The following is a 72,089-nucleotide window of genomic DNA, read 5'->3' as shown; positions in this document are numbered from 1 at the left end:
GCCTGTAACAGCAAATCGTGATAGGACAAATCTTTTCTGCTTTATGTCTGTGGTTGTACATGTCGTGATCGGACACTTCCTCTTTGAAAAATAATTCATGATCTGTTATAGAAAGAATTATATAATCATAGAATGCTACGTGACATAATGAATTATAATTGGTTGCAAGCCAATCAGTGTCAAGCAAATTGTGATAGCACGTAGCCTTCATACATATAAATCGTTTCAACCTTTAATCAATCATTGTGTAAATCATAATAGGAAGACCTCATAATTTTTATAGTACACAACGCTAAATGCTTATTGGATTTTTATTTATGAAGGCCGATCATTACAACGATTTGTTCAGTGGCATTTGTGTGCTAGACTTATTAAAATAGATTTATACACTTATAGAATGTCATGTTACAGAAAAGAATTACAAAATTATAACAAGTTACCTCGATTTATACTTTACCAATAAACATTGTGTCGATTTATTTTTTCTTTCTCTTTTTCGCATTTTATCAGTCATTATGTAAATCGCGATAGGACAACTCGTTTCTGACTTGTACTTTAAAGTCATCAAGTAATATGCCAACTTGTGCTTGCAGATCCAGGCAGAATGTATTGATCCAAGCTAGTTGTGAGATATAGATATTGCAACAAATATCACAGTTCATCTGCGCGATTTACAACCATAAATGTTTCATAGATACATCGCGACCAATGGTTTGGCTTAGATACAATACATGACCATCATCATCGAAGTTAAAACATCATCATCAAAGAAAACACAGATGGTTTGGCTTAGATACTCCATCACTTTACAGTTACAATACATCATGACCAATGGTTTGACTTAGATACAATACATGACCATCATCATCGAAGTTTACACAGAAGATGCCATCATCATCATCATCATTGAAGAAAACATAGATGTTTTCATCCTCAAAGTATATGTCAGCATTCCACCTGACATGCCATTTAGAATTGATCCAATGGTCAAGCACAACCAAGGCAACAAAGATGTACCAAATGTGGCGTATTTGTTATGAAGTATATCAAAGTAGACAGAACAGATCTATCCTCGGTTATCAGCATCACCCCCCGTCTATCATGCACAAGTAGACAAAACAAAGAAGAACAAAGAAGAAAAAAAAAGAACGACATAAGAAGAAGAAGAACAAAGAATGAACAAAGAAGAAGAACAAAGAAGAAGAAGAAGAAGAAGAGGTACACGTGTGTAAAACCCTAATCTATGTAAAACCCTAATATATATCTCTGTAAAACCCTATTCTATGTAAAACCCTAATCTATGTATTAGAATCATTATACAAGACAATATCCTATAGCGATTTACAAAAATATGACTATGTCGGAGACAACGATTTGTCTTTTGCTACAAATAACAATCCGACTTATTGGTGTGTTTAGTAAAATTAAAATTTTATTTCAACCCAGAGAGATTTACATAATTTGTATACACAACCTTACAAAATTTGTATACAAAATTTGTATATACAGTCTACAAACTCTGTTAGAAGTCTTTGTACATCATATTACTCCTGGGGGGTCGCATCGTTCGTTGCCTTCTAGGTATTCTTGCCGGTTGAGTTTTTTCTCTTCCACAATTAGAAACTCCATCAATTTTTTGCATAGTTCTGTGTGGAATCTAGGTATATCATCCTACAACAAAAAGGTAATGTGACACCAATATATAAATTGAGTCCTCAATAATAGAGGATAATAGAACATGTTTAAGTGTACAACATACAGTGTCAAAATCAGGTTCTCGTCCATTGTATATTGCTTCAATATGCTTCATTACAAATACGCCATAATCGGCGTCATTATTTTGTAAAGGAGCATCGTGTGCTAAGCGAAACATCCACTCGTCAATGTTGACACCCAAAACATCTTTGACCTAAACCCTAAACCTCTAAACCCTAATCCCTACAACATAAAACCCTAAACCCTACAACATAAAACCCTAAACCCTAAACCTTAAAACTCTAATCCCTGCAACATAAAACCCTAAACCCTAAACCCTAAATTCTAAATTCCTAAACCATAAACCCGTAAAACCCAAAATCCTTAAACCTAAAATCTAAACCCCAAACCCCAAAACCCAAAACCTAAACCCTAAAACCCTAAACCCTAAACCCCTAAATCCCTAAACCCTGAACCCCGACAATGATATGTCTTTGTTTGCCTTTCTGAACGATGTCGATTTGTATTTATGAAGTTACATCGATTTGTATTTTTGAAGCTACCTCGATTTATAGTTTACTAAGTCTAAACATCGTGTCAATTTGTTTATTGTTTTTCCTTTTCACCTTTTATGAATCAGTCATTGTGTAAATCACGATACAACATATCATTCACGTAGACAACGCTCGTAAAAGCAAATCGCGATAGGACAATAAACCCTAAACCCTAATCACGTTAGTTTGCCTGTTCCTTAATCATGAATCAAAGCGAAGTGACACCCTCCTGAACTTGTGCGATGTGTCATTCATATATAAAGGAAACATTGTTTCACATACCGTCTGTTTTAAAAACTGCACGCAAATAAATTATATTGCGTATTAATTAAATTAAAAAATATTGTTTTATCTGCCTTTTACAAAAATAGTTAACACGATAGGACATATCAAGTAAATCGCGATAACACGTATCATTACAGTGAAATCGATTTGCAACTAAGTCTCGATTTGTGATTTACTAAGTCTAAATATCATGTCGATTTGTTTATTATTTTTCTTGACATATCGTTCATACTAACAAAGCTCGTAACAGTAAATCACGATAGGATAAATATTGTTATATTATGAAACTTAAATTCTTTTGGTTATAAGTCGATTTGTATTTATCAAGTTAACTAGATTTGTAGTTGTTCAATAAACATCGTGTCAATTTATTTTTTTTCTCTTTTTTGTCTTTTAGCAGCCATTGTGTAAATTATGTCACAACCAAATTGTTAACACAGACAAAACTCCAAAATGTAAATCACGATATGACAAATCGTTACAGTGAAATCGATTTGCAACTGTTACTTAAATCGGTATCAAGTTGTAAATCGATTTGTATTTATAAAGTTACATCGATTTTTACTTTATCTAGTCTAATATAGATCTGTGTAAAACCCTATTCTATGCAAAACCCGACCGGACCCGACCTGACCCATTGTCCAGGTCTCAAACCCTAATCTATTTAACCTATCTTCCTCTTTTCGGCGGCAGCGCAACTTCTTCTTCTTCTTTTTTCTCCTCCGCCTTTTTTCTTTTTCTTCTTCTTTTCCTTCTTCCTTGTATTTTTCTTTCTTCTTTGTTCTTCTGTATTCCTTCTACCTGTGCTTGATAGATGAGGTTTGATGTTGATACCATAGTTGTTTCACATCATGAGGAAAGATCTACATAATCTTTGATGATGATTATAGTGGTTATCTTCTGTAGATATATCGATATATTCATGATACATACTACTATGGCGTATTTATCGTAAAGTATACAAAGCTTACACAGAATATAACGACCATAATCATCCTTAATCTTTGCTGTCATACCGGAGTAAGCACAGATATTCTGCATGATAGACAGAGGGATGTTGATGACCATCTATTTGATCTATTCCTACTGTCGGACCCTCCATTGTTAGCAAACCATACTTCGTAGTTGGAAAAATATATGTCTAATCTTCGATATACTTCATGACAAATATGCTAGTTGTGCGGGCTGCATCTTCTCTGCCTATTGGGATCCATACCTTTATCTATTTTCTGTACTAGCAAGTTGGATTTCATGCGCACCTAGAATGCACTCGAAGCACATAACTATTTGGAAATGGGGGTGATGTTGATGATGATGTTTGTTTTCTTTGATGATGATGATGGTCATATATTGTATCTAAGCCAAACCATTGATCATGATGTATTGTAAATAAATACTCATGTATTTTGTAAATGAATGTGGTTGTAATGTAAATGAATGTGGTTGTAATGGTTGGCCAATATTTGTCGCATGTCATTCCTTGCAATTTGAAGAATTTTTGGTGTTCAAATATAATGGTAATTTGGATTTTGATGTTAAGATATTTGGTAGAAGTGGATGTCAAAAGGCAGCTGCATATCTTTGTAAAAGTGACAGGGTGCATGTGACAGAGAAGGATGCAAAAGTTCTCCAGGATCCACCTAGAGATCCTTCAAGCATCTCTTATATATTAGGAGGAACACATGGGAACAAGTCTATGCATAATCAAGAGGTACAAATGTGCTGGAAAAAAAAACTTGCAAAGAGATAAGGATATCCATTGGTAGATAGATTTGCCTTCTATCGTTCCCAGTGACTAGCAAAGGCCACTCAGTAAACTGAAGGTGCTGATGTTGATGATGATTATGTATGTTTCAAAGCACATCACTATTTGGACGTGGGTTGATGTTGATGATGTATGTTTTCTTTGATAATGATGGTCATGTATTGTATTTAAGACAAACCATTGGTCATGATATATTGTAACTAAATACTCATGTAAATGAATGTGGTTGTAATATATCGTTGAAGTTAACTCGATTTATAGTTTACTAAGTCTAAACATCATGTCGATTTGTTTATTGTTTTTTCTTTCTGCCTTTTATAAATCAGTCATTGTGTAAATCATGATAGGACATATTGTTCACATATACAAAGCTCGTTAAATTAATTCACGATAGGACAATCAGTATCAAGAAAATCGCGATAGCACGTATCGTTACAGTGAAATCGATTTGCAACTAAGTTACGATTTGTAGTTTACTAAGTCTAAACATCGTGTCGATTTGCAACTAGGTCACGAATTATGTTTCTAAGTCGATTTGTATTTATCAAGTTACTTAGATTTTTACTTCACCAATAAACATCGTGTCGATTTATTTTATCTTTCTACTTTTCGCCTTTTATCAGTCACTGTAAATCACGATAAGACAAATCATTGTACATATACTGTATTTGAATCGTTATATCAGATATTGTCCCAGAGCGATTTGTACAATGACGTCTGTATCATTGAAATTAACTCGATTTGTTCTTTACTAAGTGTTAACATTGTGTCAATTTGTTTATTTTTCTTTTCCGCCATTTATGAATCAGTCATTTTGTAAATCGTGATGAAATATATCATTCGCTTAGACAAAGCTCGACTATTTGATGGGTTTTGGTGGGATGGTTGTATAGATCATGATGGAACACCTTTTAAAAAAATAAATTGTGATCGCTTATAGAACTGGTTGCAAGGCAATCAGAATCAAGCAAATCGTGATAGTACATAGTCTTTATACGTACAAATCATTTCAGTCTTTTATCAATGTTTATATAAATCATGATATGAAGACAACTCGTAAAAGTAATTCATAATTTACGCAGTACACAACGCTAAATGCTTCTTTAAATTTTTTTATGAAGGTCGAGCATTACAACGATTTGTTCAGTGGCACTTATATGTTACGCTTATTAAAAAAAGAATTATACATTTATAGCATGTCACTTTACAAAAAAAAGTTATAGAATAACAAAGAATTATAGAATTACAACAAATAAATATCAGGATAAAAAAATCATATAATATTTATTCAGTGGCACTTGACGACTCAGATGGACTATGACATACAAATTGTCTTTTTCTTTTTCTTAGTGGATTCTCTTTCCTCGGTGGCCTCTTGGTTCCCTCGATCTTATTATAAACATTGGTCATCATCTCTACCAGTGTATCATATTGTCTCCCCAAATTCCTCACCTGCTTCTGTAACTCTTTATTCTCCCTCTCCAACATCTCCAACCTTGTGGCAGAGACTACCTTCTTTTTTGTGAGTTGTGTTCACTCCTCATTGTGTACTGCAACTGAGGGAATCATTGTTGTAGTCGGAGGGACATGATGGATGTATTTTCTATGCTCGGAGATGACATGAAGGGGAATAGGAGGGACGCATGGGTTCCCAACATTTCCACGTTGCTTATTCTCAATCTCCAGATTTTGACACATGGGTTCTCAATATTTTTTGAAATAGTTGGGGTCATATTATCGTTCTTTATAATCATACGGCACAAACACCTCATTTGTTTCAGCTATCCAATTGTTCCCTGAAGCGTTCGTGCCAATTCACGTTCCTAGCCCCATCACTTTTCATCTTTCTTCTCAATTCCACAGGCTACTTTTGGGTAGACTATTCTAAGCCAACTTGTAGAAGAACTCGACTACCATGTTGTAACTCAGCTTCATAATTGCTAAACATCCAAATATCGCATCCAGACAGTTTCGTAGCCTCAGCAACAACCTCTTGGTCCTCGTCCTCCCCATCTCCATACGGTCTTCACACAAACTGTACATTTGAGATTATGGTTTAGGTATAAACATAATTATTCATGCTAATGAATACTAAATATTAAAATGATTTATAATAACGAGTGTTAAATATATTACGACGATTGTTACTAATGAGAGCTTTATATTAAAATGATTTACAATAATGAATGTTACATATTACAATGATTTACAATAACAAATGTTAAATCCTAAAACGACAATGCTTTGTACTAACGAAGAAAAAATCCTGCAACGATTATTACTTAAGAAAACTAATGATTACAATGATTTACGATAATGATTTGTACTAAGTAATACAAAATCCTGCAATGATCGTTACTTAAGAATGCTAATAATTACAATGATTTACACTAAGAAAAGTTAAATGCTAAAGCGATAACGATTTGTACTAAGGAATACAAAATCTTGCAAGGATGATTTCTTAAGAATGTTAAACATTAGAACAATTTGTACTAAGAAATACAAAGTCCTGCAATGATCATTACTTAAGAATGCTAACGATTTACACTAATGAAAGTTAAATGCTAAAGCGATAACGATTTGTACTAAGGAATATGAAATCCTGCAATGATCATTACTTAAGAATGTTAAACATTAGAATGATTCTAACAAAGACAAAATCCTGCAGCGATGATTACGTAAGAATGCTTAACATTTCAACGATTTATACTAATGAATGATAAATGCTGAAATGATTATAAACCATTTTAAACCATTTTCCTCATTAATTTCATACCATCTAAAATGAACTTAACATTATCTTGCTTTACATTTATTCTAAGCCACCGGCCGATTTTTGAAAAACCATAAATCGTAGAGCCACACTGAGGATGCAAGGCGACAATATGCTCTCACAACCAGGTTTACAAAATCAATATATTAGTAAGACTATAATCTTCAACGATCATAGTTTAGAACTACAAAATATGTAATAAACAATTACCTGGATAAATGGCCAAAACCTTGTGATGGTTTTTATACCATTACTCACACGATAAAGTTGACTGCATAAGTGTGCAAGCATAGCATCACCCCATGCATAGTTGTCGACTTCATCTAAGTCTTCCAAGAATTGCAGCCACAGGTAACTTATCCTCGAACCAGACAAATCAGAAAATAAAGAAAGAAGCTGCACAACTCTTGGTCAGTTCTTTCAGATGCACATGTAGTGGACCGGTCTTCCCATTTATTAAAGAAAGAATAAACTTTCATCAATGTGGAACTGCTTCCACCAGAAATACATTGCCTTCAGTCCTCCATCGACATTCCTAAAAGGGCCATGCACTTGTCCCTTGCGGTATAGTTTGAATGCCATAATAGGACAACACTTTCTTGGCACTTAAGGCTCGTAATCCGTGCTACATCTTCTAGGCTCATGGTGATCTTAAAAGAATCAAACTGGAATGTGTTCATCTTATTATTTCACTTATTTACCAGGTGGGTCATGGTGTTCCAACATGTTTCAAAAGAATGCTGGTCCAGAAGGTCGTCGAAGTGAATATTTTGCAATCGTTCCTTCTAATATTCACTCAGTTGTCCATACCACGACAGAACTACAAGCCACTTACACCGCCTTCTGAGCTTTTAATCAGGTGCTCTATTTCTCTTGTGACCTCCCTGTAACACAAAATAGCATATTATTCGTATCAAATCAAAATTAGTCATATTTATACTTCTACATGTCGTTGTACACAGTAATCACTATAAATAATAATCGTTGTACACTCGCTATACATAGTAATCGATATCACAGTAATCGCTGTATATAATCATACCTATAATAGTAAATCATTCACAGTAATCGCTATTACAGTAATCGTTATACATAGTAATCGCTATCACATTAAATCGTTTAAAGTAATTGCTATCACAGTAATCGTTATACATAGTAATCGTTATTACAGTAATCACTATACATAGTAATTGCTATCACATTAAATCATTTACAGTAATTGCTATCACAGTAATCGCTATACATAGTAATTGTTGTCACATTAATCGTTATACATAGTAATAACTATCACGGTAAATCATGATAAATAGGATCGATTTATGTACCTTGGTCACACTTTTCTCCTCTTCATTCCCTCCCTCCATCCTCTACTTTTCTTCTTCCTTCCTTCGCTCATTCGGCTTCCTTCTCTGCTTTTCAATTTCTTCCTTCCTTTTCATTTCCTTCTCTTTCATTCTCTTCCTCCTCCTGCTTCTTCCTTTCTCTTTCCTTATCTTCCTCGTCCTCCTTCTCCTTCCTTTGCCTTTCCTTCTCGTCCTCCTTCTCCTTCCTTTCTCTTCCTCATCCTCCTCCTTCCTTTGTCTTTCTTTCTCTTCCTCATCTTCATTCTCCTTTCTTTCCCTTTCCTTCTCTTTCTCGTCCTCCCACTCCTTCTCCTTTCTCCGCATTTCCTTCTCTTTCTCATCCTGATGCTTCTTCATTTGCCTTTCCTCTTTCATCTTCATCATTTGTCTTTCCTTCTCTTACTTCTCCTTATTCTTCTTCAAATGCCTTTCCTTCTCTTCCTCTTCCTCTTCCTCCTCCTCCTTATTCTTTCTTTGTCTTTCTCTCTCCTCCTCCTTCATTTGCCTCTCCTCCTCTTTCTTCCTTTGCCTTTCCCCCTCCCTCTCCTCCTCCTTCATTTGCCTTTGTTTTTCATTATCCTCCTCCTTCTTTCCTTGCCTTTTTTTCTCCTCCTCCTTCTTCATTTGCCTTTTCTTCCTTTGCTTTTCATTCTCCTTCTCCTCCTTCCTTTGCTTTTCCTTCTCTTCGTCATCCTTCTTCTTCTTCATCTTTAGTTCTTCCACATGCTTCATTTGCTCTTCAGCCTCAATATCTGATGGATAATGGTCCACATAATACAATTCCAACGCTTTGTCTCTTTCTTTATTATTCTCAATATTTATTATATTTTGGTATCTTTCATAACACTCATATAGATGGAACTGGCGGATCATTTTAGTAATAGTCATGAAATTGAACGATGAGGGATTTCTTATCTGACGAGCTTTAGCCATTGCTAATCTACACAACACATAAATTTAACTGCATCATTATATGTTATACCCCCCCCCCCCTCCCCCTCAAGTATATAATATTACAAATTATCTCATTTGTTAAACAATCACCATCATTACAAATCATCGCAATATTTGGCTTCATAAGTAAACATCGTTGTAAGATTTAGCAAACTTATGTACAAATCGAGGTAACTTTATAAATACACATCGCTACTGCTTCAAACTTACAAATCATTGTAGAAATCACAACCTTCATAAGTATATATCGTTGTAATGTTTGGGCTTCATACGTAAATATTATTGTACAATTTATCAAATTTAAGTACAAATCATGGTAATTTCATTAAATCGTTACTGCTTCAAACATATAAATCGTTGTTGCTTCATAAGAACAAATCGTGCTAACTGTTTTTTGATGCCCAGAAGGTGGATAGTTATAAATCGATTTGTTTCAACATGAAATTAAGCGTTATTTAGCATGAATAGTACAACCAGTTGTAAGATTTAACATTCAGATTTATAAATCGATTTGTTTGCATAACAAAACGTTACACGAAACTCACCGAAATGATAGAAGTTTTGGTAATCCGACAGTGGAGGATAAACACCTAGAAGGTAGACACAGGCGATGGTGGCAACGATGTTGACACTGCGTAGACGATAGCGAAGGATGCTTCGACGGTAGCAGATGACGACAAAGGGTGCTTCAACGGCAACAAACGACGGCAAAGGGTGCTCCGACGATAGCAAATGACGACAAAGGGTGCTCCAGCGCTAGCAGACGATGGCAAAGGGTATGTCGTCAGAGGGAGCTTCTGTTACAGCAGATAGTGCAAACATTTACTGCTTAGGGCAAAAACGAAACATTTAGACTTTAAAGAGTTAACATCATCCTCCCTTTTCTGCATGGAAGACATTTTTGTTCTTTTTTGGAACCGGCGTTTCACTTTTTTAGACAGAGGATCTTGAACCGTCGTTTCATGGCGAGAATTGTGAAAAATGGTAGTTAAGTCTTTGCAATCGCACTAGACTCCGATGCTAAGTGATGCAGACATACACGAGGATACAAGCCCCACATGCTTATATACATGGCGTTCATTCAGACCCCCAAACAGTGCATCTTCGGGGGAACATATAACCTACTTCACAAGTTTTCAGATATGGATTCCTTCAATTCTAAACCCAAGCCAACTCATTTTAATCCATGCACATACTCGTGTGTGATAAGATGTTTGTATTGATTTACCTTCCAAAATATACGTGTAGCATGGAGCATTCAGCATTAGATCTTATCGATTCAGAACAAAAGGCAACTATACAATAATTTTATTCATATAGAATATTTATCTAAAATATTGTGGTTAGTAATTACTTTGCATTGAATACGTTCCCAAAATAGAGAGGTTAATTTATATCTATTCCTTAGGAAGAGGTCACTAACTTTTAGTGAAAGCAAGAGGTAGAAGTTATTATGAATTAAATAGAGTACCCAGTGTATCACGTCAAACCACTATTATAAGCGCACCATCATTATCATTATGATTAGAAATACAATGATGACATATCTCCTCCATTCAGAACAAAAGGCCACTATACAATAATTTCATTCACTAAATATTTATCCAAAATATATACTTAGGTTAGTAATTACTTTTTATTGAATACATTCCCAAAATATATCTTAATTTATATATATTCCTTCACTAGCTTCCCAAGAAAGCAAGACCTAAAAGTTATTAGTGCATCACATCAAACCACTTCTTTAAGCATACCATTAATTTGATTAGAAATACAGTGACAGGGTACATGGTTCAAAGAAAAAGTAATCACGTGATCTATTCATTAACAACAAAATTGTGAAAGCATGTTTGGACAATAACTGACACATGCATGCACGCTCCACCAACAACTTTAACAACAAGAACAAAGAAGCATCTGCAAATCAAATGCATAATTATCCAATCTTGCCAACCCACTTTTAAGTAAGCACTAATATCATGTAGGGGTGTCAACAGGTTAGGTTTACCCGAACCTTCTCAGACCAAACCATATAGGGTTCGGGTATGGTGACAAATAAGAATACTCATTAACACTCCGGTTCTAATACATAGACCTGGGTATAGTTTGTGAAATTTTATACCAAACCCGAACCTGACTCAAGTTTCTATTAATACCCACAAATTTTCAATGTAAAAATGATAAAAATATTATTTTACTGGGTATGGTTCGGGTATGGTTCATGTAGTTATTATCAAATCCAGGCATGGTTTCTCTTATAGTAGACCCGATTAGACCTGAGTCTAAGCCGGATACCATACACTGAAAATATGGTCCAAGTCTGGTTCCACTTGGTTTCAACCAAACCCAACCCGTTGACACCCTTAATATCATAGATGTGAAACCCACTTGTGTACACACACATGCATTTACACACAGAGTTGGTAACATACCGTGCATCTAAATATAGCAAGAAGCATAAACTATGAGTGGTTCCCTGTGTCACAGGGAGTAGGGACCCATTTAGACCCTATGCTAAGATTCAGCTTCAACAATGACTAGAAACCATCTCAAACTTGGTAAGGGCACATCAACATAGAAATAGTATGGAACAACTTTGTCAATTAACTAGCAAAGCACATTTAAATTTTCTAAGACATTGTGTGTTGGCAGAGCTCGATGTGGTTTCGGTTAGACCCTCAAAGATCTCTACCTCATCAAAATAAAAAACATCCTACAAAGATCTCCACCTCATCAAAATAAAAAACATCCTACAAAGATCTCCACCTCATCGATGTGGCTGCACACAAAATTATAATGATTTCTATGGATAATATCTGCATCTACACACCCACCCACTTGCATTGGTGTGGCGACTACAGGTGCAGCCACAAGTAAAATGCACTTGTGGGCCTACACCTGTAGTCGCCACGCCAATGCATATACACATGCACATGCATGAGTGAAAAAATATTCTTTTTCTTGATAGCAGTACTTTATGCTTGTAACGTCAGAAAGCATTAGCTGACCAACAATGAAAAGTGAACTAATAAGCTTTACACATTTCTTAAATTACTAAAATCTATCTCTATAGAGAAAAAAAAATATATGTGATGTTATTACTAGAATATGCAATTCATTACTTGATATGAACCGTGTACACAACTTCCCTGATTAACAGATCCGGAAGTTCTAATGCAATCAAGATAAGTACCAACATTTTAAATTTTTTCTTGTGATGACAAAAACCATTAGTTGGCCAACAATCAAAAGTCAACTAAGAAGCTTTGCATATTTCTTAAATTACTGAAATCTAACACATAATTCATTACTTGATATGAATCGTGTACACATCTTCCCTAATTAACAGATTCAAAAGTTTTAATGCAATCAAGATATGTGTCAGTATTTTTACATTTTGCTTGTAATGAGAGAAACCATTAGCCTAAAGTAGGTTCTGAGATCAAGAAGTCACTTGAAGCACACCCACGTTTCCGCAATATGCTTGTGTCCAAGTAATTTTTTATTTTTAAATGTGTTTTATTTATATTTTCTTATAAAAATTATTTTTTATATTTTAAAATTTATTTTTTATTCCAGAGTTTTTGCCAAGATAGCGATATTTATGAAAATTTTCAAAATCTCCCGAGTTTTTGCCTGCCTAGATTTTGCCGTTTTTAACTTTTGTCACTATGCCAGTCATACAACGATACCGTTGGGATTTTGAACTTTGCAACGTCCCAACACAAGGTGACATGCACTAGCTGCTCCTACCAGAACGGATCAAATTGAGCTTGCATTGAAAAATGCATCTAACGGCTTTTGCCAAAAGGATTTCCGTTCAAAATAATTTGTATCCCGCACCGATGAAACGTCTAATTAAGTTCCCATTGGAGCAAGCATCTGAAGAATGGTAAAATGCGTTTGGGAAAAAGAATACCAAGATACTCATCAATGGTTCTGCGGGTCCCACCTTCAGTGGTGTTCGTGAGCTTTGTTTGAGTGAAACCCCATTTCTCCTTACTTATTTCTCATGGTTGTGGAACGTCTGTCAAGGAGAATTCAGCTTGCAGTTATTGAGGAGCAAAGTTCTGTTCCCAAGATATCTCACCATACGTACACCCTGCCGCCTCCCTTTTCTTTGCAGGCAGTGTTTCATTTTTTCAGTAAAGCCAATGCAGAATCTATCCTCTCCTTCAAATCCATCTTTAAGGAATTTGAATCAGGAGCACTGGAGCAAGTATGCAAATCAACCCATCTAAATCTTTAATTACCCCACTGAAAACTCCTCAATTTCTTGCACACACACTCCAATCTCTTCTGCAATGGCCCTTAGCATCTCTTCCTATTAGATATCTTGGCCTCTCCCTTTTTCTCAGGTAAACTCAAATCAAGCCTTGGACAAGATATTTTAACTAGTGTTGTTAAAAGGCTCCATGGATGGAAATCCAAGCTGGTGTTGACATTAAGAATGGCTCAGATGATGGATGACATTTGCACCTAATAAAACAAGAGGCACTTTGTCATCCCAAATCAGAAGGTGGTGTTGACATTAAGAATTTGAAGGATATTAACAAGATCTTTCTAGCATATCTTGCCTGTCAAATCCTTAATAGTCTGTCATCTTAGGCTACTTGCATGAGAGCTAAATATCTGACATATAAGAGCCTTTGGTCATGCAGACTTTACCTTCAAGGCTAATGGGCATGGAAAGGTGTATCCACCTGGGCATGGTGTTCTATATCCTCTCTGGTGTTTTAGACTCTGTATTGAAAAGCTTTGGACAGACCCATGACAGCAGTCTACTTTGTTACCACATCTTGATCCCATCTCCAACGGCCAAATCTTTGATCAATTACACTGCTTTGATGAAAAAGCTATGTTGGTTTACAAACAGTACAGATCCTTAAATCCTGCTTCATTAGTTTGTTCAGATCCAACTCAGTTTCAACTTGGATAAGTTTGTATGGAAACAACACAAATTTAGCTATCACTCACCAGCTCATTTGGAGCGAGATTCGCCAACACAATCCTACATGGCCTTTGGCACGCAGACGGCCTAGACTCTTTATTTGTGCTGTAACAATAGGTTAGCCACAAGATTATTTACAGAACCTAGGTGTTCAGTTACCGAATGGTTGCTACTTGTGTAACAAGCAGAGGTATCAGTACAGCATCTTCATTAGTTGCCTGATCGCTATTGCAATCTGGGAAGTTGTCACATGCAAATTACAGAGAACTTCTCATCCATCAGGCCTGTTACATGAAGAATTCCAACTTTGTTTTCTTACCAGATTTCCTCACCAATGGCTTTTTCAGAGTTGGTCTCAAGTTTTCCATATTGTTATTTGGAAAATCTGGTTCATTTGCAAAACTATAGGTCATGATCAAGCACACTACACTTTGATAATCACCATGAATGAGATTGCATGCTCAAAGAATATCATCAAGCTTTTTTGGTAACATCAGATTTTACCTTTGTGGCCACTGCTTGACCACCCACGTAGCTTGGAAACCTCAACTTGCAGGTAGCTTCTGTCAAAATACACTCTAGTATCGGTATTGCTTATGCATTAAGATCGGACTCAGGTCATCACTTGGTAGCCGCTGTTCACCAAATTTCATCAGATCTACTAATTCCTGATATGCAACTGCTACTCCCTGTGTTTTGCTTAGCAAGCATGGATCCCAAGTAGCTCTCCGTTTCTTCAAACAATACAATCTGGATACGCTGGTTGAGAGCCATTCAGGACAAAACTCGGTGACTTCTTTCAACTGGCTCCAGAAGTCTCTACTTGGTAGTTTCATTTATGTATCTAACCCAAACCCCTGTGTTTGTCTTCTACTTTATTGTATTCATCAAGATGAGCACTTAACATAGGCCGATAAACCACCAAACTAAGATGTAGTATCGGAGCTTTGATCCTAACTTTCTTTGATGAATCACCCCCTCCCCCCGAGACACACACACACCAACTACCCTTTATGGAAAAAAAAAGGAACACCAAGAGAGAGAGAGATGGTGCAAACTATTCTTAGTTACTGGACTATGACCCTTTTAATCATACTGGGGATTTTTTCCTGTTTGCTAAAGGTTACTACGTTCACAACGTCATGCTTTGTTTAGAGAAGTAAAAACGCATACATCATGTCTAACCCAAATGAAAACGAAGTCCCTTTGGTTAAGATTCTACAGCGCTTACCTTTTGTCCCTGAGCTTCAAACCCATGTTCACTTAGAGCTCACACGTGCATTGGCACGAATGCACACGCACACAGGTTTGGGTTGGACGCAATCAAATAATGGCACAATCAGAGGATTGTATTAAGGTTAGCAAAGACTCAATGATCTTACAATGATTAAAAACGATCCTGGTGCTGCTAGCACAGTTTGAGAAACACTTCTCTTACTACAACATGCTAATCATACTATTGCATAGAAATCAAGTGTTAAAATTAATGGAGACTTTCACCCCGGCTGCTCACAAACTAAGTTCTTAGCTTATAAATTCTTTGCAGTGGATTAGTCAAGTCCCTGATTTGTGCTGATAAATAGGGCTAACTGACAGAAACAGAAAAGCACGAGTCTGCACAGCAGTTAGGTGGTGCAACAAGGATCATCTTTGAATTGCAACATGCAACAAATCTGATATACAACACCCTACTACATGGCAAAAGAAACTTATCAGATAAATGAAAAGGTTATGATAAAATTAAAAAAGAAAATTAAATCACTAAAGTTAACCAACCAGTTTACAATCTGATTGCATTATCGCTTCAAGAAATGGTGTGAAAGCAACTCTGGCAAGCTCCCAGCAGCAAATTTTTCACAACTAAGAAGTTCTCGAAGCCTATAGTCACATATTATCACCGAGTTTAATGGATCCTGCAAATATAGATCACGAAACAGACTTGCAAGTAAAATTACCACACATTTTGCAAACACCACAGGCCAAAAGCAACTGCAATGAACTCCAGGCAGAGTAGCCCCTATATCACACGGATAATCCATTTTGGCCCCGTATTGTGTCCCCTTATATACTAGTCATATTGAAAACTTGAAAGATTTAGAATTGATAAGCAAGTTAATGAAGTAGACAAGATTGAAAAAAAAAATTACATGTATAAACAACTTATGCATAAGAATGAAGCACAAAAACTTGATACATATTCATCCCATGCAAAGTCTCAAACCCTATGTGACCTGGTACAGGTACAGGTGTGGGTGCGGGTGTGGGTGTGGGTGCGGGTACGGAGGGTACAACACGGCAATTCCAAAAAATGTGGGTAGGGAGACACGGCTATATATATATATATATATTAAATATCACATAAATACAAAATAACTTCAAAGATAATTTAACAAGCAACTAAACTAGTAACATGCTAACAACTTTTATTCAAAGAATCAAAATTTAAGTAAAAACTGAGAAGCAACAAGCTACAACTAACCGATTAACAATTGAAGAAACAAGTTATAACAAGCTAATAACAATTTTAGATAATGATAATACCTAACAATTAGCACTTAGCAAACAGAAATATAAAAAAGCATTCATAAACATAGTATCAACTAGAATTAACAAGTTTTGCCACGTCTTTCTAGGTGGTTATGTTGTTGTGAGCTTGTTAGAGGGACATAACAAACAATCTGGACTGCAAACTTTTGTTTTCTTTTTTATTTTGTTACTGAGTTGCTAATCTCATATTTCACTGTTCCAAATCCTTGAAAATTATGGGCAGAAATTGCTTCTCTTAAGGGCATATGATCATGTTAGAAATTTATGTTGCCATTGTTTGTCAGGTGAATTATTTAACATAAGTTTCTGTTTGATTAATGGTGGGTCATCTTTGCTACTGTTTGTAGAAGTTGATTATTGTTCCGTTCTTCTAAACTTGTCTCAGGAAGCCCAGTTTCTATCCATTTTTATTTTCTTCAAAGAGTCTATCCGTAAGTCCTGCATTCTATCTGATCTCATCATTCTTCTTTGCCCCAGTGTTATTTCAATGACGTCCAATTCCCTCGATGTTGTCTTTCCCAGAGATCATATCTTCTATCAGATAAGAGATGGATCCCCGGATCATCGGGTTATCCAGACTCATTCCTTCTTCCCCCGGTGGTATTATTCTTGGTTCGCCACATTCTCGCATATGTTTCCAGACCACTTGGATGACTGTGGATTGGAGATGACATCGACAGTGGGCAAGCGAACCATCAACAGAAGTCTGATTCAGGCTATGGCAGAGCGGTGGAATCCACGTACCTGCACATTTTGGTTTCCATGAGGAGAAATGACTCTACTGATGGACGAATTCAATGACATTATGGGATTGCCCGAGCCAGCTGGTCAGCCAGATGATCCTGTCAAGCAGGAATTTCTGATCAACGTCAAGGGAGTAGATGTTCGAGAAGCATTAGCCATTGCAACAGAGAGCAGATCTTGACCTCTCACTGAGATCAACGGAAGTCAGTTTATTGACTTATTTGGGCTCTATTGCAAGTACAGAGCTTACGAGAAAGTTAACACCTTGTCTCAAGCAGCGAAAGACAGAATCCAGCATGTCATGGTCCTATACACAGTGGGATTAACATTCTTTCAGGACGGTCAGAATTTCATCGATGTCAGAGTCGCCCAACTCTTTCGAAGATGGGGAAGCAAGCAGACCCGTCAACTTTCAGTTTTCATGGCAGCTTTAGCTTTTCTCTACCGAGGCTTAGCTCGTTTCGCCATTGGAGAGACCATTCTGGTGGAAGGATACATGTATGCCTTGCAGTCTTGGTTCCTGCAACATGTGCCATCAAAGGCCAGTTCCTTCAGGTTTAACAGTAAGAAGCCGAAGTCTGCCATTCAGTATCGAGCTGTGATCGAGAGTCTGCATCAGGAGAAGATCCTTTGGGATTACTTTGACAGGCGAGAGTCAGCTCCTCGTTACACTCATGCTCGTAGCAAGCGCTACAGATTGCTTGGTCCCTTCTTCTGTGTCGACTATCAGCCAGAGAGGTGTCTCAAACAGTTCTCGCAATGGCAAGTTTGTGTCAACACTCGCTTCTCGGCGGGCCACATGCCAGAATTCGATCTGCAGTCGGATCAGTGGTCTGGGGCATACCATGTGGCCAAATACACTTGGGATTCCTTCATCTCTCTGTCTGTATTTCCTGGACCGAATGTGTCTACTGAATATCAAGAGTGGTGGCAAAATGATAAAACCATTTCAAAATCCCCATGTTCAACAAAAAAGAAAACCAATTTTTTCTCACAAAATAGCATACTTTTAGTATAAAAAATTAACAGGAATTATCTATTTACCGCAGGTGAGCCGAGAATGTTGCAGTCGAAGACAAAGAGACGAAGAGAAGGGGGAAACGAGACAGAGAGAGAGAGGGTGGAATAAGAGGGGGGGGGGGGGGGGGGGGAACAAGATGGTGAAGAGAGAGAGAGTTAGACAGAGAGGAAAACAAAGAGGGGGGCAGCATTTATGGCGGAGAGGAGTAAGGCGAGAGAGATAACGGGAAGACGAGAGAGAGAGGGGAATCGATAGAGGAGGAAGACAAGAGAGAGGGAGAAGACAAAGGTGTGAAGACGAGAGAGTGAGTGAGGGAGAATGGAGGAAGACGAGATAGAGGGGGGAAGACGAGAGAGAATGGTGGAAGACGAGAGAGTGAGCGAGAAAGAGAATGGGGGAAGACGATAGAGAGGGAGAAGACAGAGAGGGGGGGGGACATTTTTGTTTTGTCGTGTTTTTGTTTCGGGTCTGAAATAAACCCGGCCCGAATCGGAGCAGTGCAGGACCCATCCCACGGTGTACCTGCACTGCGTCAGGTACCCATACCCATGTTGACACGGGTACGGCAGCCCGATAGCCGTGTCACGGTTACTTAGCTCAAGCCAGAAAAGACATGCAGAAAAGGTTCTCATATAGGAATAAGTATTCCATGTCTGCTAATTGATGGCTTAGTTCAAAGCCTCCCCTTGGCAATCATAGAATCAGTCGGACTCATGCCTCAATTGATATAATAAAAGGTTGGATTGTATTTCTTACTTTTAAGGTAGATGGTATCAAGTTGCCATTACAAGAGCTAGTAATCTTTAAAAAATAACAGAGCTTTTCTCTATGATGTCTTATTATAGCAATAATCTTCTAGCAGCAAGATGTTCCACCTCTGTTTAGGCATCATCCACAAATGATGGGTAGCTTAAACCACTGCTCTTAAATTCATGAGTTTCCTCTATGTCTGAAGCTGAATCTACTTTTTCATTGCTGGCCTCTGGTTGGCTCCACAAAACTTTTCTAAAATATGGATGCAACCGCATTCTTCTCTCACAAAAAGTTAAAAAAGGTAGCCATTACACTGCATGAAAATTAATGTAGCCAAAGAATGTCCCAGTTTCAAGGCATAAGCAACTTTAAGACTACTCATATTAATGGTGGATATCTTGCAAAGGAGCTATTGTTGATGTGGAATTTGATGGGCTTACTGTATTCAGTTCTTACCTGCTATATTTCTCTTTAATCAATATAGCATCATTGTGTGCAAAAGGCATTCAACAGTAAGTGGAAGCAACACCAACAGCATTGAGCTCCATTTTTTATTTGAAGCAAGACGGGAGAAACATTTGCACCACAAGGAGGAATACTTAACAAAGATTATACAAATAAAGCTGTGACATCTCCAACATGACTTCTACAGTTCACAGTCAATTGAATGCTGCATGCTTCGCATTTCATACTTCTTACACCTATTCTAATTCCTCATCTACCATTATGTTTACATACACTGCTCAAATTATATCTTGTATTGTTTGATAGATCTTAAACCAATTTCAGCTATCATTCCATCATTCACAAATCATATGGACTCAGCCAAAGAGCACATAATATCTGTTGCATCTGTCCAGTCAACTTCATCTTGTATCTCTCTCGCAACAACACTCAATGCCCAATGGCACGAGAATACAATCTCCAGGCATGCTTAAATACCATTCAAACTAAACAGGTGAGATCTGCCTGGTTCATTTGGTGGTTTTCACACATAGGGAAGTGTAAATTTGTGTTTAAATATGTTGACTGAAAATTGCAAAAGGTAACAGCAAAATCACATATTGCAGGAACTAGAATATTAGTTTTTTCACATTGGAATAACTCAATCAGAGATATGTTTCTCAATAAACTAACCACGACAAAAACATCCTTGGGGTTCAATAACTTAATAACATAAGCATCTATAACTTTTTCACCAGATAGTATAGGTCTATCAATAGTATGTATTGAGACGTGATGGTTGGATCCATGACTGGGTCCAGATCAGATCCAGATCCATTTTTTGAGTTTGGATCCTGGATGAGATATGTTTGTATTTTGGGTTCTCATAGGTAGTTTTTTTTTCCTTCTTTATTGCCCCTGATTGTTATGTATTTTTCTGTGTTATGCTGGGGTTCTTATGTTGGTTGGATCCATGACTGGGTCCAGATCAGATCCAGATCCATTTTTTGAGTTTGGATCCTGGATGAGATATGTTTGTATTTTGGGTTCTCATAGGTAGTTTTTTTTCCTTCTTTATTGCCCCTGATTGTTATGTATTTTTCTGTGTTATGCTGGGGTTCTTATGTACTTTGACATATTAAAAGGTTAAACAGGAGTTGCCACACATTCCCACATTGGGAAATGTGCAGCAACAGCGGCATCCCTATTCTTTCTCCTCTTGTGCAGCTGCTCTGAAATACAAAAGATACCAAAGTCTTTGTGTTTGTCTTTATCCTTTTTCCTCCTTTTCTTTTTCTCGATTTTTTCTGTGTCCTTTTCGTATTCCTCTTATTTTATTGGGTTGATATGTCTATTTCTCATCTTGTAAAGGTTTCCCAATAAGTTAAACAGGTTTCTCTTCTTGTCCTTTTGAGTCAATACCTCCATTTTTCATCTCATAAACAGTTCCCCTGGTCTCAAATTTCCCCTGGTTTTTCTTAGTCTCATTATATGTGAATATTGCTAGTTTGGATATTCACATATATGTCTCTTTATTTCTGTTACTTTGGGTTTATCAGATCTAGTTGAATCTGAGATTCCTTTTCCTTTAATCAGATCTGATAAATCTGATATTTCTTTTCCTTCACACATCACTTACATTATTTATTAATGTGAAGGTTGTTCATCACATTAAAAGAAGGTGAACCTGAAGAGATCAAGGTCTGGTGATATTCACATAGGGCTGATTCACGATATTAAAGTAGACAGCAGCAAAAAAGTGGTCTAAAAAAAAAAAAGAAAAAAAAAAACTGCAGCTGTTTCTTGATATCAATTATAGCTTATGTGTTTAATTCCTGATGTGGTGATGTGTGATTGCTATTTGTGCACCTCTCTGTTCATTATTCCTTGATTCAGCATTACAAATCTGATTTGAAAGGTTCGGCCTACTCAAAATAGAGGGGTACCGCCTCCTACTAAAATCCCAGTTTCTGCAACAGTTGCATTCTCATTCTTCTATGCAAGAAGACTTCGATAGAAGAAAGTTCGGATCAGGAAAAGTATGCCTAGACAGTTCCTTCACTTGCAACAGAATGAAGAGGACTTTGTATCATTTCAAATCCCTATTCCTATCGAAGAGAAGGAAAGAGAAAATTGAAATCTTCCTACTCGAACAATAAGTCCTATTGTTGATAATGATCATTTCTTATAGTAATTCGACCTATTACTCTGGATACCCCCATTGGTTTACTAGGAAGAGAGGAATTACTAAGGTAGAACAACCCAGTCACTATTCGGAGTTTAATCATAGAACACCAAAAGCTGTGGTATCTAGTGGACCTGAGATAGGTCACGTTCCTCACAGCATAAGATTGAAAGATAGGTCACGTTCCTCACAGCATAAGATTGAAAGATCCAAACCTTCCTCTTTGAAGTAAAAATGGACATGGCCAAAACAACTCAGATATGACCATTACTATTCTCCTTGATTATTGCTTTCCTAATCTTGTGCCATGAATCCTAGTCTCAATTCATCTCATCCGAATTTGTCATGCCTTACTTGGTTTCCAAGAAACTTAGTAATACCAACTTCTTGACCTAGAAAAGGCAGATTATTTTTTTTTATAAGGAGTTGAGATCGATCAAGGCATCTTGATGGGTCTGTTGTGGTCCAGCCATAGTATATTGTGTAGCAAGATAAAGATGAGAAAGGGCTTGTCAAATCGTCCAATCATATAATCACCTGGAGTTCGTTAATTGGATGAAGAGGGATCCGGTGTTCATGGCTTATATAACTTCCACACTGTCACAGGAGGTTTTCATCAGTATACCTGAAGGTTGCACAGCTATGCAATTGTGGACAAAGCTAGTTCAAACTTATTTTGAGGTTTCTGATTCTAGGGCCATGTACTTGAAGAGAGAGTTTCAGAAATCTGAAGGACACAATATGAGCATGATGGAGCATATCAATAAGATCAAAAACATAGTTTATCAGCTTGCTCTCATGGGGCATGAGATTCCAAACAAAGACAAGGTGCAGAAAACCCTTAACAAGTTAGCACTAGAATACCATGTACTTTCTACCACCTTATAGTGCTTCCCAATTCTTCCCTCTTTTAAAGAACTTGGATCCAAATTATTGCAGTATGAGATGTCTCTTAACAACCTATCTAGAAATGTGAATAAGAACTCTAGTGATGTTAAAATATGTTATATATATATCATAGTCACATGTATCATTAAAGGTAATTTCTCGGCAAGGGTATTTCTCGGAGAGATTTTCAAAAGCTGATAAATCTCGGGAGTTTAAAAAATTGAAAAATATAAATAACAACAAAAAAACGTAAAAAAATAGGAAATGCAAACTTAAAATTAAAAAAAAACTCAAAAATATCATGATATTATCGCGATATTTTTTATTTGCCGATATTTTGAAAATATCACAATATATTCCCGATATTATCGGCAAGCATGAAATTGCCGATAATATCGTGATATATTCAAAATATCGGCGATATCGGTGACAGTGATATATATGTTTGTTTTTCTCTCTTTTGTAATAAGTAATACCCTCCAGGGGTATTTTGTAATTCTATAAATATGTAATAGGTACTGCCCATTGGGGGCAGATTTGCCTTTTTATTATATTCTTATTTTGTTATTTAAAATAGGATTGAGGCTTTTTAGTCAAAGCCCTTATAGTCGTTGAGAGCTGCCCAACAGCTATATGGGGCTCCCTTGGCCCCTTTTGAAATGTGTATAAAAAGGGACCTCTTGTCCTTATTTTCTTTAATGCTTTCCTACACATTCTAAGTTTCTAACTCAATAAAGATTTATTATTTTTATGTTTTGTTTCTTTTGTGTATGCCCATTGGTGGTTTTTGCGATCTTATGCATTTGCCATTGATTGGCTTGTGTATAGTCACTTTGTGGGCTTGTGCACTCCCTTTTGATTATTGTATGCCCTTGGTAGCTCTTTTGTATTTCTCTTGTTTTTTATTACATGGTATTAGAGCTTGTTTCTTGGTTAATCATAAAAACATGATTGATCTCTTTTGAATGTCTTTATGTTTTCTTGTTTTTTCAAAATTTATTGTGTTTTTATCCTTATCTTGGACTTAGTTGAACTCATACTGGTGTTGTTTTTTCAATCTTGTTAAATAGTTTAAAATGATTTGAAATATCTTTTTAAATTTTGTATAATGGTTTTATGTATTATTCACACATGTGATCTATAGTTATGAGATCTTGCTTAACTTGTATTTCTTTGACATGCTCTTATGTGAAACTTAGATACTTTATGTATTTGAAAAATATTAAGATTATATGTGGTTGGCTCTTAGTGATCATGAGTATCTTGTTATTTTAGTAAATTTGGGTTTGTATACATGATTTTGCCTTATTGATATATGATCTTTGTGCACTTGAGATTGTCTTATATTTTACGTACACATTATAAGTTTGTTTATTCGTGCACAAGGTTTTGAGCACATTTTCTTCATGCATGACTTGTTCCTTTTGGGAATTATGCACTCATCCTTGTGGATCTTATATTGAACTCTTCTTTGAGTTTTATGAATGCATTTTAATGTGTTTTTTAAAGATTATTAAAATATTTATTTTATGCTCTCTTGTTGGCCCTTGTGATTGTTGTGTCCATTTGTGGCTTGTGTTTTTGCCCCTTGAGAGGTGTTCATGACCTAAGTAGTTTAGTGAGTACACTTATCACTCTTGTATGATTTGTATCCTACATGCTTAGTGTATCGTAATTTTAAAGGTTTTGTGAAGACTCTCTTTAGAGACCTTTGTGGCATTTGTGCCTTGTGATTGTGCTATTTCTAGGACTCATGGCTCTTTAGTGAACATTATCTTACATGCTTTTTACATCGGGTTGCCTCACATGAGGATTTAAGTATTATGCTTTTAGAATACTTGATATTAATAAAATATTAATTTGTTATATTGTGTGTGCCCTTAGTGGTCCTATGTGCTTGTCCACTTTGGATTCTTTGGTGGACATTTGCTTGTATCTTGTCATATGATTGCATTTAGATTTTTTAATCATATTTGAGAATTCAAACTCTTGATTTGAAACATTTGTTTTCAAATTGATTCTTGTTTCCTTCATCCTTGGAAAGGGATTTTCAAGGTTTTTTATTGCCTCCTTGTTTTGTCTTAGTCCATCACTTTCTTATTCGATGCATCTATTATTTTTGTTCGGCCTTTTCGAATTGAGTTGTGTGCACCTCAGTGTTGCGGAGCCAGAGATGTTTGTTGGGGTAAGTTATGTGCACCTCGTTTCTTTACCTCAGTTTAGATCACGGTTGCCAGTCGAGGAAGCGGGAAGCGATACGGGAAGCTGGAGCGGGAAGCGAGGCACTTTCAAAATTTTAGGAAGCAAGAAGCGTGGGACTACTTAGAAGCGAGTCACGAACCGTCTTGAAAGCGACCTAGGAAGCGAGGGGGAAGTGAAAAAATAAAAAATTAAAAATAAAATGAAAAAAGAGGGAAGTGAGGGGAAAGCGTGGGGGAAATAAAAGGGAAACGCGCTTCCCATAAAAGGGAAGCATGCTTCCCAAAAAAAGGGGATGCTTCCCCCACACGTTTCGAAAGTGCGACGTTTCGCGCTTCCGTAGCGCGTATCGGGGAAGCGCGCTTCCCCTACTGTAGGGGCGCTTCCGGTAACTCTGGTTTAGATTGACGATTTATGAGTGCAATTTTGGAACTTGTTTTGGATCTGATAGACGATCGTTTAATCTTTGGTTCTATGAGTGAGTTGTATCACTCAGTTGTTTATATGGCCCTTTTCGAATTGAGTTGTGGCTTTGACAGACAATTGTTTACTCCTTGGTTCAAATATGATTCCCCTCACATGAACTGAACCAAATATTCTGATCATTCTTCATTTTATTATGGAAAATTAGACAGCTGATCATCATGATATCTTGAAAATACAGTTTCTCATGAATAATAATGTTGGAAGAGTTCCAAGTGGGTGCCAAGATCAATATCAGTGTCAAACATAATCTACATATTGTTTGTTAGTATAGTGTGTTATCAATGAGATTTTTCCATTTTCATGAAAACATGATTTTTTTTATGGTTATTGAAAATCTTACTAATTTATAGTAATAACCCTTCATAGATATCTCCTGTATATGCTAGCCTTTCCATCAACTCGGGATTGTCCATCCTACCAGAATTCATGAATTTATATACTAGTTGCCAAGGTTACTTCAGGTATCACATAGTAAAAAGAAACCGCAGGGATGGAGCACCAAGAACTTGTCCAAGCCTATGGATTGCACAAAGAAAAAAAAAAAGCAACAATCCCATTGTCGATCTCCACCTCTTACAAATCCAAATGAACCAAAGACCTAAATTGATTAAACGTGATTCTGGTGGTTCAGCCCCTATTCCAATTGGATAGAAAAAGACTAAGCAATGTGTCACGGTCACACAAGATAATAGAGCATGGCCCTCATATAGACGTGCAGAATAGGGTGACTATTCAACCATGTAGGGACACGATTCTTGTTTTGTTTAGTAAGGTACATTGGACCCCAAAATGTTGTCGATCCCCTGTTTCTTGGTAGAAAAATCTTGATGCAATTGGATTCCAATCCCACCCAATTCCATGAATCGAAAAACACACCAAGGAAAGCAGTGAGCAGGACCGACCTGACCTAGGTGATAATCTCATGATGACACGCGTCCTTGTTAACAGAAGTAGCAATCATGGAATAAATTTGAGAAAAAAGTTATAAAGAATAGCAAAAAAAAGCAGGGTAATGCAGGTTAGATTGTTAGGTTATTCTGAAACACAAGCACCCGCCCGTACGAATACATGCAGTCCCAAAATTAAGAGCATTTCGCCAAGAAGATTCCATTTCTTCCATACCCCGCCCAACCAATGAAGACTGGAAAACAAGTAATTCGTTTCAACAGCAATCATCCAAAAGGACGGAGGAAAGAGAGAAAAGCCAACAGAGAAAGCAGTACACCCCTGCAATCCCCAAAACTCACATAGGAAATGGTTCTAAAGGATGCACATTCCTCCAATCTAAAAAATCCTAACCCTAACTGACAGCCGGACGTGCAAAATTCGCATATTTAATGTCCAAGAAAAAAGAGATACGAATGAAAAAGAAAAGTACAGCGAGCAACAAAGGAAGAAAAGAGAGGGGGCGAATAGACGTGAAACGAAAGTGAAAAGAGGGGGACAGAAGATGAAGAAGAAAATAAGAAGAATAAGAAAAAAAACCTGTCTTTGGGCATCTCTGTGACGACGGAACCCTAGGGGATGTCGGCCTTGACGGGACAAACGAAATTCAACTTGGGATCGAAGGCGGGAATGTCGACAAGATCGTCGCAGTTCCGCGGGAACGGCAGGATGTCGACACCAGCGTGGGCGTGGGCATGGTGAAGGTGGTGGAACTGGTGTTGGGGATGGGGCTGGTAGGGGATGGGGATGCGCTTGGAGTGGACAATGAGGTCGATGTAGTCGCGGATGAATGCCCGCTTGTGGGAGAGGTCGACCCCCAATTTGTGCTCGATCTGATACCGGATGTCGCCGGAGGTGGTGACGGCGAAGTCGGCCTGCTGGAGCAGCGTCTCCAGCCCCGACAATATCTCCTCGTCGCTCACCATCATCGCCACTCGCTAGTCGCTCCCACACCATGCAACGCAACAAGCTGGACTCTAATTTGAAGAGCAATCCATGACCCGACTCATTGGCTCAATGGGCAAATGCTTAGCAGCTTGGTCCAGCCTTTTCTACAGGTATCGAAAAGAGGAAAACCTACCACAAAAATAGAACGAACCAAGTTGAAATCAGGTTCACTGGTGGTCTGAAATAGAGTGGAGCCTTGGACTTAAAAAAAAATTGTTAGAAATCTGATAACGACAAATCAATTTTTTTTTCAGAAAGGCAATTCAATATTTTTTCGTTATCATATCCTTAGCTTATCATTTCATGCATTTTTATGTTTTTCCCATGCATCCAGGCATTCTCTAAACATACATGTGCATGCATTTTGCATCCTCTAACTTGTTTTCTTGCAAAAAAAACTAGTCAAAAACCCCATATCCCAATTTTATGACCATCTTGTAGATAAGATGGACATTTGGTCCTTAGAATGTCCTATGGAATGATTGAGCAATCTAAAGCCCCCGATGAACGCATAAACCATCCTTTACCAAATCTTTGTCCTACCAAGCACATTTCTGAATGGAATCATTTCATATTTTAAAAAACAAAAATCTAAAAATATCTCAAGGCCTTTTTCAATGCTTTTGCCCCAAAAACTTATTTTTCAAACAACAGTCTTTAACTTTGACAAAATCATCAGTCCTCTTTCGTGTGATTTCAAGCAACAAGACATTTGTTTCATCTTTGTCTAATCTCGTTCAGACAAGACTTCTTGCTCACAATCATCGAGTTCAATAAAAAACACTTGTTCTTGTAAAATAAAGTATTAACTTAGTTTGCCGACCAACATCGTTTGACCAGACCTCTCTACCTATATGATCGACATCACAGGGAGACCCTTGTGTTGAGCAACATACATGCATTAAGCATTCATCTTGCACTGTCAAGCCTTCTATGTATTTGTCTTTGTCAAGATTCTTTTTTCAAAGATACTTTATCAGAGCCAATCTTTCATTCTTTTTTACCAGTGTGTCTACTTCTTTGTTATCTATCAAGCTTAGCATACTCAACAACAAAGATGAGCATTTTGTAGACAACTCATTTTTGACCAATATATTTTTCATGTCAAAATTCTTAAAATCTAATGCCAAGACTTCTTGTAATTTGTTTTTGACCCTTAAAACTATCTCTTTAAGGTTTTTACCAAAAGAAAAGTAAAAAGAGGGTTTTCATCTTTCCAACGCACCAAAATTCATATCAAACCGATACCTAAATAAAAAGTTGTGGCCAAAACTAGTTTTAGGGTAATAACGACACATTCAATTGTCAATATTAGCTTTGAATTGTCGTTATTGGCTTGAATTGTCATTTTTTCCCTTTGAATTATCGTAATTTCTCTTTGAAAACAATATTTTTGGGGTTGTGATGTGAGCTCCCATTGACGACATATTCCATTATCATTGAGAGCTAACCACCCCCATGATGTGTCACTATTTCAGCTAATTAAGACACAATCGTTTGTAGTTATTGGAAAGATTTGTCGTTATTACAAAATTTTATTGTTATCTTCATTTGTTATTATTATATTTTGAATGTTTTTTCAAAAAGCGCATTCAATGCATCCACGCCATTTTCCTTCCAAAATTAAATCAGAATATCTTCCTTTCTAAATCTCATTTACACAAATAAAACCTCTATCCTTAGCAATATCCTCCAAATTAAATCATAGTCCTTTATTCAAAATTAATCTAATAACAACCATCCAACCTTCATTGGATCCTCAATACACATAAAACATATTCGAAAAGTTGCCTAGCCCATGAAGGATTTGGACTCTCTCTCCTAGTGCCCTTCTTGTGTTAAAATCCCTACAGAATTGAATATAGCCTAGTACATCTAGCCTAACTAACTTAACCTAGTTCAATCCCACTCTGGACTCAGATCCTTAATCTCACACCCATTTTGAGTTTGTGCCAAGCTGAAGTGTTGCTCATATTACTGCACTTGTCGAACGTAGAAAAGGTTTCCCAAGCTTGGGTGAGATTCGATTGTTTTTAATCTTTGTTTTAATCATTTTATATGTTTTTCTAAGTGTTATAATCCCAACATTGATATACTTTTGGTGGTTTTCATGTTTTTTTCGAGTCTTGGTGGCTCCCGCCACCAAGCTTGTATTCTTTGTAGGATCATTCCTCAGGTACATACATTCACAATATTGCCGCCCCAAAATGAAGATTGTAGGTTCCTGATCTGGTTGATCCCTACTCAACGAAGTCCAAAAGGTGTGAGATCTTGAAGAAAAAAACCCACAATCATCTCAAATTCAGATATGGGTTTTGGATCTTTTCTAATTTTTTTGTGGAAATCTTTTTTTTTTCGAAAATCCTATAGGGAATCCACAAATCCAAGTTTGATGTTACCTAAACTTAAATGTTAAAATCAAATTAGAATTTTAAATTCAAGTTCAAAGCCAATATTGAATTAGAAGTAATGATTCAAAACCAAATTAAAAACTTAAACCTAAAGTTGAATTAAACATGAAAATTAAAATTTAAAGTTATTATAAATGATGAATTTTTAATTAGAATTTGAATTGAAAGTTGGACTTCATTTTTTAATTCCAGTTGAAATTCCAATTCAAACTTCATGCAATTTCAATCTAATCTTGAAGCTAATTAAAATTTGAATTTAAATTCAAAATTAATATCAAAATATTATTCCTCATACACGATTCAAATTCAATTTTGAAATCAAACTTAAATATTGAAATTTTGGTTTGATGTTACATAAACATACATTTTCTAATCGAATTACAAATTTAAATTCAAGTTCAAAGCTAATTTTGTCTAAAAAAAATTCATTCGAAACCAAATTAAAATTAAACTCAAACCTAAAGTTGAATTAAACATGCAAATTCAAATTTGATTTCAAAGCAAAATTTAATTATAATCCATGTTAAAATTTTAATTAAAATTTGACTTAAAAGTTGGATTTCACTTTTGAATTTTAATTGAAATTCTAATTCAAACTTCATTCAATTTTAATGCAATCTTGAAGTCAATTAAAATTTGAATTTAAACTCAAACTTCATATTCAAATACTATTTCATATCCAACATTCAAATTCAATTTTAAACCCAAACTTAAATATTAAAATTCAGGTTTGAAGCCACCAAAACTTGCATTTTAAAATCAAATTATAATTTTAAATTCAAGTTCAAAGTTGAAACTGAATTAGAAATATAAATTAGAAACCAAATTAAAAAATCAAACTTGAAGTTGATTTAAATACGCAGGTTTAAATTTTGTTGCAAAGTAAAAATAAAGGATGAATCGTTAATTAGAATTTGAATTCAAACTTGGATTTGAAATTTCAATTTAATCTCAAAGTTAATTCAAATTTGAATTTAAACTAAAACTCATATTCAAATACTAATGCACATTAGAGATTCAAATTCAATTTTAAACTCAAACTAAATTATTGAAATTCAATTTTGATGTTACCTAAACTTACATTTTCAAATCAAATATAAAATTTCAATTTCAAGTTTAAAGCTGAAATACAATTAAAATTTTTGTTTTAAATCCAAATTTAAAACTCAAGACTAAAATTGAAACATGCAAGTTCAAATTTGATTTCAAAATAAAATTTAAAGTTAAATAAATAATGATTTTTTTTTAGAATTCGAATTCAAAGTTTGATACTATTTTTTTATTTTAATTCAAATTCAAATTCGAACTTCATTAAATTTAAATTCAATCTCGAAGTTAATTCAAATTTGAATTTAAACTCAAAATTCATATTTAATACTATTCTATATGAGACATTTGAATTGGATTTTGAATAAAAACATAAATATTGAAATCTAAGCTTGATATTACCTAAACTTAAAATTTCAAATCAATATAGAAACAAAAACCTGAAGTTTAATTAAACATGCAAATTCATATTTGATTTAAAAGTAAAATTTAAAGTGAAAATTTGTAAGACCCGTAATTTTTTCAGACAACTTCTGAATAAAATTCATGAGGCATTTCTAGGTGAAAATAGTATTTATACTCAAAATGCGAAATGAATCGATTTCTATGAACCAGTTATACTTAAGATATTCGTATCTTCGCGAATATATGCTAAAACCATCAGGGAGACATAACTTTCTTCTTGAATAAAATCAAGAGATTTGTACGAGCCAACTTTCCTAGTTACGTCAATAAGAAGAGAATGGCGTACTCAAAATTTTTCAGAAAAAAAAATGTCGAAAACCCAAAATTTTTGCGGGACCCACAGAAATGTTGGTGGGACCCACAAAAATATTTCTCAAAAAATATGCTCTAGATTTTTATAGCCTTTTTTCTAAAAAAATCCAGAAGAGGTGGGATTACTTGGGGGCCAAGTAATATTGGCTATAAATAGTCATGCCCCCCTCTCTCTAAATCATAAAAATCGTCCCTTTCCCTTTTCACTCTCTAGAACCTCCCCTACCTAGCCCACTTGGTTTGAGCCTGCCTGATCTGGTCCTAGCTTGCCTGACCTGGTCCAAACCTAGTTGACTTGACTTGAACCTAGTTGGTTTTGAAGTCAAAGTCCCTTTTGGTCCCAAACCTTGGTTTGATTTTATGAACCCAGACCCAGCCAGCTTAGGTTAAGTCTGAACCTGCTGAACCCAGTTGACTTGGACTGAACTTAGTTTGGTTCAAACCACTTGGGTTGAGCAACTTGATCTGCTCTTCCTCTTTCTCAACTAGGTCGACTTCATCTGACCTAGTCTGACCTCTCAAAGGAAGGTTCAAACCACGTTCGAAGCAGTTAGAGCATTTCATAGTTGTTTCTTTCGTGATTTGAAGTAAGTTCGTTTTGTTGATCCATCTCTCTCAAGTATTTGCTTGTTTGTATATAGCATATACCTTCTGAAGTAGTATCTCACCCTAGTTCTTGGTTGAGCTCTCTAGGACACTTCGGTGTTCACGCGCTCGCATCGTAACTATCATTGGATATATATTTGAATGCGCAGTTAAAAATAGTATCTTGCCTTAGTTCTTGTTTTAGTCCTCTAGAACACTTCGGTGTTCACGCGCTCGCCTTGTAACTATCGTTGGATGCCGATTCTCGCATATATTGTCTTGAGATTACCGTCGTGTTATATATCGCCAAGGCTCTTGCTTAAATGTAATTTATAATTTACCATCGTGTCGTATGATGCCAAGGCTCTCTGCTTTCTATAATTTCTGATTATGCACTTAAATTACGTATTTTGTCTTGTCGTCGCATCGAACAATGCCAAGGCTTCATTGCTTTCTTTAATTATATATATAGAATATTTCGCTCAGTTTAACCCCCCGAACAATATGTATATGCATTCCTTTATGCCATCGCTATATAAAGCACAAGTTTTTGCTTATATTACATACAAAGCGCGTAAATGAGCATTCAAATAGAGATCAACTCCAAATTGCCAATGTGATTCCCTTGCCGCTCATCAATCAAGATTTTGCTTGATGAATGAAGCCCCTATTGAAAAGGCTTCGCTTTTGCGCAAAACCGCTTTTTCGTAAAGACTAAGTCATTTATGTATGGTCTGGCTATAGCTCAAGGTTCCAATAAATTTTGATGGATGCAAAGTACGCACAACGATGCACATCCATTCTCGAGTTAAAGTGTAGCAATTTTCCTGTCAAATAGGGGAAGTGCTGCTGAAAATTCTGAAAAGATGCTCACCGAGCATAAAAGAAACACACGCTTCCTTAGTTAAAGAGAGGGAGTGCTGCAAAATGTTCTGAAGAAGCTCAACCAAACTCAGAAAGAGCAGAGCATGTTACTCTATCATGCAGAGGAGGTGTTGCTCATATGCCTTCAGTGCTTTCTACAACATAAAAAGGTTAGGCTCACTCCTGCCGTCAAAGCAGAGGAAGTGTTGTCGAAATGGTTAGAAGAAGAGCTGTTGGAACCAGTTGAATGACACAAGGATGCCCCGTTGTTGGAATGCTGCCAGAATGACCCATTTCCATGTTTCGTCTATAAGAGCACTTTACTCATAAGGGTCGCAAAGCCAGAGTAGTTGTTGCACCTTGACTAAGCCACTGCTCGTAAGGGTCGTAGAGCCTGAGTAATATTTATGCCTTGAATAGGCCAACTGCTTGATACGGTAAAACACGTTGAGCAGCCGATCCAAAAGAGATTGAGTCATATGCATGCTCATGGATATTGTTATACAACTAGACTCGTAAGGGTCATCGTGTCAGAGTACATTGTCCACCCGAATAGGTGAGATGCTCGTGATGGCCGCAGAGCCAAGAGCTCAGTTAAGCATGCATATGAATAAGACTTAAATGTCTTATGAACCCCGTGGTTAAATGTCCATGTTAGGGAGGAATTACTGAATGAGCCGAGAGCTCAATTAAGCTCAGTTAAGCATACACTGGCTTGTTCGAATGACAAAATCATATCTAACAAGTAACAGTTAGATTGACGGACCCCTTCAGGACTTGCTCATCATAGAAGACGGTGATGGTACAACCTAAGTGACATATATTTGATACTGAACCTGACAGAGTTCAATGGGACCTCAGTCACTCAAAGGGTTTGAGGTCGTGGTTATCCTTAAGATCTAATGATTGAACCTAACTACTGCAAGTAGATGATGCATCCAAATTGGCCTGTTAGGGTTCTCCCGGTATGAGAATACCGCCCTAACATGGATGGGGTCATCAAGCCTCTGGGGTATCTAAAACACATAGAATAATCAACCCTCAGAACATCGCGTTGATGCCTGAACAAAGAGTTCTCTTGTGTACTAGGGGGTGAAATATTAATATCGAAACAATGCATTAGCTCTAGGTTCAGCGATGTATTGAATGTATGAGTAGATGAACGTTGTTGTGTCAAGTCCTGCATAACCTTATGAAAGGTATCATGGTCGGTATACTACTGGACTGATTGAGCAAAGACCCATGTTGTACTCGCATGACTAAGCAAAGCTCGAGAAGCTTGCTCTTAGATTCGTTAGATTTAGATGTGCCAAGTATGAAGACTTGAGCTTGACATCCCTTTGAGACCCTAAAGAGGTCAATGCTAAGTCTTGAAGACTTGAGCAGGTTATTCAATCACAACCCTGAAGAGGCTTGCGCTAAGTCATGCAGACATGAGCGAAAGATTCAAATCACAGCCCTGAAGAGGCTTACGCTAAGTCATGAAGACTCGAGCAAATGTTCAACTCATAGCCATGAGGAAACTCTTGCAATATACGCTAAGTCGTGGAGACTTAAGCGCCGTTATTGCGAACTGTGACCCTAAGTGGTCAACACATTTACTTGAGTTGAATAGATGTATGATTGCTTGCTTACTAGACCATCAGTGGTTTTGGCCCCGTTTAATGGGGATTTCAGGTGTTAGACCTGTGTTGTGATATGTGGAGTAAGGCGGCATCGAGTTTCAGGGTTTCTCCAGATAGAGTTGTACTGCTTCCTTTTATTGAACCAATACAACTTTTTTAAGCAGTGATGTTTGTAATAAATAAGTGGTTTTGATAAATAGAACACCTTGGTGGTCAAGGGGTGCTTGGCCACATACCTGTGATGTGCCTAGAGTTTTCTAAAATCGACGACTCATTATCGTCTGATTTCGCCGCTAAAAGTTTTCTAAAGTTCTGCTGCAAAGAAAAAAGAAGAAGAAATTCATGAAAATTTGAACTTAGATTTGTTTTGGAAATCCGAAGCGTTACAAAATTAATGTTAAATATTTAGCTAGGATTTGAATTCAAACTTGAATTTAATTATTGAATTCAAGTTGAAATTCAAATTCAAGCTTCATCTAATTTTAATTAATTGTCAAAGTTAATACAAATTTAAATATAAATTCAAAATTCATATTAAACTACATTTCCAAATTTGAGATTCAAATTTAATTTTGAACTAAAACTTAAATATTGAAATACAGGTTTTATGTTGCCTAAACTTAAATTTTTAAATCAAATTAGAATTAGCTGAATTGAATTAAAAAATTTGTTTTGAACCAGATTAAAATCTCAATCCTAAAGTTTAATTAAACAAGCAAATGAGAATTTGATTTCAATGTGAAATTTGAAGTCATAATCAATGTTGAATTTTTAATTAAAAATTTGAATTCAAAGTTGGATTTTGTTTTTTAATTCAAACTTCATCCAATTTCAATTCAATCTTGAAGTTAATTTAAAATTTAACTTAAACTCAAAATTCATATTCAAATATTATTCCAAATTTGAGAATTGAATTAAATTTGCCTCAAACTTAAATATTGAAATATAGGTTTGATGTTACCTAAACTTAAACTTTCAAATCAAATTAGAATTTCAAATTCAAGTTCAAAGATGAATTGAATTCAAAATTCTAATTCAAAACCAAATTTAAAACTCAAACTTGAAGTTCAATTATATATGAAAATTAAAATTTGCTTTCAAATTAAATTTTAAAGTCATAATCAATGTTAAATTTTTAATTAGAATTTAGATTCAAAGTTGGATTTTGTTTTTTAATTTCATTTGGATTTCGATTTCAAACTTTATCCAATTTCAATTTAATCTCAAAGTTAATTCAAATTTTAATTTAAACTCAAAATTCACATTCAAATATTATTCCAAAACTAAGATTTGAATTCAATTTGAACTCAAACTTAAATATCAAAATACAAGTTTGGTGTTACCTAAAGTTAAATTTTAAAATCAAATTAGAAGTGCCCTGCTAGGGTTTCTCTCCCCTGAGGTTTCCGTCGGCTTCCCCTCTGATCATCGGTCTTTGGCATACTCTTATAACCGTTGACATTAGTTAGAAGAATGATTATCAACTTTATAAGGTGAGATGTTTTCATGTTAATTTAGATCTGTATAACCTAAGCAATAGAATTATATAGTCACATATTGTAAAAATATTGATGAAATTTGCTTCAATTTTCTTGACTTTTAGGAAGTGCGGGTATGGGTCCCACCGTGCTGACCCAACCCGAGACCCCTTAGTGCCCAACAAGTGGACCTAACCAATGGCCAACCAAAAACCAATCGAACTCTTGCAGGGTTGGGGATGGGTTTGGTTTTGGTCTCATCAGGTTGAGAGCTAGATGGGTCAGGTCAAGCCCTATAAGACTGATCGGGTTGGCCCAAGCTCGACTCTATAGTAGCCCAAACCTGATTCGTCTCACGTACACATCTAGAGAGTTGTATATTCAGATAAATGAAAAGTAGCCTAAACTTTTCACGTCTTCTCAGAAAATGAATTCTCGATCAAGCGAGTTTAAAAAACAAGCCTTGAATTAGATGTTGTCGTTTGCAAACTTTGAAGCTTTTTCCCCAAAATCTCCATAGCCTTATCTTAAATGCAAAAGAGACACTGACATGAAAGAAGGGTTGCCATCGAAATGAACCTATACTGGATCTGGTACTTCCAGACTTGGGTACCACTTTGAGGTTCAAACATAACTATGATTAACAGCAGGCCAACAACATTCCACTAACTACAGTGAAAAGCAAGGAAAATGGTAACCCTAATAGGTGCAATCATGTATGATGTGATTGCACACTAAAACTGTTGGAGTAACAAAAGTACCAGCTTCATCAAACTTTGATCCAAACACCAAAGTTGATCTGTGTTAATCTCTGTTGGCCCTTGCTGTTTTTTCTATTCAAAGAATAATAAGAACATTAAAATGATAATTGATAACACATGAATATCTCAAAGTAAAAAAGATCCTTCTAGGTCGAGAATTTTAGAAGATATATTTAGGCGGATGTATGCATATCAAATAAGCACTCAACAACAAACCATGTATTTCCTGTTTACCCTTTCCCAAGAAAAGTCAAAGTGCAATTGGTTTGTTGAATTTGAATCTCATTGTATGCCATTGACACCTTTCCTTTGTTAACTGCATGAAGTACATAATCTGCATTCCACATAAAATGGGGAGGGGATAGAACATATGAAGTATTACCAGTTTCTTGTTTAGGTGGAATATAAATTCCATGGTTCAAAACAAAATTTCAATTCCATCAAATCTACTTCTAGATGTGCAGAGTCTCCAGACAAAACATGAGCTTGCATAATCTGCCTGAAATATTAAATCTAAAGAACAAATAGATTGAGATGACGTCTGACCCTTCTACTTCAGAAATGTGTAAAATATCCTTGAACTTTAGGTAAGGGGAACAAATGAACAGATGGGCCAACTATTTACAGATGAACTTAGGGTCGTTTGTGAGACAAACACTCTCTGTATAAAAAAGAGTGCCGAGAATGTTACCGCTGAAACAAAGTCCCACCACCCCCTGTCAGACTTTTTTTTTGTAGTAAATGGGGGTGTTGCAAAGAAAAAATAAGATAGGCGAGAAGCTTTCTACGAAAAATCCATTTCACATTTGCATGTGCCACAGTTGACTGTGCAGTCCCCACAGGAAAAAAAAAACCTTTACCACAGAAAAAGGGATTTCTTGACATGCAAATGGACCCTGAACATTATGCTTTCAAGGGAATGAAATACTAATACTAATGACTTCAAAAGCGTAAGCTTCAAAGAAGCATATCCACTTACATAGACCCCTATAAATGCAATTTTGAGTTTGTTTGTGTGCAGATGCATAAATAAAGTAGAAAGCTTACTATTTGCCAACATCATTTAGAGTTCAAGGACACAAAATAGATGCAGAAAAGGATTGAGAAAATGGACCAATTATTTACCCATGACATCATTTTCATCTTCTCCTTATCCCATTCTTGATAGTGTGCCTCATACTTATGAACTTTTTCTTGTAATAACTGAATATATTCAATAACCAGTGAGACATATATAAGACATACTTAAAAGCCAACTTAACACAATTTCAAACAATTAAATGCCTTTGTATGTGTGTGCTTGTGTGTGCGTGGTTGTTTTCTGGTTTCCAGACATGATGACATGAAAACTATCAAGACAAAAGAGAAGATAGTTGTATTATATCCTTCTCAGGGGGAATAAATATTCCTCAACACAAACACTGAGTGCACACCGTTTGGTCACTGTGAGACACTAACTCTTAGTCGATGTTGTAGTATTATACCATTTTTGTATGATATGTATCATTACTATTTAGAATATCAAAATGATACTCACTCGTATCGCGATACGAGTGCATATCATAATTGTATCATATGTATCATACAATACATAATCATATCATACGATACAAGGTCAACACTCTTAAAAAATGACCAAATCACATGTTTTTAGTTTTGGATTTTAAAGACCTTGCCGACTCTCTCATTTGTGTGGAAGTCATTGGACAATTATCCACACACCCTAGGACTAGTGAGGGTGATTTGGGGGCAGATTCGTGCACAAGGAAGAGATATTTTGCAGTTTGCTAAAGTAAAAGTGCATTTTCATTATTTTTTCACTGAAGTGAGTTAAGGTAAAAAAATCTTTATTACGAGTAAAATTACAAAGTAAGCCTTAAAAAAAATGTTTGCCTTGCCCCCGCCAACAGTTAGAATTGCAGAAATTAGAGATTTATATCAAGGTAAAAAGCAGGCTCTACACTCCTCTAAAAAATATGGCATCAAATGATCCGGCATGGTAATGAAACACTCAAATAATGAGTGAAAAGTGATTGAAAATTGAATAAAACTCTTGCCATAATATTTTTGTTTATGTGATATGAAAAAATGAGTCATGTGACATGTTCTTAATTGCAAGATATTTAATATTTTGCATTGTTCTTGTAAGATATTCATCAATATTATTTATGCTTCTATAATAGTTGATGTTTTATAGTGTCTTATATAGCTCATAGAGACATAAATGTTTCATATGTGATTTTATAGTTGTATTTTGTGCAATTCATAATTGTTTCATGTGATATAATTTTGTTAGAATTTTTGCTATTTTTTTATTTTTCTTGATTTGTTAGCTTTTCTTGATTTTTTTATTTAAAATTTATGATATTTTACCATACAATACGATACAATATTGTAATGCCCACATTTTTTTGATATTTTATGAGAAATAATAGTAGATTAAGGCTAAAATATTATTCAAAATTAAGCTATAAATTTAATTATAATTTAAGTATTATTTGATATTCAAAATAAAGTTTGAGTTGAGAATTTAGTCTAATCAGGGTTTTGAGTTTTACCGGATCTAATCTGAGTATTAATCTTAGTCAAAATTTGAACTAAGTATATATTTTAATTTAAAATCTTATTGAATTTTGATTTCAATTTCTAAAGTTTTATCAATCTGGATTCTGATTCAGAAATTCGAATTTGGATCCGATTTGGATTTGAATTCAGATTCAATAATTGTCTCGAATAATATAATTGGATTTGGAGTTAATTCAAATCTAATTTAAGACTTAATCGAATGTTAATTCAAGTTTGAAACCTAATGTACAAAACCAAAATGAAATCAAATAGTCAATACGACAACAGGTCCTGTCGACTCGGGTAGGAATTGTTTCGAAGTGAATTATTGAGAAAATGATATTTTCAGAAGAAAAGCTTCATAATGATAATGCTATAAGGTTTAGAAAATATTAATAATTTGGGAAAGAAACCCTTACACGCCCTTGGGTCTCATCGACCCCATTGAGGTTTGAATTTTTTAGAAATTGTTTTTGAAGAATTCAAGTTAACCCTTAAGAAATAAATGAACATTTATATTTGAATTTATAAAGATTTGAATTTAAATTTAATTAAAATTCAAAGTTAATTTAGGCTTCAATAACATTTAGAATTTAAGTATAATTTAAGGTGAATTTGGAATTTTGAATCATATTTTTCGATAAAATTCAGATTTTAACCCTAGATGAATTAATTAAAATAAATAATTTAGAAGCTTAAAACTTTGGAAATAAACTAACAAAATTTAGTTAGGTGTGAATTGACTTAAATTACATTCATTAGAATTTATGTGAATTTTGATTTAATTTAGAAAGTATTTTAATTTATTTTGGAATGAATTTAGCTTGAATTTCATTGAATGGATTTCAAAAATTAACTAGAATTTATAAAATGATTGAAGTCCATAGGTGGACCCTCCCATCCTATGTGGTATCCTAATTTAAAGTTTAAATTGATTTAAACAAAAACAAACTTAAAATTTCAGTTAAAAACCAAAGTTTCCAAAAATCAAAGAAAAAGGTTGGAAAGTCAAAACTTTCCAAAATTTTAAAAATGAGCCCCATAGGGGGGTGTCACTTTTGAAAGACACACGAAGGGGTCTAGAAAGGGCTGGACCCATAAGGGAAAGAAAGAGAAGAATGGAGAAAGGAAAGAAAAAAAAAACAAGAAAAGTCAACTTGCTTGCTTGGCAAGCAAGTTGAATATTATTGAAAGGGGGCCAACTAGGGGTGGCAATCGGGTCGGGTTGGCGGGTCAGAATACCTCAACATGAACATGACCCGTTTATTAAACGGGTTGGATGTGGTAAACACGAACACAACCCATTTATTAAATGGGTAACCCGACACGACATGGTTAACTCGTTTAATAAACGGGTCAGGTCGACACGACATGATTACATGACACGTTGACAAGTTTATTAAACGGGTCAACTCGATAACATAGACACGATAACCGCACAGGCGCACACCACCACTGGAGAGGAGAGGTCTCGGGCTCTCGGTTGTGGCTGGATAGGAAGGAGTTAGGTGGGTGACTAAAGTGTAAAGTTAGGAGTTAGGGTTAGATAAGTTTATATATATATATATATATATATATATAGAGAGAGAGAGAGAGATAGATAGATAGATAAACGAGTTGCGGGTTGACGGGTTCATGTAAATGGGTTGACCCGCCCGCCTAACCTGTTTATTAAACGGGTCAAACAGGTTGGCGGGTTGGCATACCACTAACACGAACACGGCTCGTTTAATAAATGGGTTAGGCGGGTTGACCTGTTTACGACATGAACCCATTTAAGCCAAACCCTAACCCGGCTAAGAAGCGGGTTGGCGGGTCGGGTCAGATTTTGCCACCCTAGGGCCAACCCATGGGGGTCGACCACCCTTTCTTACTCTTTTAAGTATTAATATAATATATACTATGTAATATATGTAAGGTATATTATATAGTGCTTAGGCTATGTTTCAAACAAATAAAGATATAAAAAAAAAACATTCGAAAAGGGCAAGTAACATCAAATAGATTTAGATTTTTTTTTAGATTAGATCAAGGGCTAGGATTCATCCCGGCCCTTGACCTAATCCAAGGGTCTATATAATAAGTGGTGAGAATCATGCCCCCCTATTTTGCCTCTTTAGAATTTTCCCGCAGTTCTCTTAAAATTCTCTCTCTCTCTCTCCCCCCCAAAACCCTCTCTTTTATCTCTTTTTCTCACCCTATCCCTTAGATTTTTCTCTCTTGGGCCAATAAGAGAGACCTCCACGTGACTAAGGAGAGCTTAAGGAGGGTGCATATGAGGTTGTAGTATGCATGGATTGATCGGATTGTGTGCAAAGATCCGTCGGTTCATGTAGGAGCGGTTTTTTTGACAAAAGGTAGGTGGATTTATACTTTTCTTGCGAAACAGAATTTGTAGCATCAATTTTACTATTTTTTCATAAGAATAGATCCTAAACAAACCCTTCCATACGTGGGTTTGGCTTAGGGCTATCAAAAGATGGAAAAAGAAGGGTTTTCCTAGAGAAACTCCTTTTAAAAATAGGTTTTGCTCAAAAACCGGTTTCTCAAAAAATAAATCTATAAATTTTGAAAATACACAAATTATGCTATAATTTTCTGAAAAATATTTATTTGTATTAGTAGAGTAGGTTGTTGTAGACATTCTGTAAAAATTTGGTGAATTTTTATAGTCAAAATTTTGAGATATCGCAATTTTAGTCATATCGGGTTTTTTAGAAAAGAAATTGGTAAATTAAGAAAAATAATGAATTTCGTAGTTAGATCAATGCTATTTTTAATTGTAGTTGATAGATTATGTTTATGTACATACACTATGATTTTTGTAGATTTTTTTTGAATTTTATTTGCATGTAAATTCTATGATTTATTTTGTTAATTGTGTATTTTCCCAAATTAATTTCTGAGAAAATAATACATGTGTGAGATGGTTGTATTTTTTTGGCCAAATGGCTGAGGAAAAATATGATTTGTCTTAATGATATTAGATCAGATTTGCATGTGTAGTTTGATTATGGTTTTTAATTAAATTAGATAAAAAAAATTTGGGTATACGGATTCGGGTGACCCGATTTAGGCGCACCCGAATGCATAGACCCGAAATTATAGTTTTTCAGTCAGACATTCGACCAATAAAACACTCATAACTCTCTCATGTGGAAGAGTTTTGATGAGTAGTTTATTGCGTTGCAAAGCTAACAAAATTTCCTACCTTCTGTGAATTTTTTAGCTCTGCTCATGATCGGAGAACAATTATGCCATAGTTGAAACACAATCTGATATGTCTATAGTAAAATATTTGTAACTCTCTCATACGGAAGAATTTTTACGAACGGTTTGTGCCTACGGAAAGCTGTCAAACTTTTAGATGATCTGTGAAAATTTTAGTTATGTTCACTTAATGCAATTTTTTTTGTGAACTCTGTAACAATCGGATAAAGTTGAGAGTTTTGCATTTTTGAAGTTGGTCTAAGGGTCCAACTCTGATTCATGCGTAGTTATCTACGTTTCATGAAAAATTCTATATGATTTGTATGCATAATGTATTTGCATATACATGTCTGATTTAATACAATACATGTTGTGTCTACCATATTGCAATGAAAAAATATTATAATGGTTACAGTTGTTGTCGAAAGGGGGACTAAGCATTAATTAAGGGACCGAAGGGTTCAACATGTAAAGTGCAATGTTTCATCTTAAATGCTGAGTGTGGCTGCATGCTTGAACATGTTATCATGATGATGATGTCATTGATAAGGATGTTGATGTTACAATTATGTGGATGCATAAAGGACATATTTCTTTACCACATTACTCATGTATATGCATATGTGATTGTCAAAGCATGAAAATGTATGAAATGATCATTTATGTATATGCACATGTTTATGTTTTAAGGCATGAATGAATGAATGTTTCATTGATGTGTAAGCACATCCATTGCCCTATATAAGGCTGAATCCTTTTCATGGATTCAATTATGATTTCATAAAAGATATCAAGTAATCAAGTAAAATAATACGACATCTCAAGTAAAAGATACTTGCTGGGAGAGTGACAAGTGGTACAAAACTTCATGGGTCAAGTAAGTTTCGAGCACAGAATGTTGCTTCTCTCCTCCCATAATTTTATGGGGAAACCTTTGCATTAGACTGCAGCATAGAGAGCTAAAAATACTCATAAAAAAATCTGATGCATCAAGATTAAATGTATTAGGAATCTCTCTCGAATTATCGTCTCACCCTATCACTGAGAAAATGTGTCTGGCCAGATCAAAGCCACCCTTATATATAAAAATATCCGTACGCCATGGTCCTAATCCAGTTTTCAAGTCTGTGTCGTACCAACATAGCTAAGAAGTGAAACCTAATATGTAAATTCATTTATTACGCATAGCATGCATCATGTAAGAAAAAAAACGTAATTAACGATAAGAAACAATACATGGATCAAAGGGTTTCTACATTTGGTAAGTTCATGCATATTAATTGTTCATGCATATTGATTGTTCATGCATTTTAATTGCTTTGAATGAATGAATTGGTGCACACTTGTTTAATTTCGTCAACTGAAATTCTAAATTATGAAAAATCTAATGAAATTCCTACTTTGTATTCTATTTCATAAGTTTAATATATTTCACTCTACTGGGACATGTTATGTCTGACCCTATATGCTTTAATATTTTCCAGGTAATGAGTAACAACTTACACGAGAAAGACGTAAGGTTGTGACGAAGACTGAGCCTACCTTTCCTTTGCCTCCGAATATTTTAGACTCTGATTATTTTTAATTTTAACTCGAAGGACAAATACAATTGATTATGACAGTTGTGGACATTTGATTTTTTATTATCGTATGGATGTTTGAATTCCTTTTAATTCTACAATTGTATGATACAAATGATTGTGAAAAGTAGCACACAAAGTTTTATACCCGATGAGTTTTTCTGCTGTATTTGTTAAAGTATTTCAAAAAAAAAAATTGACCATTTTTCAGGTTATAAAAATTGGGATGTTACAAATATAGTCTTAATTTGGGCCTTACCATTACAAGTATCAATACAATACTTATAACCTTGCTCTTAGTATTTAAAATCTGCATAACCAATTTACATGAGCTAAAAGGTTTAAAATATTTGAATAAATAATTGGAATTCTTTATGAACTACTTACTATTTCACATTTCTCTTCACAAGAAATGGTTTGTCTTTGGATTTATATTTAAATTTGAATTGACTTCAAGAGTGAATTGAAATTGGATGGAGTTTGAACTTCAATTTCAATTGGAATTCAATAATGAAATCCAATTTTGAATTTCAATTTCAATCGAAATTCAATAACAAAATCCAAGTTTGAATTTAAATCCTAGTTAAAAAGTCAACATTAATTTTAACTTTAAATTTCATATTCAAATCAAACATGAATTTGCATGTTTAATTAAACTTCACGTTTGAGTTTCTATATTGATTTAAAAATTTAAGTTTATGTAACATCGAATCTGGATTTCAATGTTTATGTTTGAGTTCAAAATTCAATTCTAATCTCTGTTATGAAATAGTATTTGAATATGAATTTTGAGTTTAAATTCAAATTTGAATTAACTTCAAGACTCAATTAAAATTTAACAAAGTTTGAATTTTAATTTTAATTTTAATTGAAATTCAAAAACAAAATCCAACTTTGAATTCAAATTCTAGTAAAAATTCATCATTGATTTAACTTTAAATTTTACTTTGAAATCAAATTTGAGTTAACATGTTTAACTCAACCATAGTTTTGAGTTTTTTATTTGGTTTTGAATCAAAATTTTTATTTCTATTTCAGCGTTGAACTTTAATTTGAAATTCTCCTCCAAACTAATTGACAAAAAGTTTACACAAGGCCTCTAATTACCAACCATTATATATTTATTTACATGTGATATGCATGGTATTTTCTCTGTTAAAAAACTTTTAAAAAAGGGTTGTTCTTAGTGAATATGACATTGCATCCATATTCTATATTAAAAGAGTTGTTTATAACCATTAGTTAAGTTGTTATTATCCCACCATGCTAAAAAATGGATTCCTTTACCGTATAGAATACTCACACATACCTATAAAAAAAAGTAATTGCATGTGGTTGTGCTAACAACTTTTGTTTCACTCCCAAGATGCATGGACAAAATTTCAGTACCTTAATATAAGTGTCTTAAGCTCGAATCTCGCAAGAGGCTATGGTGTTTATGAATGTGTGTATGCTTATCCATATGCAACCTTTATTTAATGAAAAACAAGAGACTAATAAGAAGAAATTTATATATAACAACAAGGAGGATCCATAGTTATAGGTAAGAATGGCAACACATCAAAATTTGTCTGATATCTAATCAAAAGTGACTTATTTTAAGAGGATTGGTAAGCAAAACCATATTGAATTGTAATCAGATACAGATATGGTTTTGATGTTTTATTACCAAATTTGATGGATATGAAATGATGTGGATTTCATGGATATATATCGCATATGATATTAGCTTTTCATCATCTGAACTTGAATCCAAATCTGAATCCATTGACCAAGATCCAGCTAATCATATATGATCTTGGCTACCAATGGAGTATATGTGTGGTTGGTAGGAGCTGTCAGTGCATGTCTTCTTGTGGTGGGATGTTGCGGGTTCATACCCCAGTGATACATTGAATAATAATTGTCGGGGGTTTGCCTAACTCAAGCTTGCCTTAAAAAAAAAAAAGATATGATATTGGCTACATTCAACCTCATTTTCAAGAGAAATAAAAGTTTTTAGATTACAATATCCGTGATAGCCTAAAATAGGATTATAACAGTGGCTTGATCTTAATCATGGGCGTTCTACTTGGGTGACTTATTGACACCATAATAAAAAAAAAGATTTATGTGCATTACCAGATTGGATTTGATGATAATATTGTACCTACAACTAATTGAAACCAAACATGTCATGCTTTCACACAACCTTAAAAGTGTTAAAAAACATTTAATTAAAAAATTGACCTTAAAAGCGCTAAAAAACATGTCATGCTTTTATTAAAATTTTAACATTGTTTTGGATGGTTTGGTTTCAATTAAACAACTTTATATTTTTTAATGTTTAGATGATACATGTGGTCATTGCCTTGTGCCAGTACCCCTTCTTGTGGGTTCCATCACTACATGCTATTTTCTTATTGCGCCACACATGAATTGTGGGTTTTTGAAGGACACCTGTTATTATTATTTATTTTTTGCCAACTTTCAGTTGTTTTCATGAAGTTTTTTTGGCATCTAGCGATATCTTTTTCTTTTATTTCTCGTCGTATATTTGAAGGTATACATGTCTTTTTTTTTTCTTTTTTTTCTTTTTTGTAGATGGGTCATAATATGCTTTTACAATGCCAGCTGTTAGGCATGAGAAGGATACACACTATGTTTTGGATGTGTTTTATGTGCTAATGTATACACAGATGGTGGAAGAATGGAATGAATGAGCAATGAAGAGATGTATTGATGAGGATGATAATTGTATATAATATGGTGATGTACGCCTCTTTTGGCTTTTGAATTCTACCAACAACCGTTAAAAGATCAATTAATAAACGTCAAAGTCATTAGCGTCACACGTAACCCTAGTGATATCTAAGAGACATTGGCTAGAGAATTGGGCTTTAGAGAATAACCCTTTCAGCTTCTCCCTAACCGCTCCACCCCCCTAACCACTTTGAATTCTCTCACCAAAGGACACTCCATACTTTCTCTATCTCTTTCCTTAGCTTTTGCTGAGGTAGCCAACCCCTTCTTTGTCATCTCTCCTGTGCTACCCCGGTGTCTAGACCTTCCTTGAGGGTCATAATCAAGGTTGTTGAATGCGATGAGGCGAAGCGAGGCGTTGAGCCTGCGCTTCGCCTCTGAGGAGTACGCCTCTCACAACTGGAATGGAAGTGAAGCGGTGGGAGGGGAGGCAGTAAGAGAAGGACCACCCGCCCAGCTGGTACGGAAGCGAGGGATATGCCGATCGTCCGGTGGTCAGAGAAGACTGAGCAGCAGCTGCAACACAGCAACTCTGGTGGTCGGTGGTCACAACTGGTCGGAGGTTGATGAGGGGCGCATCACAGCAACGCCTCAGTACCTTGAGCGTGCGCCCCGCCTCTGAGGCGTAAGCTTCAGGTACTAAGGCGTACGCCTCTCACAACATTGGTCATAATAGGATTGAGTTAAGGTATTATCAAATTCAATCCAATTGCACCTTGATCCTTAGGATAGGGGTGTCAAAGGGGTTGGGTTTGACCCGGAGCAATCCATACCAAATCCTATAAGGTTAGGGTTTGGTGATAAAAAAAGAAGTCGGATTAGAGGTTGTGTCAATCCAAAAGGACCCGATTACTATATGAAGCCGGGTATGGTTTGTGAATTTCATACCAGATCGAGGTCTTGCCCTAGTTCTGGTTTAGACATGTGATTTTTGATATAAAAAAGATTATTTTACTGGGTGTGGCACCTGAAAGACAGATCCAGGTCTGGATTTACCTGTGTCTGAACAAAATCCTACCTATTGACAATTTGATTAATGTTTGCAATTCAAGTAGATGTGATTCTATAAAAAAAAGTAGAATCACGTTCTGTAGGATGATCTAAACCTATGATCAAATGGATATTTCTCTGGCCACGGTCAGTCAGAGAGCAGCAATCATTTTTGGGTTCTCGAGGTCAGGGCGGGACTGGACCCCCATAAGGCCTAAACTGGAGTTGGAAATGGGTCAGAGTTTTGTTTGGACATTTGACTGAATTCTAGTATCTTCAATTAGATCTGATAGAGAAAGGCATAACCGATTACTAATCAGACTCGACATTGGCTTAAACAATTTTGCGTTAGAACCCAACTCCAAATCCAAGTTTGATCTAAAAGCCCGACAAAACCTGACCCGTTTAGGTCGTGAAAGTGTACCCCATCTTCATCCAAGTCAGAATCCGGTGTCAACGGGTCGGACTTGGTTTGGACCCAGGTAAAACCAGACTTGGACCAGAATTTTGGGTATGGTATCAGGTCCAGACTCGAGTTTAATCGATTCTATTATAAGAAAAAACATACCCAGACCCGATAAGAACTACGTGAACTAGATCAGGACCATACCCAGTAAAGTAATATTTTTTATCATTTTAACATTGAAAAATTACTGGTATTAATCAAAACTCGGGTCGGGTCCGAGTCTGGTATAAAATCTCACAAACTATACCCAGGTCCATGTATTAATGGGACCTTCGGGTCTTAAGCCGAGTCTTAATAGGGTTTTCTTATTTATCACCATACCTGGATCCTATAGGGTTTAGTTAGGGTCGGGTCCGGATAAACCCGATCCGCAGAGTCCCACTGACGCCGACCCGTTTGCTAAGGTTGAACTAGCAAGGTTACATAATTCAGACCAACCCGAAGCGTGTACAATTACAGATGGTTTTGATTCTCCCTCGCCTCGTCTCTTCTTCTTGTGTCTTACTTTTTGTGTTGTTGGTTTTCGGGGTTCGGTCTTTGCCTGCCTGCTTCTTTTCTGCGGGGCTATTATTACTCTTTATGTAGTTTCTGTTATTGGCATTTCTATTTCTTCAAATTGTTCCTTTTTCTTGAACTCGGAAGATGGTGCATTCAACTGGGTGTTTGGGGCTTTTGCTTTCTGATACCTCTTGCTTTCGGCTTCGTGGGTTCTCGTTGGGGTTTGTGAAATTCTGATTTGGGTTTCTGGGAATTTTCCCGTTCTTGGTCTTCTTTTTCATTTTCTTTCGTTTTTTCTTTTTATGATTTTGGGTATTCCCTCGATCCTTCCATCCTACATGAGCTCTGTTATGTCCTTGATTGCATGGTGTCGTCCTCATCATCATCATCAGCAGCGCCGCCTCCTTTTGGTATGCAGAGGTTCAGACGAAGCCTATGGCGAAGAGGTCGTTTGGTGATACGGTTTCTTTAGAGGCTCTGCTGCGAAGTAGTAGTAGGGTCGATGACAGCACAGGCACCGAGTGTGCGGAGCAAAAGCCCTTCCTGAAGAGGAAATTCGAGGAAGACGAGTTCATGACGGACGAAGGGGATTGTGCTGCGTGCCATCCGTTGATCAAGGCCAGGAGGGACGACCCCGATGAGTTCATCCCATGCATCGATCCTCCTCCTCCTCCAGAAGATGATAACCCGCTGTTGGGAACCTGCGGTGATTGTGAGGGGATGATGGATGATGAGAGACTCTTGGTTGGGTGGTCCGAGATTGGGTTTGTTCCGGCCGGAATTGCGATAGCAGGTGCCCAGGACAGCGAGAATTCAATGGATTATAGCGTTCTCAAGGCGTTCTCGGCGATGGTTCATTCTGATTCGTGGGAGACCGACAAGGCGCATGCTACTACCGGCCCTTGTGCGCAGGGTTGTCCCAATTCTGAAGCCGTGGAAGCTCTAAATTCCCCTGCTGACGCCGAGAGTAGAGCAGTTCACCACGAGATCGACGATGCTCGTTGTTGTTCGGTTGATTTCGCGATCCCAAGTGCAGCCGATGCCGATTCCGGCTTGGTGCTGCTCAATAATAACAACTCGGTGGATGGTGATATTTCCAAGGTGATCGTTTCCAAAGAGTTGCACTTCTTCGTGAGAACGTTTCCGGATAGCCGGACTCTCGTCCTTCACGCAAATTCCAGCGATACTGTTGGATCACTCCATGAAGAGATCGAGCGTAGGATGGGGATACCGCTCTGCGAGCAGCGCCTCATCTACTCCGGGAAACAGCTATCCTTTGAGCACAGCCTTGCAGATTGTGGTATCGAGAAGGATTCGGAGCTTCACTTGGTCGGCCGGATAAGGAGCACGAGCAATTACAAGTCATGGCAGCTGGCGGATGAGATCGTATCGTCTATATGTCGGATGATTTCAGGGAACCTCGGGCTTGCATATCTGCAAAATCTAGTCCCCCACTTGGTGACTCTGTTCCTCAGGACGCATCCTTCGGGGGACTTGAACAGTGTCGAACACCGACGGGTATTCCAGTATTCGGGTGCTCCATTAGCTTTATGCATGCTATATATGTCACCCATAGATGGTAATAGGGAGTGTGCTGAAGAATGCATTCACCTATTTTCCTCGCTAGAGTGCGATGACCGGAAAGATGTCCTTGCATGCTATGCTTCAGTCCTTTTAGATATCTGTAAGCGACTTGCTTGTATCGCACACGATTCCTGCCTGTATGCATCGTGCCGGCATTCTCTTGCATTGTCGCTTGAAACTATCGGTGTTGCGCATGGGAGTGAACATTTCGATAATGCTGATCCATATACCATGACTCACAACCTCATTACCTATGTCACTGAGCTGGGCTTTAAGCTGGAATCAACTTCTATATTGGAAACACTATCATCTTCAGTGTTAGCTAACGATCTGGGTGAGTTGACTGCTTTTATGCGCCCATTGCGTCAAGCGATGGAGGAATGTGTGGGGTTTTCTGGCAGAACTCCGATCCCTATTCAACAACTGTACAGCGCAAGCGTGATCGAGGGGTCGTATTCTACTTTGATGAAGGTACTGTCTGGATTTTCTCAATTACTCAATGACATGGAAGGTCTTTTGACTAGACATCCATCGACGGGTATCAGAAAAATTGGCAATGAATGTGCTCAAAAGATTCTGCTTCTCCTGGGAGAATTTGGTCACCTGTCTAAGCTCTTTGAAGGTGAGGCGGAAAAGTTTTATTTGATTCTAAAATCACGGAGGTTGATAATTAACTCTCTAGTTCGGTGCGTGAAGCGGGGTGATGATCACTTATGGATTCTTGATTACAAGGATGTTCTTGATGTCGATTCAATTGAACAATTGCTCTTTGCAATGTTTCCTGATGTGGATGATGAACAACTAGGAGACCCTTATGAGATGCTTATAGAAAGATCAAAGCTATTGGAAGTTTCATATGAATATGTGGGCAGGTCTAGTCCAAGCCAGTTGAAACGTGACCTTCTGATAGGATTCAAAGACGAGGAAGCAACTGGTCCTGGTGTCATTCGTGAATGGTTTCATTTAGTATGCAGTGAACTTTTTGATCCACAAAGGCCACTCTTTGTGGCATGTCCAAATGACAATCGAAGGTTCTTCCCTAATCCTGGTATGCATGGACAATTTTTACACAATTCTAGTGAATTAATCTTTTTTTAGAGATTTTACCTAGTCAGGATTACTTATTGAATTTCATTTCTGAATTTTCAGACTGCACAACAGTGTTGAGGAGTTAAATTTAATGCTTTTAACTAGTTTGTATTATAAATAACATCTGTATGATGCTAGTTCTTTGCCCTTACCATTGTTACTTTCGCTGCTATTTTAATTCAATGTCACCTGCATTGATCAATCATCACAGACATGAACTTTGAAAATTATTTTTCATGTGTTGACAGCTAAAATTTATGTCATGTATAAGCAAAATTAGATATCATGTCCAAAACAACAGACTTCATGGGGACATTAACGTTTAAAAGCTCACTTTTCAGCAAAAAAGTCTAGCAGACAGTTACTTCTGTTGTAGACATTCTTGCCACCATGAGGGTTATAATGAAGTTGCATTTGCATATCCACTTTGACAAGAAAGTTGAGAATTCAATCAACACTTTGAGAGGAATTCCAGGAAAAGTATCATCAGGCCTTATGAGTGTGGTCGATAGGCTGCATGATGCTATAGAAAAAATTTGAGTTCTTGAAATTAGTGTAGATCTTTACTTGAGTTGTTTTCATTTTATTTCGGTCAATACTTGGTTGGAATCTGTAGTTTGGACTTCATTTGCTTCTTTGTTAAACTTTGTGGAGATGCTTGTTTGCCAATCATTATGTATTGCAGTTACTTCATTGGAATAGCAGACTTGTTGTCGATCTGTCACTTTTCATGGAGAACTGCTGAGTGCAAGTCATATAATTGGTCTTTGTGTAATTGGACTTGTAAAAGATTACCCTTTGACCTGGGACTCAATAGCAGTTACTTTATAGTTATGTCACATAGGTGCGGGTGCGGGTACAGGTGCGGCTATACGGTACCTTAAAAAAACTTGGGTGGGGGGTGCGGGAGGGTATATATATAAAATCTTTTTACCCAAGTTTGACTTGGACCTATGTCACATAGGTGCGGGTGCGGTCTTTTCTTTTTTATAAGGGGTAAAATAATTTTTTTTACCCAAGTTTGACTCGAACCTAGACCAGAGTTCAGACACCAGCCTGATTGAGACCTGGGTCAGACTCAGGTCTGATTCAGATATGGATCAGACACAAGTCTGGGTCTGACCCAAGAATGACAGGCATCTACTGCAGTTGTTCAGGTAAACCAAAAAAACTGTATCAAACCTTGTGATAGTTTTCTCTATGATACATCCCATCCAATTGACACTTCTCAATCGGATTTGGGTCCCGACCAACACAATTCTGGCGGAGGCCCGACCTGTTAACACCCGTAACATTGAGACAAATTGCAACAATTCAAGATTATCCAAAAAAAAAATTGCCACAATTCAAAATGTTGGACGTTGTTTGGGTCGGGTCTAATCGGATCAGTTCTGGTACACGCGATCCAATTTCACCTTTAGTTGTTCCTATCGTCAGAGCCGGTTCTCCAAACCGACCTGAACCGAACAGAAAACCCCAACGATTATATAAAGAGAGGAAAGAAAAAAAGAAAAAGAAAAAAAGAGAGAAAACGGAACCCCGCACGAACCCGAAACCCACAACGCCTGTTCCTCCTCCTTCATCCATCTCTATCTCTCTGGGTCTCTCCAGACCAGAACTCTAGCTCGTTCATCCTATTCACCGCTTCCTCTTATTGGAGTTGGGCACGATGAGTAGTCTTATTTTTTCTACATTTTAAATATGGTTTTCTCTTTAATCTTTTATATTTTTTGTACTTCAAAATTTTTGTAACTTCTATTGATATTTTGACAAAAACTTTATCTAATCATATTCTTTTCGTGCTTATTTCTGCTATATTATATACATATATTTTAAAATTTTTAAGTGCCGAGCTTTTTTCGAGATTTATCAAAACATATACTATCAGGAGATTTTGCTTGTCGAGATATTGCTGAGACCGATATTCGTCTTTGACCATTTTTCTCTCTCTCTCTCTCTCTCTATATATATATATATATATATATATATATGGAAAATATTTGGTACTAATGAAGGTACAGAACTATTGAACTAGAAACCATAAGTGCAAATTGTGATGACTCAATCTGACAATTTAGATATGTTCGACATAGTTTATTTGTTACAGACCTGTGTGTGTATCTTTTCTTGAATACTTTGTGAATAGTAGTTGTAATCATTCTATGATGCTGATTCTGAGATATTTTATATTTGATTCTCTGTCCTCTTCAGTGAATAAATAGCAATATCATTGTTCCTCATGCAAAATCAACTTATTCTTCTAACATGACAGCTTTTAATGACAGCTTCTAATGTTGATCCTATGCACCTTCAGTACTTCATATTTTGTGGCCGAATGATCGCGATGGCACTGATGCATAGAATAAAAGTGAATGTTGTCCTTGCACGGTCATTTGTCCTGAACCTAGCTAGGAAACGTGTTTCATTGGAAGACATTAAAGATGAAGAACCAGAAGTTTATAAGAGCTGCAAACAGCTCTTGGAGATGGATACTGAATTTCTTGATTCAGGCGACTTGGCACTTTCATTTTTTGTTGAATATGAAGATATGGGTTCTTGGAAATCCGTGGAACTCTGCCCTGGTGGCAAGAACATTAGTGTGAATAGCAGCAACAGACAACAGTTTGTGGACCTGCTTATTGAGCATCGCTTCTCAAAACACTTATCTAAACAAGTTATGCATTTCTCACAGGGTTTTAGTGATATTCTTAATACTCCAAAGCTCAGCAGCTTTTTCTTCCAAATTTCTGAGCAGGGACTTCTTGACCTAATGCTGCATGGTGGTGATATAGATATATCAGTGGATGAGTGGAAAACACATACTGACTACAATGGGTACTTGGAGTCAGACTGTCAAATAATCTGGTTTTGGCAGGTACAATTATTAAACTAACATAGTTCTGTTATCTCTCTTAACATATGTTTCTGCTTAAACTTTAGACATTTTCTTTTCATTGAGTTCTTTAGATACAAAGGTTCCATCTATATAATTTTCCATAAAGCATCCATTTGTAGTATATTGGGCTTAAAAGCATCTGATGTGAGCTTTATCTATTCATTGAATGTTATTGCGGATATTGAAATGCAAGCGTAGAATTTATCTTGGGTTTCATGAGTGTTATCCTGTGGTAGACTCACCCTTGAGCAGAGAATGTCAAAGATGAAGTGATTGTGCTCCTTATAAGGACTCCTTGTATATGTTTCCTCTTCTTCTATGTCATTATTATTGTGGTTGTGGTAAGAATATCATATCTATAACTGTAGTGTTAGTTATGGTTCTTGTTATTATTGTTTCTTTCTTTCACCGATATGCAACTATTGGATGTATTTTTCATTCCAGATGTATGTTTAGTACATCAGTATATGAATTTGAAGAATGCTGTATATTACAAACCAAAGGCTAAATATTTAATGTCGATTTTATGATAGTAAGAAAACATTAATACACAGATCCATCTCTTTATATCCAGTTGACCTAGTTAGTTTTAGCAGTGGCTAAATCTCCTAGCGCGCGTGCTCATTTTTGCGCTGTTTGTTAACAACAAATGCAAAACTTGATTTTTGGTGAACAGGTTAAACAATAACACAAATTTTAAACTCTGTATGCATATATACATAGTTGACAACCTGGTGAAGAGGTTAAACAGTAACATAACTTCGAGAGAAGACTCTTCCTTAAACTGGCATAGATGATACCAGGGGTTGGCCAATGATTAAGAGAAGTTGTATCTATATATAAATGCAGCTTCTTGTCACAAGATAGGGGTGTTGGAGTTATTGTAGCATCCCTGATCCCTGTTTCTATTGCCAAAAATAGAAAGCTAGAGGTTAAGTAAAAAATCTGAAAAGTAGTTGAGAATATTGATCCATATTTAGTTTATGTTGTTGATACAAATATTTATTATTGCTGCTTGTACCTCAAGAAACTCACTTAAATGTACACGGAAACTAGTAGTGTAGTGTTGATCTGTTAGATCTCATGCATTGTTAGATCTCATGCATTGGTGTAGGCTGACAACTCAACTGAAGGAATGGAGGATAAGAGAAATCTCAAGCTATCTTTACTGAGTAATATAAAAATATGTCTTCATGGCCATGTCAAACACATGCTGAAACTGATTAATAGAATGCAGTATGTCAGGTTTAGTAGCAGCCATGTATGCAAAAAAGTCCACAAGTCACTTATGTGGAGTGTTAAGATGGCACACGTCCCTTATGGGGCCATTTTAGTATTTCATGATAGAAGTAGCTTCTTTGTAAATTATATTATATAAACAAGGGTACCTTTGTAATTTTTCACTGAAAACCTATTATAAATACAAATAAGCCCCTCTCATCAGAAGCTATATTGGCTGCGGCAACTTCTCTCTCTTCTTTCTTCCAACTTCCTTCTATCTTTTCTTTCAGATCTTAGTTCATGGTACACATCTCAAGGCAAAGTTAACATGGTATCAGAGCTAGGGCAAGAGGTAAGACCTTGGTCAAGTTTGGCTGTTGGTTTCCTTCTTATTCTTTTCTCCTTTCTTCTCATGTAGTCTTTATATTTCTCCTTTCATTTAAACTTTTTCTTGCTCCATTATCTTGTCTTTTTTATTTTCTCATATTCTCCTTTTTACTTTTATTCTAGTTTAAGATGATATCCTTCCTCAGATCTGATCATATCATAATTACATTTGATCAGTCTTATCTGCAACTCCTTTTGGATCTGCAGCCATCTCTTTCATTTCTTCTTAAGAGTCAGTTTGAGTGTCACAGAAAATAGCCCTTTTCCGCTGGAAAGGGTGGAAAGAGGCTGCTTTCTATGGGGCCCACAACACAAGGTGTATCACATGCAAACTTAGGAAGAGATTTTGGGAAGGCTTTTGTGCTCCGCCCTCCTTTACTGTGGAAACAAAGTCTGACTGAAGGTGGTCGTGCTTTGCTTCTGTGCTAACACTCTGCGGTCTATTTTGCATGGAGAGTGTTGCCCCCATTATGCAAAGCGCTCCCTAAAAGAAAACTAAAGAAATATTTTCTTCTCTTCATTAATTCCTCCAAATCAGATATGAAAATAAAAAAACCTATCATCCTTTCCAGTGCTTTCTTTTACGTATTCGGATCAACTGATTAGGCCTTTCTTCCTCATTGGCATCTGGTGATGTCAGAAAATCCTCTTCAATTCAGGATATTTTTTAGCATATGCTTATTTGTTTTGTGTTTCCTATCTTGGACCATTTGCCTTCTTTAGTCATTCGCTTTATTTAGATTTGGATCATAGGTTGAAAGGTATTTGGTCCAATCTAATTTGTTTGCAACCATTTGGATCTCTTGGATCTGGAATATCACACTGAAGGTCTATATATTTGATTTTACCACCTCTGTTACATGAAAAAAACAAAACCTTCCCCTTTCCAGTAGCCATGACTTGATGAGGCACTTCAATGGATTTGAGCTTGTGCCTGGGAGAGTGTGTCCTAAGAGAAGTCCTAAAAGGAAGAATATGGCCAAGCACAACTTACTCGGAACCCAAAATGTGTAAGTTGGCATAAGCATGATCAAGATATAGTGGCCTATATCACTGCCCCCTAACTCATGAAGTATTTCTCCAGGTTCCTACTGGGGTTACTGCCTTTAAACTTTGGGGATCTTCCATAAGCGGGTTTGCACAAAATTTTCCAAGGTCTATCACGTAAAAATGAATTCAACAAGTTAAAACATCAGGAATTCCGATGTTCTAGACTTTTTAAATTGCGTGAAATTCCATTATTGATCAGCTGGTTGCCATTGGATCTCTTAATTCCAGTGATGATTTTTGTATGTAGATAATACATGGTTTAGGTCCATATTACAACATGTTTGCAACCATGTATTCTAGTAGAGTATCGTGACCCTTCTTTGATGAGTCACAAACCCTGTTAAACATGAAACAACGTCTAGTAGTTCATAAAAAGAGGATGGAACTACTTGCCATCATGTCATGTTTGCAAATACTGCCTCTAATTTTGCTCTCATGTAGAGGTGGTGGGTTTAAAGGTATTAATCATGGTGGACATGGAATAGGATTGCTTCCCAACCTTGCACCTTCTACTCTCTTTAGACCTGATGATCTGAAATGCTAAATGTGTAATAAGCATGGAGACACTAACTTGGGTTGCTACTAGAGAAAATGTCCCCTTATAGGTTGTCGATTATTCATATTCCAGCATGTCTGAGGGCACTTCTTCTTTCATAGGGGTTCTCATTTGTCTATTCCTGCATGGTCATCTAATCACTCTTATGCTGCATCTTCAATTGGTATTCAAGATCTTGATGCCCTTAGAAAAAAGTTGGGGACAAAGAACTGCAGTGTTTGTTCATCTTTGGAGAAAATCAAATAACTGACTTGTTGACAATGCTTTCATCCATTAATTGGCATTGTTTTCTTGAAGCATAGTTAGTTATGGCATGCATCCTAAGGCAAAGTTGACAGGGGAGTTGGTTACCCAATGCATCTTAGAATTTAACTTCGCATCAGTGAACCACTTTGCTCATCGATTAGATAAATCGTGAAATTAGGTTTCCTAAGACTTCATCAATAAGAGAAAGATCCTTGAAGCAAGTTCTTCAAGGCATTTTGGTCATTATGCTGGCTGTTGCCCATCATGAACTGGCGTATAATTTTTATTTTTGTGTTTGTTTGTACTTTATTGTCCATGTTTTATGTGGTATTCTTCTTATATTTTATATCGTTAAATTTCACCCTTTCAGGGTTTCATATATAAATAAAATAACACAAAATTTGCATCTAACCTGCAATAGAACAAGGTCAGTTGCTGCATCTCTTCTCCTTCTAAGCTGGTATTACAGATTTTCATATTCTACCTTAATTCCCAGAAAATGTAGTATAAATCTCATGTCACTCACCTGTAAGATAAAAATGCAACTGTTTTATTTGACAGATATTGTCTTCATCAGTTGTGACAACAATCATGTCATCTACTTTAGCAATGTACATAACTTAGAAGATCTCTCATAGCAGTGTGCGTTGGCAAGAGGTAAATCTATCGTTGGAACACTATGTCCCAAGGTTTTGGCTGTAGGATAGTGATGCATTCCTGGGACTGGGTTAGGAATGTAGGGCTGCGGTAGGCTCGGTTAGGTCTAGGTCTAAGTCAATGGTCAAAACGGGTTTGACTCCACTCTATTCTTAGTTAGACCTTTTGACTTGTCTAGAATTAGCCAAGCTACTTTCTTCCATTCTTAACCACCTCATAAACTCTCCTGCACATCCTTTTAACACTTCAAAATTAGGGGAAGACTTAATAGGGCTGCACGAGTTCCATGGGGAAGCCTTTAAGAGGGCTGGTGGGGGCGCCAAGGAGGTGGGCCCCACTTGTCCTACTTGGCTGATCCGATGAGGTGGCATCCCATGGGTGGGTCCCATGACTTGTTGGAGCTCAGATCTGGATCTGCCTTAACCATTTGATGCAATGAACTTGGATCTGAGTTTGCCATTCTTGGATCCATTTCAATATCTTGGGACAATGGATGCAGATTGGGGTCGTCCACAATTGGGTCCGCATCAGATATCAGGGATAAGGCCATTTTCATGGAAGCTTTGATGAAGATAGTTTGTAACAGAAAGGCAAACATGGACCTAATGGATAGTCAATGTAACATAGGCACTAGGGAATTCTCATATCAAATGGAGTTCCGATGTAGATTATCGACCACTTATGTATATCTCCAGTAGGGAAAATCATCAGTTATGTTCATCTGAAATAAATGCAGTTTCTTCTAATGAAAGCCCTTGAGATATTCATGCTCGCAACTAGGCCAAAAGTCTTTTTTGTAGTTACATAATCCTGACGCTAATTCTTGATATCTGGCCTTATAGCAGCATTGAGAGTCACAATTCTTGTTATGGGATTTTCTTGACGTGAATATCCCATGATAAATTAAGAAATATTTTCCTTAAAAAAACTTTGGGAAAATATTGGCATATATACAATTTTAAAATATGGAACTATATTAAATATAGGAAAACATAGAATTAAAAAGTGTTCATATCATGTTAATATCCATGTCACATGGATACAAATGTAGAAATGAGGCACAATTCTGTTAGACTTGGTGCATGGATATGAATGTAGAAATGAGGCACAATGTGGATATACTTTGTGTGTCCAGTAGTTCTCAAAAATTAGGGCATGGAGACACAATTGTATGCATAGATGTCAGTGTCTATATATATTATATGTAGAGAGAGAGAGAGAGAGTAATGATAGGGTGCACCCTGTGCTCCTACTCCCTAATAATAGTCATTGAATCTTTTACAATCCATTGGCTGTGATAAGTCATTTGCTATGGTTAGTAAAAATTTTTGCAAACTAATTAATAAAAGAACATTAAATGCATTGTGCAATTAAAATTGCTATCTAGCTTAAAAAATCTCTACGTAGCTGTTCTCTCTCTCTCTCTCTATATATATCTATATATATGGGTGCTTCTATTGTGGTACACCCTTGATTTACATAGATTTAAGCTCCAAAAGCAAAACCTAACCTTTGGAACATGTTTAGCATGTTGTATTTACTATTTCTTTGTTAAAGTTAACTCAAAGATGATGTTTAAAGTATCATTTTTAAACTACCCTTGTCGTGAATTGTGAGTTGTTGATTCTTTAATGTTTGAAAAATAAAATCTTGTGGTGTATTAGACATGATACAACCTTCCAATATAGTAAATAGACCATGTTAAATACATCTGTATGGCAGATCGACCATTTGGTGGTTAGATCCATCTAAACAAGAGTATGGACCATCATATGGTACCATGGTACAAAACCACCATATACTCTCTCTCTCTCTATATATATATATATATATATCAGTGTCACCGATATATTGAAAATATCTTGATATTATCGGCTATTTCAAGGTAGCCGATAATATTGGAAATATATTGCGATGTTTTCAATATATCGGCAAATTATATTTCTCGCAATAATATCACATATTATCATGATAAATATCACTACAAAAAGGGAAGGAGGGAAGGAAAGAAGGAAAGGAAAAGAAAGGGAAGGAAGGAAAGAAAAGAAAAGAAGGAAGAGAAGAAAGGAAGGGAGGGAAAGAAGGGAAAGAAGGAAAAGAAAGGAAAGGAAGAAAGGAAGAAAGGAAGGAAGGAAGTAAAGGAAAAGAAGGAAGAGAAGAAGGAAAGGAAAGGAAAAGAAGAAAGGAAGGGAGGGGAAGAAGGAAAGGAAAGGAAAAAAGGAAGGAAAGGAGAAGAAGAAAGGGAAGAAGGGACTGTTTCTTTTATTTTTCTATTTTCTGTATTTTTACTTATTTTTTAGATTTTTTATTTAATTTTTTATATATTGCTGAGATATTCCCAAGATTTATCAACTTTTGAAAATCTTTCCGAGGAATAACCTTTAACGATACTGGTGACTTTATATATATATATATATATATATATATATATATATATATATATATATAAAGAGCACCAGTTGGAGCATTAATACCTCAATGTAGCATTTCATATCTCCACATAGCCATGCTCTCTCTCAACATGAGACAGCAGATAGGTTGCTATAGGATGTATCTCCGTTTTATCAATAGGTTTTATTTAGAAATGGATAAATGTTCTTATAGCATATATAGTTCACAAACACTTGCATGTACAATACTATAGAGTGCATGACAACTATGGAGATATTGAACTCGTAATGATTTAATAAACCCAGAAATGCAGGATTCTATGGATACTTTCTATATAGTGATCATTTTTTTTCAGATCCAACTGATATATGAATCTAATTTGGAACCAATCAGTCCGGACTCCAGATTAAGTTCTACCCCTCTTATTCTGAATTTCAAATATGGGCCCAAAACTTGTTTACATACTGTTGGATCCAACAATATAGTTAGTCTTGAGAGAGAGAGAGAGAGAGAGAGAGAGAGAGAGAGAGAGAGAGAGAGAGAGAGAGAGAGAGAGAGAGAGAGATTTGAAACCCTTGTTAAACGCGGTTAGTGCTTCCTATTTGATTTTGCTTATTTATTTTCTGTGGAAGTTTGAAAAAGGAGGAGCTTTATAGAGATTTGAAACCCTTGTTAAATGCAATTAGTACTTTCTATTTTATTTTGCTAGAAGTATTTATTTTCTGTGTAAGTTTGAAAACTCATATTAAATGTAATTAGTGATCCCTCTTTTGGTTTGCTTGTTTTATTATCCATATTAAATGAATTATCATAGCGATCTGATCTTAATAGATCCAATAGCTGTATTAGGGAGTAGGTGCATATATATATGGTCACCAATATTGTTCCCGCCAAGGTTTTTGTCAGAATTTTTTTTCAAAAAGTCATTTCTGGAGAAAATATCAAAAGTTTTAAAGGTTGAAAATATAAAAATGATAAGAAATAATGTTTTTATAGTCTTTTCCACTATAAATAAACAATTGGAAAAGTTTTTAAAATGCAAAAGAAAACATATACCTGAAAATCTCATAAAAAATGATTCCTTTGAAAATCTCGAAAAAATATCATGATAATATTGTGATCATTTATGTTCTGGAAATATTATGAAAATATCAATAATATCAACAAAATATCAGCTGACCATGAAATATGATAAATACGTCGTATGTTCAAAATATCATCGAGATCACTGACTATGATATATATATATAATTCTTAATTTAAAGCAATAAAACATGAATATTCATCTCAAGTGCAAGCTCTTGAATAGTAATGCTAAATCACTTTAACTACATCAAATAATCAAACTAAGTTCAAATTGAAATATAATGTAATTGATGACCAATTTTAAAGAAAAAAGAACGCAAGTGAATATGAAATAAGTAATTAAGATCATAAAAGAAAATATATAAAGTTAATGACCCAGTGTTGACTATGTCCAATACCAGTTTGATTATGTCCATGAAGTGTCTTGGTGTGTCCAAGTGTCGTATCGTGTCGACACGGGATACACATGCTAAATGAAGTATCCATCTGACAGCCCAACATTTGGATATAGGTGTTATTTGAAAATATATTTTAAAATTATTTTATTAGATTTTGAGAACTCTCCAGTAAAAATGCGATAATTGCAAAATATCATATATGTTTGTCTATTGCAGCATCTTAGAATGGATTGAGAGTGTGCTTTTACCTTTTAAAATCCATTTGGATCTATTCTCATCAGCACAAGGAGCAACCTCGTATGTTGAACCTTGCCATGAAGTGTGTATGGGCTTTTCCTGTTTCATTTTTATTGCTGTGTGCCTATAAACATTAAAATAAGCCATAATGCTTATGTAATTGCTGGATGTTGAGGAAAGAATACACTGAACATGCAAATCTAGTGGACACCTTGAGCAATCTATGAACCGAAGATGGTAGAATTAAAGATACATAGTTGAAGAGTATAGTTGTGCTAGTATCTTCTACCGTTTCAAGAACATGACGAAATGTACTAGTCTTCATGAGCCTGAGAACGCCTACTCTAAACTGGCTATGTTGCAGATTTCACTGCATTAGTTGTACTAAGTGATAGGACTAATAACAGAAGTTGAGGACAGGCTCTCATGAAAATCCAATGGGAAAAATGAGATGCCAATGGTGTCAGGTATGAAGTTCAATAGGAAAGGATAGGGTGCCAGCTTAACCAAGAGGCAACACACTTTTGGTCACCGATATGTCTAGATAGCTAGAAATGATGATTCAGATGACCGTAGTACTTGTACCCTTCTTGGTTTGCGGAACATCCAAGGATGGCACATAGGATAGCGCTTATTAAGAAATATTGTTAAGGATAGTTTTGTTATTTACTTTTTTTTGTCAGTTTTATAAAGTGATGTACTTATTAGGAAATATTCTTAAGGATAGTTTTGTTATTTACTTTCTTTTCTGTCGGTTTTATCAAGTGATATGAATGCGGTAAATAATGACTGTGACAATATTAGAAGGCTGTTCCATGCGAAAAAATCATGTAGAAACTGCACGTGCTCTTTGACAGCTGTCACCACCTAGGATTCTTCTTCTCTTCTTTTGTCACGGTACCAGAGCGAGCAATCACATGTCCTTTCCAACCTACCTAGAAACATGTAAATCTTGTGTCCCTTCTCTCTACAATTTTCTTCTCCTCAATCTTTATACTCCCTATACTCTTCCTTGGTTCTGATCTCTCCGTGTATTCTCTTATTCAATCTTGACTTTCATCAAATTTGTGTTTTTACAATTTTTTTGGAAAAAGGAGAAGGTTTCGAACCCCGCCAAAAAAATCCAAACCATATAATTCTCTCGTTATTCGGATAGTTCGTACTAATTATTCTTGTGGCTTCATGGGAAAAACTCATGCTAATTAGTGGTCTGGTTAAAGAACCTTTTGCCACGTGGAACACGAGAGAGAGAGAGAGAGAGAGAGAGAGAGAGAGAGAGAGAGAGAGAGAGAGAGAGAGAGGTGGGTTGGCTGTTGGATTAACCACCACAATTAACGTGGTGGTTATCCACAATGTGGATACATCCCCATTGAGGGGTGATCCTGCCGATAAATCAGCATGAGATAAAGGGGAACGGTGCGTAACCGTTCCCACCTTATGCATATAAGTACAGGGTATCATGAGCGACCCTGTGTGGAGAAGGAGATCGAAGGTCTACTCACCGACTGCATCTGGTAGCCTGGGCTCGTGAAGGGCTGCAGTCCGGCTGAGCAGAAATTTCGGCGACCAACTCCGGCGACCTCCGACCTCCGTAAATGGCAGCATCAGGTATGCTGTCTATATTTTTTTCTGTTTTGTTTTTCAGGGCCACTGCCATACAGGGAGGCCGGATCTGTGGTCTCGCCGGAAAACCCCTGCCGAATCCGACATTGGGTTATGGGCCCACACCTCGCTTCCGTGCGGGGTGTGCTCCGGTTTGACCAGCAATGCAGGTCACCGTGGGGTGACCCTGCTGCTGGTCACCGACGCCTATCCGGCACCGGCGATTGTCGCCGTTGGGCGACAGATTGATAAAAAAAAATACTTACCTCTGTTCATGGGGGTTTCCTGTCGGCGAGGACCCCGCCGACGCTTCACTCCACATCCGCCAGTTAAAGCTCGGCTGGGACCGTTGCCGGCGACTATTGAGTCGCCGGATTTCAGAAATTTTCTGCGGCAACGGTTTTGGCCGGCGAATGGAAGCTTTCGCCGGAGTTGGGGCACCATCTGATGGCGGCGTTGGTCGCTGGCAGGCGCCGGCGTTGGTCGTCGGCAGGCGCCGACGTTGGTTGCCGGCAGGCGGCGGCAACACCCTACAATTTTTGAAAAAGGGCGAAATAGGGTTCAGAAAACCCTAATTCGACCCTTATCTTTTTGTTTTTTCGGGTCGGGTTCATTTTCTGAACCGGACCCGCCCACCCGAATCCGATCCATAAGGTGACCCGGATCGGATCAGGGATTCGGGTGGGGACCCGCTCGGGTCCGACCCGGATAAGGTAAACCCCGGGTCAGACCCGGATCCAGCGGTTACCGGGTCCGACCCGAATCCGGTTATTACCGAGTTCGGCCCGGATCCGGTTTTTACCGGGTCCGACCCTGATTCGGTTACAACCGGGTCTGACCCGGATCCGGTCAGTACCGGGTCTGACCCGGATCCAGTTGTAACCGGGTCCGACCCGGATCAGGACTGTACCGGGTCCGACCCGGATCCGGATAACCTCGGGTCTGACCCGGATCCAGTTAGTAGTCGGGTCTGACCCGGATCCAGAAGGGTCAAGGCACTATTTGGCCTGAACCGGATCAGGGACTGACTCAGTCCCCTTCCGGGACCGGTTCAGAGCCGTTTTTGGCCGGTTCCTTCCAGTTTCTCACCGGTTGATGCTAAGACCCTGTTTTTCTTAAATATAAAAAAATATAGGGGTTTTGGCATACGGTTATAGGGTTTTAATGAACTTTTGTTCATATTTGACCCGGTTCATAAGGTTCAAAACCGGTTCGGACCCTTGGATGACCGGTTCGGGGCTGTTTCAGACCGGTTCAGAGTGCTTTAAGACCGGTTCGTAGAACATATGACAGGTTCATTCAGTTTTAGAACCATTTCAAGAGTCATATGTCTGGTCCATTCGGTTTACAGACCATTTTAAGATATAATTTTGCATATTAGCATTAAGGATAGTTAGATGAATCAGTGTTTTCATGTCACCAAAGTGACTGAATACACGTGAGTCATAAATGAATTTTATACTATCATACAGTTCCTAAGCCGATATGCACATTGTACTTATATTCATGAAACGATAAACGACCCAAAGGTAGTTTTATCGTGTTTGGAATTTAAGTAGGGTAGAATAAGGTAAATGTGTCGAGATACATCACACATGTGTATCCAAAGATACCTTGTGTTGATGGTCTAACTTCACAAGAACCTTAGTTTTACCAAATATGGTCGGTAGGCGAAGTGGTTTCGCGTGTCAGAGCTCTTACCAAAGTAGGACTATGATGACCCCCTTCACTCGCCTGCAAAGAAGCATATCAAGGGTCTTTATTATTTTGCTTTTTCAACTAAAGTTTTAGTCTCGTATGAATGCTTCCTGATACGTGTCTTTTGTCATGCAGTTTCTAGTTCTGTTATTTTAGATGGCTCTAGCTCTATACCTTTTCTAGATGGATCCAATTTTAGTGATTGGAAAGAAACTGTTTCTTTTGCATTAGGGTATATAGATCTAGATCTGGCCCTAAGGATAGATGAACCCGCTGCCCTCACTGATCAGAGTACTGCTGATCAAAAGATTGCTTTTGAGAAGTGGGAGCGCTCGAATAGACTTAGCTTCTTGCTTTTGCAATCTAAAGTAGCTAAGAACATTCGAAGTGCTATCCCACAATGCAGAACAGTGAGGGAATTCATGAATGCCATTGAGGCACAGTTTGTGAGTTCAAACAAGGCCAGAGCCAGTACCCTGATGTCAAAACTGATATCTATGAAATATACTGGAGGGGGAAACATTCGCTTGCACATTTTGGAGATGAGAAACTTAGCGTCTCAGCTGAATGACATGAAGCTCACCATCTCTGATTCTTTCCTAGTGCATTTAGTTCTAACGTCCTTACCCTTGGAATACAGACCTTTCAAAATCTCGTACAACACACATAATGATGAATGAACATTTAATGAACTCATGTCCAAGTGTGTTGAAGAAGAAGAGAGGATGAAAGGTGAGAATGTGCAAAGTGCACATATGGCTTCTCATACGTCCAAGGTAGGACCAAGGAAGAATGCATTTAAGAGAAATGCTAGGAAGAAGCCAACTGGGGATAAGTCATCCCAAGATAAGCAATCCAACTCTGCTCCCATAAATTGCTTCTTTTGCAAGAAGAAGGGACACATAAAGGCAGATTGCATAAAGTACAAGAAGTGGTTGGAAAAGAGAGGTAATTTATCATTTGTTTCTCATGAATGTAATTTATTACAAATTCCTGAAAATAGCTGGTGGATTAATTCTGGTGCTACTGTTCATATTTCCAACTGTCTACAGCTGTTCCTGAGCAGAAGGGAACCAACAATGCATGAGAAAAGCATCTATTCGGGAAACAAGATGCGTTCACATGTGAAGGGTGTTGGAACCTGCAGGATTACTCTGGATACGAGCGTAGTTTTAGATCTTCATGATGTCTTTTATATTCCATCGTATAGTAGAAAATTAATTTCAATTTCAAAGTTGGATAAATTTGGATATTGTTTTAAGTTTGAAAATTCCAAATTGTTCATATTCAGAAATTCAATTGAAATTGGTTCTGCATTTGTTTATGATGGTTTATATAGATTGAATATGAAGATCCAAACTCAGGAGTCTTTGACTTCTGAATACGCATTGGTTGGAAATAAACGTAGCATGACAGATGATAAATCTTACATGCTTTGGCATCGAAGGTTGGGTCATATCTCTGAAAAGAGAATAAAGAAACTGGTAAATGAAGGGATCTTGCAATCTCTAGATTTTACTGACAATGACCCATGTGTTGATTGCATAAATGCTAAGCATACAAACACATATAAAGAGGGTGCCAAACACAATAGTGAGATATTAGAAATAGTCCATACGGATGTATGTGGACCATTTTCCCCCTGTTACACAGGCGAAAAATATTTTGTCACCTTTATTGATGACTATTCTCGGTATATGTATCTCTACTTGATTTTCGAAAAATCTGATGTTTTTCAGATGTTTAAGGAATTTAAGAAAGAAGTAGAGAAACAAACCGATAAGATTATTAAAATAGTCAGGTCTGATAGAGGTGGCGAATATTATGGTAGATTTACTGAGATGGGGCAAAGGGAAGGACCATTAGCGCGATTTCTTAAAGAGGAAGGCATTGTGCTTCAATATACCATGCCTGGTAGTGCCTATCAGAATGGTGTAGTTGAAAGGAGAAATCGTACGCTTAAAGAAATGGTCAGGGCTATGTTGAATTATTCAACACTTCCCATAAAGTTATGGGGTGAAGCCTTAAGGACTGTTGTGCATATTTTGAATAAGGTTCCTACGAAATCTGTGCCTAAAACTCCTTACGAGTTGTGGACAGGTAGGAAACCATCACTGTCTTATATGCACATATGGGGATGTCCTGCAGAGGCTAAACTATATAACCCACACATTAAAGCCTTTGATCCAAGAACAACCAGTGGATATTTCATTAGTTATCCAGAAAGATCAAAAGGGTACAGGTTTTATTGCCCATCTCACTCACCACAGATTGTTGAAACGGATAAGGCTAAATTCCTAGAAGATGGTTCAGTAGGATTAAGTGCACTTCAAAGCATTGGTTTTGAGAAAATACAGGATCCAGTTTCATCACCTGTTAAGGAAAACATTGAAAGATACCACATTGTTATTCCTAATGATGGTGTGGTTGATCATTCGATTGTTAATGCACAAATCCAAAGTGAACCTATTGTGGACAATGCGGAAGAGCACGAGCAGGATGATCAAGTTTCATCTGAGCCTGAGGAACGACCTGTTTGGAGATCCACAAGGATTAGGAGATCTGCCATACATCCTGATTATGTGGTGTACCTTCAGGAGCCTGGTGATTTCATAGATATGGATGATGACCCGTTGAATTTTATGGAAGCTGTTGAAAGCAAACAATCTTCGCACTGGATTGAAGCCATGAAAGAAGAGTTAGACTCTATGGCTAAAAATCAAGTGTGGGATCTTGTCACGTTACCTAAAGGAGTAAAGCCCGTAGGGTGTAAATGGGTCTTTAAGACCAAGAAGGACTCCAAAGGTAACATAGAGAGACATAAAGCAAGATTGGTTGCTAAAGGATTCACCCAGATGGAGGGCATTGACTATAATGAGACATTCTCTCCTGTCTCAACTAAGGAGTCAATGAGGATTATTCTGGCCCTCGTAGCTCATTATGACTTAGAGCTACATCAGATGGATGTGAAAACAGCGTTCCTCAACGGGGATTTGAATGAAGAGGTATACATGGAACAACCTCTTGGTTTCTCTGAAAATGATCGTTTGGTTTGTAAGCTTAACAAATCAATATATGGACTTAAACAGGCCTCTCAACAGTGGTATATTAAATTTTCCCAAGTCATTGTGACTTTCGGGTTTACAGAAAACATTATTGATCAATGTATATACCTTAAGGAAAGTTGGAGTAAGTTCATTATATTGATGTTGTATGTGGATGACATTTTACTTGCAACCAACGATATAAAGTTGCTTTCAGAAACAAAACAGTTTCTTGCATCACATTTTGATATGAAAGATATGGGTGAGACTGCTTACGTTCTTGGCATTGAGATTCGTCGAGACCGAGCAAAAGGTTTTCTAGGCCTCTCCCAAAGATCCTATATAGAAAAGGTGTTAAAGCGATATGGGATGGAGAATTGTTCTCCTACTTCTACACCCATATCAAAAGGTGACAAACTGAGCCTAAAGGATTGTCCACAGAACGATATTGACAAAGCACAGATGAGTGCTTATCCATATGCATCAGTTGTTGGTAGCTTGCATTATGCGCAGACATGTTCTCGTCCAGATATTTCTTTTGCAGTAGAGGTACTTGGCAGATTTCAGTCTAATCCAAGTTTACCCCATTGGAAGGCTGCCAAGAAAGTCTTGCGGTATTTGCAAGGGACAAAAGACTATATGTTAACGTATCATAAAGTTGACCACCTCGAGGTCATTGGCTACTCAGATGCGGATTTAGGAGGATGCCTTGATAGTAGAAAGTCTACTACTGGGTACGTCTTCTTACTTGCTGGGGAGCGATCTCTTGGAGCAGTGGAAAGCAGACGACCACTGCTGCCCACACCATGGAGGCAGAATTCATTGCATTGTACGAGACTACTTCGCAGGCTATATGGTTAAAGAACTTCATATCACAGTTAAATGTGGTCGATTTCATTGGGAAGCCACTGAAGGTCTACTGTGATAATGAAGTTGCAGTATCCTTTTCGAACAACAACAAAAGTACTACGTCATGCAAGCATATGGAATTGAAGTATTTTGTTGTTAAAGAAAGGACAGAGAATCATTTAGTGCATATTGTCAATATTGGTACCAAAGAGATGATCACTGATCCTCTTACTAAAGGGCTAGCACCGGGATTATATTCCGAACATGTAATGAGGATGGGATTGTTAAACTCTTTTTGACATATGCATATAAATAAAGTGATCACTTTCAGTCATTTGATTCTCATTATGGTTGTTGTTAATCTCATAAGGATTAGAGATTCAACTAAGGACCTTTAGAATAGAATATAAAGGCCATTCTATTCATCAAGTTATTTCCATAAGGTTTTCTGGTTAAAAAGATTTATCGCCGGATCAAGTGGGAGAATGTTGGATTAACCACCACGATTAACGTGGTGGTTATCCACAATGTGGATACATCCCCATTGAGGGGTGATCCTGCCGATAAATCAGCATGAGATAAAGGGGAACGGTGCGTAACCGTTCCCACCTTATGTATATAAGTACAGGGTATCATGAGCGACCCTGTGTGGAGAAGGAGATCGAAGGTCTACTCACCGACTGCATCTGGTAGTCTGGGCTCGTGAAGGGCTGCAGTCCGGCTGAGCAGAAATTCCGGCGACCTCCGACCTCCGTAAATGGCAGCATCAGGTACGCTGTCTATATTTTTTTCTGTTTTGTTTTTGCAGGGCCACTGCCATACAGGGAGGCCGGATCTGTGGTCTCGCCGGAAAACCCCTGCCGAATCCGACATTGGCTGGATAGTATATATTATTACGAATTGTAGATTTTTATTTCTCCAATAACACTTGCATACAACAGTCATTAAGGATGAAGCCGCTTTGAAGAAGTTTTCATTAGAAATAGTTAAGGGGATGTAGTGGAGTAAAAAATGGATGATAACACAAACACATGCTCACACATACACAAGCAATACAAAATGCATAAGCATGAGTGCACTACAGGCACACACTATACATGTCTGCATACACACAATAGCACACACAACTGAGCACATGTATAAACATTCATATGTGTGTGTGTGCACACCCATGCGTTTTGGTGTGCATGTGTGCACGTGCACATATGCAGGCGTTGTGAATTGCACTTACATTAATGACAGATCCTGCCTTCCTGCTCACACTTAAATGTTTCTGTCAGATAGTTGAGAACATGACAATTGAGGAGCAGAAGATGCTTCTAAGCTTTTGGATCTCTTTGCATCATTTACCGGCTAAAGGATTTGCTGGACTGGACACTAAGCTTCAAATCTACAAGCACGACTGCTCTTCTGATCATCTGCCTTCATCTCATACCTGCTTCTATCAGCTCATGCTCCCCCCCTACCCATCCTTTGGTATAATGAACGATCGCCTCCATCTCATCTGTCAAAAGCATATTGCTGCCAGTTTTGGTATGGCCTAGGAGAAAGCGAAAAGACGGACGTTTGCATGCGGTGTATCTTCTTATTTCAATGTACATATTTTGCACCCATTGTTTGTTACCCTGTGGCGTCATTCATGTAAATATTTCTGCAGTAATTTATGTTGGAGACAAACGCAGGACGCTATGCTGACTTTGCATTGGTTAAATCTATATATTATCATAAATGATTGCTGCTACATTCTTTTTACTTTTCGACAATGTTGATCGCATTGACATCTGTAGTATGACGACAAAATATATAAATATAGTAATCCGTAAAGTGTTTGATGATAAGTTGGAAGAAGCGTTGCCGTTGATCACGCTTGATCAAACCCTTTATTCTTTTGCGTGCACATAATTTTTAGCAGCCGTCTTGACCACTGCTAAATCTTTGTGCAAAAAACAGAGAATTAGCGGCAGTCCGACCACTGCTAAGAATTATTCAAAACCACCGCTAATTGTTTTTTTGAAAAAA

The 72,089-nt window shown here is 36.8% G+C and overlaps 3 protein-coding genes across 4 annotated transcripts; 2 read left to right on the top strand and 1 right to left on the bottom strand.

Annotated features, from left to right (window-relative positions):
* Nucleotides 1–854: 854 nt before the first annotated feature.
* On the top strand, nucleotides 855–22,325 carry LOC149818692 (Alpha-L RNA-binding motif/Ribosomal protein S4 family protein). The gene is given in 5 exon segments (XM_089986277.1): nucleotides 855–1,027; nucleotides 21,748–21,956; nucleotides 21,959–22,013; nucleotides 22,015–22,157; nucleotides 22,192–22,325. Coding segments are annotated over 5 exon segments (714 nt in total).
* Nucleotides 15,722–27,497, bottom strand: LOC149818691 (uncharacterized). The gene is made up of 3 exons (XM_089986463.1): nucleotides 27,073–27,497; nucleotides 16,097–16,233; nucleotides 15,722–16,008 (listed from the first exon to the last, which is right to left on the bottom strand). The coding sequence occupies exon 1, from the start codon at nucleotides 27,459–27,461 to the stop codon at nucleotides 27,105–27,107; it is 357 nt and encodes a 118-aa protein (XP_089842589.1). The 5' UTR covers nucleotides 27,462–27,497; the 3' UTR covers nucleotides 15,722–16,008; nucleotides 16,097–16,233; nucleotides 27,073–27,104.
* A 21,520-nt stretch (nucleotides 27,498–49,017) lies between these two features.
* LOC149818690 (E3 ubiquitin-protein ligase UPL5-like) lies at nucleotides 49,018–71,811 on the top strand. Of its 2 annotated transcripts, none has more exons than XM_089984987.1 (3): nucleotides 49,018–51,711; nucleotides 54,038–54,627; nucleotides 71,351–71,811. In XM_089984987.1, exons 1-3 carry the CDS (start codon nucleotides 49,515–49,517, stop codon nucleotides 71,612–71,614), a joined length of 3,051 nt encoding a protein of 1,016 aa, XP_089841113.1. In that variant the 5' UTR covers nucleotides 49,018–49,514; the 3' UTR covers nucleotides 71,615–71,811. The 2 variants fall into 2 exon arrangements, with proteins under 2 accessions (XP_089841113.1, XP_089841114.1); XM_089984988.1 differs by having other exon boundaries at nucleotides 49,024–51,711; nucleotides 71,355–71,498.
* The last annotated feature ends 278 nt before the right edge of the window (nucleotides 71,812–72,089 follow it).

Source organism: Nuphar pumila, chromosome 13 (assembly GCF_984573655.1).
Source record: "Nuphar pumila chromosome 13, dmNupPumi1.hap1.1, whole genome shotgun sequence".
NCBI classification, from domain to species: domain Eukaryota; kingdom Viridiplantae; phylum Streptophyta; class Magnoliopsida; order Nymphaeales; family Nymphaeaceae; genus Nuphar; species Nuphar pumila.
This window is presented reverse-complemented; position numbering and strand designations above follow the sequence as displayed.

What these genes read in the sequence shown, in the direction of transcription:
- LOC149818691 (XM_089986463.1), bottom strand. Translation starts at nt 27,461, where the DNA reads ATGATGGTGAGCGACGAGGAGATATTGTCGGGGCTGGAGACGCTGCTC.
- LOC149818690 (XM_089984987.1), top strand. Translation starts at nt 49,515, where the DNA reads ATGGCGAAGAGGTCGTTTGGTGATACGGTTTCTTTAGAGGCTCTGCTG. An exon ending in AAGGTTCTTCCCTAATCCTG is followed by an intron (nt 51,712 to 54,037) that starts GTATGCATGGAC and finishes TTTTAATGACAG; the next exon opens with CTTCTAATGTTGATCCTATG. An exon ending in AAATAATCTGGTTTTGGCAG is followed by an intron (nt 54,628 to 71,350) that starts GTACAATTATTA and finishes TGTTTCTGTCAG; the next exon opens with ATAGTTGAGAACATGACAAT.